Source organism: Apium graveolens, chromosome 5 (assembly GCF_009905375.1).
Source record: "Apium graveolens cultivar Ventura chromosome 5, ASM990537v1, whole genome shotgun sequence".
Taxonomy (NCBI): Eukaryota; Viridiplantae; Streptophyta; class Magnoliopsida; order Apiales; family Apiaceae; genus Apium; species Apium graveolens.
Window position 1 is genome coordinate 307,023,453 of NC_133651.1, and position 72,089 is coordinate 307,095,541.

The window sequence follows — 72,089 nt, forward strand, 5'->3', positions numbered from 1 at the left end:
GATACCAGCTCACCAATACAAGTGACAATGGTTTTATCAGCAAAACGCTTGTGTGATGTCGTGACATACAACAGAATAAAAACACTTGTATGTCAAGTGATATTTAGACAACACAATGGAAGTACGTTGTTTGATTCCAGCTTAACTAATCCATTGAGAAAACACTTGTCTCATTCCAACAACGGTGTTTCACAACGTTGTCTCCATTACTTTCAGACAATGCAAAATTAAACTGTTGTACAAACTACCTCATTTGCACAACATATCTTTAGAAAGGCTTGTCTGTGTCGATTACCTAGACAATAGTTTTTAAAGCATTGTAGGAAAGATGAAATCTTTTTATTTAAACAACACCTTATCTCATAAAACGGTTGTCTGATATGATATGCTAGACAACAGTTTTAAACCTATTGTAGTAAAGGGATTCACACAACACCCGTTTTCTGGTTTTTAAAAAACTGTTGTGTAAAATTTCTGGGCAACACTTTTTTGGTCAAGCGTTGTCTGATGGGTGTTGTCTGATGGCATTTTTCTTGTAGTGTTAATGGTTTATATGTTCTTGATTTAGATAATCCTGTCTGTAATATAGAAAACAAATGACTTAAAATGAATGACTCAAATGAAACATACCTCTGGCATTGTCGTCTAGGCCACATAAATGAGAAACGCATATCCAAATTACATAAGGATGGATACTTGGATAAATTTGATTTTGAATCATACCAAGAATGTGAATCTTGTTTGCTTGGAAAGATGACTAAAGCCCCTTTCACTGGTAAGGGTCAAAGGGTCACTAAACGTCTGGAGCTAATACATAGTGATGTATGTGGCCCAATGCGTGTAATGGCTAGAGGAGGCTACTACTACTTCATAACATTTACTGATGATTTCAGTAGATATGGATATGTATATCTTATGAAGAACAAATCCGATTCTTTTGAAAAATTTAAAGAATACAAGGTTGAAGTAGAAAAGCAAATTGGCGGAGATGCAAGTATTAAGATCTTACGATCCGATCGTGGGGGTGAATACTTAAGCACCGAATTTAGAGAGTATTTAAAAGAGTGTGGTATTGTATCACAACTCACTCCGCCAGGAACACCTCAATAGAATGGAGTTTCAGAGAGGAGAAATCGCACCTTATTGGATATGATGCGATCGATGATGAGTCATGCAGATCTTCCAATTAGTTTCTGGGGTTACGCTCTAGAAACAGCGGCTTTCACACTTAACCGTGTTCCTACTAAGAAGGTTCAAAAGACTCCATATGAGATATAGAAGGAGAAACGGTCAGGCATGAACTTTATGAAAGTTTGGGGATGTAAGGCGTTTGTGAAATGTTAAGAATCTGACAAGCTTGGACCTAAATCTGAAGAGTGCATTTTTGTGGGATACCCTAATAAAACAAAGGCGTATTATTTTTATAGTCCTTCTGAGCAGAAAGTGTTTATTGCTCGAGATGTTGTCTTCATGGAAAGAGATTTTGTTTCCAAAAGAAACAGTGGGAGAACTATAGATCTCGATGAAGATCGAGAACCACAAAATAGCATTGAACCTGAAGTGGAATAAGAGCAAGGTAATAATAATGCTCAACAAACACAGGTTGTTCGTAGATCTGGTAGAATTCGCCATGAGCCAGAGAGATATGGATTTCTCATGACTCAGTGTGGTGATTTGATGCTCATAGATGAAGATGAGCCTCTCACATACCAAGATGCTATGAACAGTCCAGACTCTAAGAGATGTCTTGAAGCCATGAAATCCGAGATAGATTCCATGTACAAAAACCAAGTATGGACTTTGGTTGATCCACCTGAAGGGGTAAAACCCATAGGGTGCAAATGGGTTTTTAAGAAGAAAAAGGGCATGGATGGAAATGTTCAGACCTATAAAGCTAGGCTGGTTGCAAAAGGTTTCAAACAAATTCATGGTATTGACTATGATGAAACTTTCTCACCAGTGGCTATGGTCAAGTCTATAAGGATTTTACTTGCCATTGCAGCATTCCATGATTATGAAATCTGGCAAATAGATGTCAAAACAGCCTTCCTTAATGGAAGTCTTGAAGAGGATGTGTACATGACACAACCTGAGGGTTTTATCGATCCAAGGAATGCTGGCAAGGTATGTAAATTACGTCGATCCATTTATGGATTGAAGCAATCCTCTAGGAGATGGAATATCCATTTTGATGAAATAGTCACAGAGTATGGCTTTATTCAAAACGAAGATGAACCGTGTGTTTACAAGAAGGTTAGTGGGAGCTATGTGGCATTCATAGTACTATATGTTGATGATATACTACTAATGGGGAATGACATACCTTCTCTAAAAGCTGTTAAGACTTGGTTAGGGAGCAATTTCTCCATGAAAGACTTAGGAGAGGCATCCTACATTCTAGGAATGAGGATCTATAGAGAAAGATCTAGAAGGATGATCGGTCTAAGTCAGAGCACATACATTGATAAGGTTTTGCATCATTTTGGAATGCAATATGCAAAAAGGGGATATGTCCCCGTGTCTCAAGGGATAACGATCTCTAAGGACCAGTGTCTGAAATCATTGGATGAGAAGGACCACATGAATAAAGTTCCATATGCTTCAGCAATTGGATCTATCATGTATGCAATGGTATGTACTCGCCCAGATGTCTCGTATGCTTTGAGCATGACGAGCAGATACCAGTCTAATCCGGTGAAGGTCACTGGACGGCAGTCAAGAATATTCTTAAGTACCTGAAAAGAACTAAAGACTCATTCTTGGTGTATGAAGGAGAAGAGAAACTTGTTGTAAAAGGTTACACTGATGCAAGTTTCCAAACAGATAGAGATGATACTATATCATAGTCTGGTTTTGTGTTTTGTCTAAACGGAGGTGCTGTAAGCTGGAAGAGTTCAAAGCAAGAAACAGTAGCTGATTCTACAATGGAGGCTGAGTACATTGCAGCTTGTGAAGCATCTAAGGAGGCCGTTTGGATTCAAAAGTTCATTTCTGATTTGGGAGTGGTTCCATCGATCGCAGATCCCATTGATCTATACTGCGATAATAATGGAGCCATTGCACAGGCTAAAGAACCTAGATCACACTCCCGGGCTAAACATATACTCAGGAGATTTCACCTTATTCGAGAGATTAATGAAAGGGGTGATATACACATATGTAAAGTGCACACAAATGATAACATTGCAGACCCACTGACCAAAGGCTTGTCGCAGCAGAAGCACGATGGTCACACTAGTTCCATGGGTATTAGATATATGGGTGATTGGCTCTAGTGCAAGTGGGAGATTGTTAGTGTAGGTGCCCTAAAGGCAATACATTATTCTTTTAAATCTTTTTGTCAGTTGATCATTCAATAAATGTATTTATTATGACCTTAATTACTGCGATATTTTGTTAGCATGATAAATGTCCTTAGAATCATGATACACATTGTATAGTTTAAGTACATGACTTGAACTTGAGATTATATAATATATCATATTCTTAAAGGTCCCTAGTCGAGTATTATTATATAGGACAATAATAATACATAGATAGACTAGTATGTTGTTTGACAAGATAACCACATCTCATTGGTTATAAGTATGGGGATACTAAAGTCAATACATAGGTACATGTGAGAGTACATGGTACTGGACAGACCCACAGTGAGATTCTTCATGTTTAATAAAGTCATAAGAAAGACTCACAGTGATAATGGTGTAACGATCCTTTGACTTGAAATCAATATATTTCTATAGGAGGATTAATATACTTTGACTACATTAAAAGTTACTTTTGATCGGGTGATGATAAAAGTGGACATCGGGTATATCATGAGTCGTATGAGAAATATGAATGATAGATAAAGGATTTAACCCTCCTATAATTAGGAGAGATATTATTGGCCTCTTGATTGAGTGAGATTATAAAAGCATGGTCATGCTCAAATAATGATTTGTCTTGATAGTCTACTCATGGATCAAGTAAACCCGGATTAAATGTTGAAGAAGATGACTAAATACATGCCTTGAGTTTAATCTATAATATGTATGGTTAAAGGGATTATATTACATGAAAAACATTAATCACGAAAGGTTTTATCTAATCACGATTTAATTATTGTTTAATTGGGTAACAATGATGTATTACTAGATACCGCTCATTGTTTATAATTTTATTAGAGAATAAAATTATTGCCAATTAAATAATAGCCTATAGGGTCGCACAAATAGAGCACTTAATGGAATAGTTAATTTAAATTATGGATTTAAATTAATTGATGATTATTCGAATTTTATTATAATTAAGTAAGACTTAATTGAGATAATATAAATTCGAATTAAAATGAATGTTTTTGCCCATAATAATTAAGTATGACTTAGTTATTAATTAAATAATAGAAATTCGTTTTTATTATTTAATCCAATACCTACTAGGGTTGGGCTTTGCTGTTATGGGCCTTTTTAATCAGCCATTATAAATACATAATGATAGGTTAAAGAGGCTTGTACGTTTTTGAAGAAAAACCCTAGCAGCAAAGAGAGGCAGAGGCAATTTCGGATCGTCAAGAAGGAGGCGAGTACATCCATTCCGTAGTCAAGTTCGTTAGACGTTCTTAAAAGTGCTCGTGTGGATACCATAGAGGTGTTTCTCCGAGAGGTAGACACAAAGCGTGATAGCTAGGATCTCCGTTGAGTTCGTGAAAGTCAGGCTCTTGAAAGGTATGATTCGTTATCTCCATAATCTGCCCACAATTATACATGGATCCTGTTTTTGGGTTTCGAAAATTTTGTTTTATTTACGTTTATCCGCTGCGTTTTATGCCACAGAACCCAACATATTGAGATGAAACGAAAGCCGAAGATGCGATATATTAAAATTTTGAAAAATTGCTAAGGTAAAAAGAAGCCGAAGAGCCAATGCAAAAGAGAAATAAATTATGCACCAAGGTAAAGAAACATCCAAATATGTGAAAAATACCGCATAACAAAAACAACCCGAAGGAAGAAGTTGCAAGCTCGAAGGGAGGAGATTGATATAATAAAAATCAATTATCATAATGGTCTTCATCCTCGCCCGAATTCTTCTATTGTACGACCGACGTGATCTTCCATTCCTTCGTCTAGAAGGAGCTTGTGATTCCAGTCAAGGCCACGAGCCTTCTCAATAGCATATCAAAGCCGAATGAAAACGCCTCTCTTCGGTCAGTTCTAGGTCCTCTCCCATCTTCCGTTTATCTTCGATCTATGCGGCTGAGCGTCATACCACGAAGAATGGCCTTAGGGTTTATACCCAAAAATGGGCCACGCATATTGTCTATCGCCCACACACTAGTCCGATCAATAGACAGGGACATGTTGGTGATAGTGGCCCGATTTATGAGGCCCAATAGCCGAAGGCCCATTAGGAAACCATGGACCGACCATTAGAATAATAATTCAAAGAAACGTAACCCCCTGGAACATTCATCTTCCTCCAAGTGTAACGGCTGAAGCATTTATACCCAAGGTTTGATAAATACACCAATATATACACACAATCATATACACAATTTTAACGACAATGACATATACAATTTTGGTACAATCATAGCTCTTGTACGTTCAATCTTACTCATGAAAGGCCGATTACTGATTCTCACACCGGAGGTGAATCGGGGGGACAAACCCTCGCATTCTTCTCCTTGCAGGTCCGACCGAAGGACGCTCCACACGATCGAAGGACGTTCTATCATCATCAGAAATTTGGTCGTAACAATTAAGTAGTTATGATTATTTATTAAATAATTACATAAAATGTATATCAATCCTAAATTATAAATTTGTAATTTAGATTGCGGGTCAGGGATTTACCGAATTGTTTGCGGATCTTGATAGTATTTCAGTTTCGATATTCCAGGTACGGATTTTATCCCCTTTCATTCGGCGTTACTTCTCTTATAAATTAAATATATTGATCTCTTAAATTTTATATTCTGTCTCTTTCGTTAATATTTGTTTTGACCATTTTGAGTCCCGAAAATTATTTTAATTTCAGTTTTTTTTGAAAATTATAAATATCTGTTTCTACGGTTTTCAAAAATTATTAGTGACACCCATTTATTGCAGAAATTTTGATTTATCAGTTACACATGATTTTAAATATTATGAAATTATTGTATTTGAACCCTTAGTGATTTAGGGTATACCGAGTTAAACAGTTGTAGGGGTACTATATCCATGTCTTTGCGGCATCATTGACATGACACTTCCGTGGCAGTGTGATTGGTCACAGCGTATTCTTCTGTTAGCTCTTGGGAGGAGCTTTGTGCACATTTGATATTTGTTTCAGGATACGTGGGTGCACCCAGAGTTTGATTTGTGATTTGATTTACGGTAATGTTGTATATGTCATGCACGTTATCCGTTCTGTTGCACACATTAGGTACCCTATGATGTGTGTATTTGTATTTGTTCTGTTCTGTTCTGATCTCGGTATGAAATATCCTTACCCCTTTGTTGCTTCAGCCGTACTTGTTTTTAAAATTATTGCTTTATTATAAACTATGAAATATTTATATCTGATTTTCTGTTTTTATAAACTGTATTCCAAATGCGTACTGGGCATTTGGCTCATGCCGTATTCTTTTTCTGGCAGGTGCTTAGGGGGATCTGGGACTGTGTGATGGAGAGTTATCCCTATTTCATTAATTAGGATATTGAACTTCAATCATTTTTCAGACTTATTTATTTTTTTAGAGATTTTGACATTTATATTATTGGTTCGAACTGTTTGGAGATTTAATATTATTTTGAAGATTTTAGACTGTTTAAATTATATTTATAAATATATTAGTGCTCTGTTTGCAGTTTTATGAATTTTAAATAATATCTTCTTTTATTATTAAAAGGGGGTGTTACGGTATCTAAATTAAGTGGTGTTAATATTTGTAAAATATTATGAAATATTAGATTTTTTAATATTATGAAATATTAGATTTTTTTGAGTTTTTAACAAATGAGTTTGAGCTGAATGAGTTCTAGTCAAGTTCGAGCCGGATATATTCGAACTCCGCTTAAACTTATTTTTACTTGATGAATACATTTACGTGTTCGAATTGAATGAGTCGAGGAACTTGTTCGCGCTACTTTCCGTGTACTCCGGATTCGGGACCCCCTCTGGAATTATTGAATTTTGCTGCATTTCAAAAGCTGGCATTTCCCAAAAGAACTGACCTTGGATTCCTTGGTCTTATTCATTTACTCCACGTACACATAAAATTTCATATTTATCTGTCTGTTGTAGTTAGTACAAGCATGTGCCTCATTTACAAATAGATGCTACAAAAATGTTCTAGTACATTAGAATATTAATCATATGCCTCATTTTTAAGGTATCATTAATTATGTCTTATCTCATTTTTTTTCAATAAAAATTATTTTCCTCTCTTTTTATATATCTCTCTTCTCTCATCAATTTATTTTCCCTCATTATAAATTCAAATATATTATTATTTTAATAATGAGGCACAAATATAAAACATGTTATTGTAGTTGATATACAATAAAATTGTCCTAAATTACCAGGACACTATATTTTATTATATTTTTAAAGCACACTCTATAACATTGTTGGACTTGCTCTTACTCCAGCTACTACTCCATCGTTCTGTGGTATTATATATACCGAGTACATGGATTGAGGTTAACAAAAAATTTAATTGCATTTTGCAACCCCTATCTTTTATTTAAAATCAAAATAGGCACAGTTTGCAACCCTTAACTTTTAATATTAACTTCAACATGCATCCTTTCTGGTAATAAAATTAGAATTGAGATGTTAATATTAATAACTAAAATTTCAAATCAATGAAATATTTATTTTAATGCATATTTTACATGAATTTTTTTTATTTTAATGCACATTTTACATGAAAAAAATTATACCCCTCCGTCCCACTGGATTCTTTACATTGGTGACGGAAGATCGGCACGCCTTTTAAAACTTCCGTAAAGTATGGTTCCCTAAATAATTTTAAATATTTTTTCTTTTAAATAAAAATATAATGTTTAAATTTTTATATAGAAAAAGAAAATTCTAAAAATAAATTATAGAACTATATTTTATAGTAGCCTTAATGTGTGTCAAGTACGAGGAAAAAAGTAAGTAAAAAATCAGGGAGCAGCTATTTTCCATTAGTAATGCTCTAAATTAATCATAATGCTAAATACTTAAAATATATTTATCAACAAAATATATGTTTTTATATATAATCATAAAGTTTATAAATATATTTATATTTTAAAATTTTAAAAATTATACTGAGTAAAATATAAAATAAATGATATTAATATTATTTTTATAATTTGAAATTCTAACTTTTAGTTTAATTTAACAAAAATTAAAATTATTATTTAAATATTTTGCTGAATTTCAATTGTACCCTTCGAAATATAAATATTTTTAATAAAATGGTTAAAGGTATGCATATTTTATTTGATGTCGAAATTAGGGGTTGCAAACTGTATTTTTGAAAGTAAGTATATAGTTTTGTTATTGAATGAAAGGTAGGGGTTGCAAAATGCAATTAACTCGTTAAAAAAATTATAATTTAATGGAAAGAAAAAGAAGAAAATGGGTTAAATTGTTGGACCAATTAATATTAAGTGAGTGTAGCGGAAGAAAGTGATGAATGTAATTAAATTTTATATTATAAAATTTTATTAATTTTGAAATGTATACAATTGAGTGATACATTCAAAAAAGTGTATAAGAATGTACAGGACATAGTGTGTTTTGGAGTCCTGAGAGCGTGATAATAAAATATTTATTATATTTTTAAAAGTATGATTTTATTAAACTTATAAGTTGTAAGTTGAAATATAGATAAGAAAAAAGAAAAAAATGATATATAAATAATGTATTTAGTTAAATATGATACAACATGATAAGAAGATGATTTGAAATTTGAGTTTGTGTAGTGTGTGATGTTAAATATTAAAATCTATAAATTTGGAATGTTTTGATTAGTATACTTTTTGTGAATAAAGATATTCAAAAAGTCCGAAATCCGAAATCCGAAATCCGATCCAATCTCGAAAAAGCCTGAAAAGCCCACCCGGAAAAAAAGCCCGATCCGGTTCGGCCCGGCCCGCGGGCCTTAAAAGAGCCTCATTTTTTCTCGAAAATCTGGCTTGACCCGAAACTCAAAAAATCCGAATAAAAGCCCGGATTTAATAAAGCCTGGATAAAAGCCCGGATCTAAAAAAACCCGGATAAAATTCCAGTTCGATCCGGATCAAAGTCCGGAATTTTTGAAAAACCCGATTAAAATACCGATTTTTTATATAAAAATTTGAAATATATGCAATATTGTTATAATTTTTAAAAAATTATATTATAATATTAAAATCAACTAAGGTATATATGATTAGTTGCCGACTTATTTCGTTAAAGTTTTCTGTTTTTTTATCTAATTAAAAGGTATTAAAGATAATTACTAAATTAGTTGTAATTATAACCGAATTTTTTTATTATTAATTATAAATGATGTCCTATTTAAATTTAAATTTTTTTATTATGTGCTTTGTGACTATATAGAATGTATGAATTAAGAGTAATAACAACTAACAAACTTGTGTTTGAAACTTATAACCAGCTGAGCACACCAAATTTTGGACAATACAAATCGTTATACATAATTATATTATTATAATTTTTTATTATATTAAAAATAATTATTTATTTCGGTGTCTAAATTACTCTATCTGATATATCAAGGTATTATTTTTTCCGGTATTTAAACTACTCATAGTTCGAGTTATAAGATATAAAAAGAGTAAATTGCAGTTTGCACCCAGTATCTTTGAGTGTTTTCTCACTATGGTCCCAAACTATGTTTGTTAAGTATCCGTTCAGTTTGCACCCCTTCAGCCATTTGTCATCCAAAATCACTGTTAACGTTAGTACTGTTTCTAATTCAGAGGGGTAACGTTATCGGTGATTTTGGATGGCAAATGGCTGAAAGGGTGCAAACTGAACGGATACTTAAAACATGTGCTCTAGTCGAAAATCTTCGACCAGGATCCACGACCTGGAGTCCAACCAGGATCCTGGTCGGAATTCCAGTCACTCGTTGCACCCTAGTTGAGGTCTTTTGACTAGGAATTTCGACCTAAAATTTGACCTAGATCCGGGTCGAAGATACAGTCATTTGTTGTATCCTAGTCGAAGTCATACGACCAGGAACCACGACCTGGAATTCGACCTCGATCCTGGTCGTTTCCCAGGCTTTTTTTCATGGTTCTTCTCGAAATCTTTTGAATAGAATCCACGACCTCAAGCTCGACCTTGATCCTATTCGTTTTAAAGGTTCATTTTTAGGCTTCTATTCGAAGTTTTTCGAACAGAATCCATGACATAAAATTTGACCTAGATCATGGTCGTTTCAAAGGTTCATCTTTAGGCTTCTATTCGAAGTTTTTCGAACAGAATCCATGACCTCAAATTCGACCTAGATCCTGGTCGTTTATCCAATGTGTTGGTGAGACTGCGTAGCTGTACGAACAGTTACGTGATAACTCAACATGAGAACAACACTAAAACAGGACATGTTAATAATACTACGACTACACAAGAAATCAGAAGAAATGAAAACAAGGCAAATACAAAGAATCAAAAGATTAGAAGAAGGCTTGAAGTCTGTTTACAGGTCACTGAAAGAAGTTCACTAATATGATCATGCCTCAGTGAAGAATAAAGGTTAAAGACTTTCAGGATTTTAGAAATGATGGAGATTCAGTGTATAAGTGCTACCAGAAGATTTCAGTGTATTGACATTGATTGAAGATATACAGTGTTCGAAGCATAGGAATATGAAGAATTGAAGACATGGTAAAGACAAAGGTTAAAGAAGATAGCTGCAATCTTGAAGTTATACTCACTGAAAGAAGTTCATTTATATGTTCAAGCGTCAGTGAAGAACAGTGAATGAAGTATTCAAGATTGTAGTAGTAATGAAGACGTTGTCTAAAGTACCAGAAAGGACTCCAGCGAGAGTATATTTGTTTATTGACAGTCAGTGTCCGAAGCGAGAAATTTGTTGCAAGCTTAACAATGTAATCAAGGCCATAATACGAAGACCTGAATCGAAGTTAGTCGTCTGTGAACCAGACCAGTTGCACTAGGCGTCAACAGCTCGTGAAAGGAATCTAGGTATTATTTTTAGAAGAATTGTTAAGTTGAGGAACGTACTTGGATTGAATGTTTATCTGTTAAAGTACGAGAAGAGGTGCGCGGGGTATACAGCTAAACAGCTCGAGGGGTTGGCCAAGTTCAAATTTTAATGGTTAACTTAAATATATTTATTTAATGGACTTTAATATAATTTATTTAATAAACTTAAAATGATTTATTTTATAAACTTTAAATAAGTTTATTTTATAAATCTAAATTAGTTTATTTATATAAGTTATATTTAAGTTTATTTTATAAATTAATTTAGTTACAATTTAAACTTAAATAAAAGGAAAAGAAAAAAAGAAAAAGGAAAACAAAACAATAGAAAACATAAAAAAAGAAAAGGAAAGGTCAGGGGTGACCTGCGCAAGTAAAACAGGGGTGCTAGTTTTTGGTTAAGTACAATTCGAGTACATATACTAGTACAACCAGTCGCAAAGTACAAGTAATGCACTAGTGAATTGGAGGTCGCAAGTAAATTTTGAGCTCAAACTTTTATAAGGCATGCACTCCTCCCCTCCTGGTCGCAAGTAACCAAGTCCGAGCACCTCAGCCACAATTTTATTGTACAATCAATTTATTTGCGTGGTTCATTTTTAGCCTCACATTTGAATTGATATAAAAGTCTACACTCAGCAGCAGATAAGATTCAGAAATTAGAATTGTTCTGTTCATCTTCTGCTCCAACGAGAGCTGGTGAAAATAGAAGCAAAGAAATACAGAGAAGCTCAAGCACCTTGAATATCCGTTTAACTTCTCACCGGAGTAATTTTATAATGTCCGGTTTAACTCTTGTATATTCATAGGGGCATTATTATCGTTATACGGTAATTAAATTCTTAGACAAACAAAAGCTAGATCATTGTATAGGATTTGATTTGTAAATCTTTGTAGAAGCTAAGAACTTTGTTGTTCTTAGAATTTAGCTGGTTAATTTATTTCCGGAGTGTAGCAACACCCCTCGCGGATTTATATATGAATATATACATCCCCAAATATCTTATGCTCTTCGTTTTATTGTTCCAAACACTATTTCTCTCAAGAACACGGAACCACTAACCAGACAGTAAATTTTATATCCGCAAAAGATTCGAAAGAATTTTTTAATTTAGTGAGTATCGTATTCAACCCCCCCTTCTACGATACTTCAGGACCTAACATAATATTTTGGGTTTTTTAGATTTTGAGCCTAAAATGGGATGGGCCTTTTGGGCCTCCTTTTTCCTAATCCTAATTGGATTAGGCTTTTTGGGCCTTTATTTTCCTAATCCTTATTAAATTGAGCTTTTTGGGCCATCATTTTCCTAATCCTAATTGGATTGGGCTCATAATTTCCTTAGAAATTTCAAGAATGTTCCAGAAAGTGGGCTTTTTATCTTTGGGCTTTAGGCTTCATGGGCTTTAACATTTTATCTTCCCAATTTTGCTTATATAAGAGGGTGAGTAGGATCATTCCCCATTCACTTCTCATTTCATAAGTTCTCCTTCAAACTTTCTCTCAAAAGCTCTAAGTCTATTCCGGCTATTTAGGTGTTTCCGACAATCAGATCTCCAGTTTCCGGTTGAAGATCTTCAAATCTTCAAGCTTTTCCAGGTATATTTATCATTTTCCTCTTTGTTTTTCCAGTTTTTTATTTAACTTTTGGGTTTTATATTAATATCTCCATACTTTTCTGGGCTTTTTCTTCATTCTGTACGCACATACCCGTGCTTAATTTCATATTTTCTGCATACCCATGCTTAATTTCATTTGTTTCTACACTTTACATGCATAGATTCATGCCTGAATTTGTTCATTTCTGCATTTTGAGATGGAAGACAAGAAAATAGCTCGTTTGGCTAAAATGAACGCGGCTAGAAAGTCAAGTGAGTTCCCAATTCGATCAAGATATTCTTCCTTGATCGGTATGATCAATACTCGGGGGGATGAATATCCGTCCAACGCTCATTTGGACGCATTTGATCATGTCAACACGTTCTATGATTTGAAGGAGTTGGAGAAAATGAGGCTCGCATTCAGGGTCAAAGAGCCCTACAAGCTGGTTCTCGCAAGTCCCGCAGATAGGGCTTGCTACTGGAAGAAATACGCTTTGTGCATTTTTAGGGACACCATGAGGGCAAGTTTTAGGTTCCCCTTTCACCCTTTTATCCCCGTTTTACTAGCCGATGTCGGGATCAATCCTTGTCAACTTCCTCCGAACGCTTGGAGGTTGATTCTTTGTTTTTTGTTGCAATGTGCTAAGCACAACGTGCCCCCAACGGTTGTTGTCTTCAGAAAGATTTTTCAGTTTAAGAATAACCCTGATAAGAATCCAGGGTGGGTCACTTTGAATCAACACCCTATAATCCCCCATATAGTCAATGGGAAGTCTATCCCGGATAACAATCTAGGTTGGAAGAAAGAGTTTCTGTATTTGGTCTGGGAAGGCGGTGACTGGGGCACGCTCTTTCGTTCATCCTTCGGAAAAGTGGTCGACGGGAGCCCCAACGACATCTTGTTGTCTGAAGAAGAGATGAAAGCATTTGATCTCCTTACTCAGGATAACGGGACATCTCATTCCTGGAACCTTATTAAGGAAACGGTTCTTGTTAAGCGTGGGCTTTCTCCCGTCCCTATGAAAAGTTATTTCTAACTTTACCCTTCTTTCTTTTACATAACTAGAATAGAATTTTTCCGGTTTCAACTGTTATTTAACCCTTCATGCAATGGCTGAAAAAATAGTGGAGGTGACCAAGCCCTAGGATTTTGAAACCACACGGATGAAGCGGGCGGGGAAAGTTTTCAAAGATCCGTGCCTAGGAGATCGCTTCCCTGAATTTTTGCTTCAGGGGGGAGAAAGGGACAAGGAAGGTCCCAGTCAGCCCCTTCGGACCAAAAGAAATCCAGGGGCTTTCTTCCAGCCGGCATGGGGAATTCGGGGAAAAGACACTATAGTTGGAAACACGAAGCATGCCAAGGAATGGTCGCTTCCGTCTATTTCCCCGGTAGATTATAAAGATTTTGTCCTTCAGCAGGACTTGGAAGCTAATGAGCTGTTTGGCGCTCAAGCCTTGGCGACAATAACTTGCCTTTGTTAATCTTTCTTACTTATTTACTTTCCCTATTTCAGACCAAGTTAATTTTCCTTTCTGTCCTTTGCTTTTAGGCAAACGCTCATTTCCAATGGGCGTTTCACCAAGCCAGGGCATGGAAGGTCAGTTAAGACGATACGACTAAAAAGCTTGAGGAGGCCAATGAGACAATTGAACGTCTTAAGGCCCAACTTACCTCCTCGACTTCTGATCTGGAAACTGCTCGGGCCAAGATCGTCGTTCTCAACGACGAAAAAGAAAAAAGGTTTGACGCCTGGATGGATACCCAGGAGTTCAAAGATTTAATGGAGGAGCACGATGCCCTCACTCATCCCTTGATCTATAAGGAGGGTTGGGACGTCGCGGTTGAGGCTATTCAAGCCGAATATCCGGAGATGCTCGAGGCAACATCCTTCCCTTGCCCTCTTAAAATTCCAAGGCTAGGGGGCGTCACAGGAAGGGTTGAGGATCTTATTCAAGAAGAGGAACAATCCATCCCTTCTTCTGATCCAAGGGTTTTTGTGTCTAAAGCGCCGGTTGAGAGCCAGGGCCAGAAAAGGAAGGAGGTCGAATCTAGCTCTGGAGAAGAAAAATCCTCTTCCGAGGAAGAAGCTGAGCCTGTCACGAAGATGGCCAGAGTGGAAAAGTCTCCAAAGAAAGCACCTCAAAAGGCGTCCGAAGATACTTCTGAGGAGACTTCGGCGGACACTTCTGAGGAAACTTCCGAGGGGCCAACTCAAGAAACTTCCGAGGATAACTCGGCGAGTGGATTCGAGAGTGGCTCTGACGAGGAGTCTAGGACTTCTAAATCAACTGCTTAGTTTCTTCCTTTTACATTTCCTTCTTTTTGTAAAATACTTTTGAACTTTTATGAAGTATCCTTTGGTTCTTGTTTTATTTTTTATTTTGTTTAAGTTTATGACTTTGGCCTCTCGAAGCTTAGTAAAACATTACTTAAAGAACATAACTTGGTCTTTTAAAATCGGGAAAATCGTAGGTTCAAGAATATAATTTGGTCTTTCAAAACCTTACATAAGATGGGTTCGACCCTAATAGTCATAAGCTAAAATATAAACCCTATTGAACTGAAATATAAAATCCTAAGCAAAAAAAGCTTCATGGTGCTTTTGAACCTTGTTGTCACCTTAGCTGGTATGCACTTCTTTTCCTCCGAGCTATATATAATAGATCTTTAGCTTTTGGGCATGCCAAGTCCTTGGAACTTCATCTCCTTCCATCATCTCCAACTTGTAAGATCATCGTCCTTGAACACTTTTAACTTTGTACGGCCCTTCCCAGTTTGGGGCGAGCTTTCCTTTCAGGCAACTCCTGATGCTTCAATCTTCCTTAAGACTAGATCTCCTTATTTAAAAAACCTTTCTTTCACCCTTAGGTTGTAATAGAATGAAGCTTTTTCTGATATTCCACAATCCTCGCATGTGCTTCATCCCGCACTTCATCTATTAAGTCCAGAGCTAACCTTTGGCCTTCCTCATTTTCTTCAGCATTGTATGCCCGGACCCTTGGAGATAAGTGAGATATCTCTACTGGAATGACTGCTTCTGCTCCATATGCCAACATGAAGGGCATTGCTCCTGTCGTGACTCTACATATGGTTCTGTAAGCCCAAAGTATTGGAAGTATTTCATCCACCCAACTATTTCTGGACTTCTCAATCCTCTTCTTTAATCCATCTAGAATAATTCGATTTGCAACCTCTGCTTGCCCATTGGCTTGAGGATGGGCCACGGAAGTGAACCGCATCTCAATCTCATTCTCCTCATAGTACTTCTTGAACTCCTCATTATTGAATTGTATTCCATTATGAGTCACCAAGATTCGGGGAATCCCATACCTACACATAATATTCTCCCATAGGAATTGAGCGACTTGTTTAGTTGTAATCTTTGCCAGAGGCTTAGCTTCAATCCACTTAGTAAATTAATCAATTGCTACAATCAAGAACTTCCTTTGAGCAGTAGCCATTAGAAAAGGCCCGAGAATATCCATTCCCCACATAGCAAACGGGATTGGGGAGTTTATGGAAGTAAGCATTTCGGGAGGCTGCCTTACTACAGGGGCATGCTTCTGAAAACGTTCAAATCTCTTCACATATTCCTTAGTATCAACCATCATTTCTGGCCAGTAGAAGCCTAAACGAGTAATTTTGTGGGCCAAGGCCCTGCCCCCAAGTGTTGACCACAAATACCTTCATGTACTTCTTCCAAGGCAAGTCGAGCTTCATCCGGCCTCAAACACCTTAAGTAAGGAATTACGAAAGACCTTTTATAAAGAATCCCGTCGATCAGAGAATATCTTAAGGCCCTTACAGACAACTTTCTTGCTTCCATGACATCACTAGGAAGCCATCCGGTTTGTAAATGAGCTTTAATATGATCTATCCATGACCCTCCAAGCCGTATGGGGGCAACCAGCTTGACATATATGCTGCGTGTTTTCAAAACACGAAAATATACGCTCCCAGAACTTTCTTCTATATTTGATGAAGTGAACTTGGACAACGCATCAGCCTTAGCATTTTCTTCCCTTGAAATGTGCTCAGCATGACATTCATCGAACTGAGTCATCACAACCCTCACTAGGCATGCATACTTCGCCATGGTTTCATCCCTTGCTTCAAACTCTCCCTTGACCTGGGATACCACCAGTTTCGAGTCCCCACAAACTTTCAAGTTTTTAACTCTTAACGTGCCTTCTAGGCCAAGGCCAGCTATCAGAGCTTCATACTCGACTTCATTATTTGTAGTTCGAAAGTCTAACTTCATAGCATATTCAATCAAGAATCCATCGGGCTTTGTAAAACTAGCCCTGCTGCACTCGAATTTGTTTTTGATGCTCCATCAAAATAGAGAACCCAGAATTCCTTGTCCTTGTCCTGTCCTCCTTCATTATCTTCTTTTCCCTCCATGCCCTGAGGTTCGGTATCTCCCTGCCCCCCGACTTCTTGGTTGGGGATGGTACATTCAACCAAGAAGTCAGCCAAGGCCTAGGATTTTATCATCGTTCGTGGCTTATACTTTATATCGAATTCTCCCAGCTCAATGGCCCATTTAATCAACCTCCCACTAGATTTAGGACTGTGAATGATGTTTCTCAAAGGTTGATTCGTTAGTACCTCAATCTTATGAGCTTGGAAGTAAGGATACAACTTTCTTGAGGCCATCACCAGGGCTAAAGCAAACTTTTCAATAGTCGAATAATTCAACTCAGCTCCGTGCAGAATCCTTTTTTTTAATCGTAGGTAACCCGCAACCGCTATAATCCGGGTGTGCACTGGGTAAACCCTATGGGCTCCGTGCAGAATCTTGATGACATAATATACGGGTTTCTGGACTTTAAGTTCCTCCTTAACCAATATGACGCTCAAGGCATTTTCTGAAATGGCCAGATATAAGTACAAAGTTTCATTCAGGACTGGTTTGGCCAACAACGGGGCTTGAACCATGTATTTCTTCAATCCTTCAAATGCCTCTTGACTTTCCTCGGTCCATATGAAATCTTTTACTTTCTTCAAGGCTTTGAAGAATGACAAGCACTTGTCTCCAGATTTGGAGATAAATCGTGCCAAGGCACCAACCCTTCCAGTGAGTTTTTGAACATCCTTGATAGACCGCGGAGGCTCTATGTCCAAAATGGCCTTTATCTTATCAGTATTTGCTTCAATTCCCCTCTTGGAGACCATCAATCCCAAAAAATTTCCAGATCTCACTCCGAAAGCACACTTTGCAGGATTCAACATCATTTTGTGGTATCTTAGGACCTCAAAAGCTTCCCTCAAATGGGTTATATGGTCAGTCTTCACAAGACTCTTGACTAACATGCCGTCTACATATACTTCCATGGTTTTCCCAGTAAGATCTTTAAAAATCTTATTTACCAACCTTTGATAGGTAGCTCCTGCATTCTTGAGACCAAATGCCATAACGAGATAACAAAAAACACCAAAGTCGGTGATGAATGATACCTTTGGGATGTCATCCTTATGCATCTTGATCTGATTGTAGCCTCTAAACCCATCCATAAAGCTTAACACCTCGTGACCAGCAGTCGCGTCTATCAGCGTATCTATCATTGGCAACAGGAAACAATCCTTTAGGCATGCATCATTCAGATCAGTGAAATCCACACACATTTTCCACTTTCCATTAGCCTTATTTACCATTACAGGATTCGCTAACCATTCCGGAAACTGTGTCTCTTCAATAAAATCAGCCTCTAAGAGCTTCTCTACTTCTTACTTGATTGCTTCCTGCCTTTCAGGGGCAAAACTCCTTTTCTTCTGCTTCACGGTCTTTCGATTAGGATCTACGTTCAACTTGTGGGTGATCAATTCCAGATCTATACCGGGCATATCTGTTGCCGACCATGCAAACACATCATTATTCTCTTGCAAGAACCTTACTAACTTCCCTTTAAGGGGCTCCTCCAATGATCCTCCGATGAAAGTTACTTTTTCAGGGTCCTCGGGAGCCAAAGGAACCGGGATAAATTCTTCTACAGGCTTTCCTCATTTCTCATTATTCTCACGGATATCCAGATCTTCAATAGGCAAGACCTGCCCCCCTACTCCATCTGCCCTTAGCGAGGCTACATAACAGCTTCTGGCCATCTTCTGATCTCCCATTTCTTCTCCTATTCCGTTCCTAGTCGGAAACTTGATCACGGAATGATAGGACAAGGGGACTGCCTTAAAGACATGTATACCTGTCCTTCCCATGATTGCATTGTAAGTTGATCTAGCCTTTACTACTACAAAATTCAACATCTATGTTGCTTGCCTTAGTTCATGAGCCATAGTCAAAGGCAGCTTAATTATTCCTTCCACGGGGCACTCGACTCCAGTGAAACCATATATCGGCATATCAGTTGGGGTTAATTGAGAATCATTGTAACCCATCCTTATGAAGGTATCATAGAGTAAGATATCCACCGATGCTCCATTGTTTACAAGGACTTTTTTCACCGGACTGTTCCCTATTATGGGTGTTATGACTAGGGAATCATCATGGGGAAACTTGACCCCTTCCAAGTCGAAATCATCAAATACGATTACAACTCCTGTCCTGGTACATTTCGGAGCTTCCCCCACTATGTGCATGACTTCTCTAACATAAGCTTTCCTCGAGTTTTTAGACGATCGAGCGGCGGTTGGTCCTCCAAAGATCGTGTTTATCACTGGCCCTCGGGGTTGAGGGTTTCGCCCCTGATCATCTTGATCTCTCCTACGATCATCAAATTTCCTCCTTCCATTATTGGGTTTCTCTCCATCCCCAATATACTTACCCAATCTCCTTTTTCGGATCAGGAATTCGATTTCATCCTTCAGTTGTCGGAACTCATCGGTGTCATGACCAGCATCCTTGTGGAATCTACAATATTTGCTTTTATCTAGCTTTGCAGGATCAGCCTTCAAGGGTTTAGGCCAACGAACATCCCTATCTTTCGCGATTTCCATTAAGATATGGCTTCTAGGGGAATTCAACCTAGCATATTCGGTAAACTTTTGTCCAGGCCCTCCCTTTTTCGGGGTTGAGTCAACGTCTTTCTCAACTCTAGGATATTTGTCCTTGGCATTGTATTCTGGATCAGTCTTCCGTTTCTTTCCACCAGCGGGCTCGTTGTTCACCACCGTCCTTTTCATACTTTCCTCCACCTTGATATACTTTTCGGCCCTATCTTGGAGCTGTAACATGCTTTCAGGGGGGCGCTTGGCTAAGGACATCTTGAATAACTCATCTCTAGTTCCCTGTTGCAGTGCTATCATAGCTACCTTGTCATCAAAATCTGGGACCTTCAAGGCTTCCTTTGTGAAACGGTTCAAATAGTCTCTCAAGGACTCCTTTGCTCCTTGCACACTGTTCATGAGGGATGCTGAACTCTTCTCATGTAATCTACCACTGATAAATTGTTTGATGGAAGCTTGGCTCAAATCCTTAAAAGATCCAATCGAGTTTCGGGGTAGACGGATATACCACATTTGAACCATACCCGACAGGGTTTGAGGAAAGGCCTGACACTTGATAGCGTCGTTCACGGGCTGTAGCAACAGGGCATTAGAAAACGTTCTGACATAATTTGCCGGATTGCCAGTACCATCATATGCTTTGATGGTAGGAATTTTAAACTTCCTTGAGATGTGGGCATTCATTATCTCTTCAGTGAATGGTGGAGTTGGGTCATCAGGATCTCCTAGGGGCATAAAATCACTTGGATCAGCCCTTGGGGCAACATCACTTCTTGGTATTGTACCATCCAAGTATATCATTGGAGGAGGATCTCTCCGCCTCGGAGCAAGTGGGGGTCTTGGGGTCAGGTGCTCCAAGTCGCGCTTCAGCCTTTGGATCTCAGCTTCATGAGCCCTGATCCTCTCCTGGACTTCTTGGGGACACGTCCCTTGAGTGCTCCTAGGGCGCTGGTTCGCATCAGACATCGGCTTTTTACCAGCACACCACCTTCTCGGAGCAACATCGTCATCCGATGACTTGGAGTCTCTATCAGTATAAGTTCCAGAGAATTCTTGATCCTCCGGAATAGGTGCCAAGCCACGTATATATTGGGGCGTTTTCCCTTGTGCTTCACTTCGATTAGAGTGTCCACTTCCTCCAAACTCGGGGTATAGGGGCATCCCGTAAGGGGGTTAGTGGCCATGAACGTTGAATATTCATACCCAACGGGTCGAGAATTCACAGGTGCATGTAGCTGCTGAAATTGGGGATTCGTCCCTTTAGGAGCCGGGGGATTCGTCCCTTGTGGCTGAGGCTCAGTTGCTCCTACCAGGGTTCCCCCTTGGGTGGAGGCATAGGTTGAGTGTTGGGGTATCTCCACCACTGATGAGATTGTTTGGTTCGTCCCAGCCGATGTTCCTTCAGGGACGTTGTGTTCACCATGGTTGTTGTTATGCTTTCCCACAGACGACGCCAAATATTATGGGTAAGAAATTAGGGTGTATTTATTGCTAAGGTTCGTGAGTTTCGAGCCTCGATTTGACTGCTCTTGTGTCTCGTGACTCGGTATGCCTTCACAAGATGCCTACGTACATTGCTGTTTGCCAAGGATCAAGTCAAAAAACATAGTTCTGATTTGTGGGGTGAGGCCCCTCATATAGGCATAGGATGCATTGAATTGAATTAAGGTTAAGAGACTTGGTGGGCAAGTCTCAGAGTTAGAATAGATTTTGGAGTCCTAGAATGTAGGGATTTGCTTCCTTATAGGATTGTGTGGTTTGAGAACTAGTCTTTTGAGAGTTAGATTCTGATTTGAACTTGTTTTCTCAATCACAATTTGGGCTGCTACTAGGCCTACGAATTTTAATAATAAATCATTGGTGTACGGGCCCTTTGAGCCCAATTAATGACACAGTAATTGTTGGGCCTTAATAACTAGGTTTCGTTTTTGGACCAAATCAGGCATAATTATTGCACTTATTTATTACGCAGTTAGGGTTATTTTTATCTCCTATCAAATATAATTTCAACTTCCGATATGACAAATAGAGGGATTATCCTAATTTATATAAATGAAAGGGGTTTGAATTTTTTTTAACATATTTTAAATAGAGTATATATTCAAATTTAAAAATAAAGAGTTTTGAATTATATTTTAAAATATTGTAAATAGAATAGGTATTTTAATTATATCTTTTATATTATATGAGTAAAAATGATAATTTTATAATATTATCAAAAGTCGAGATTCGGTATTCGATAACGATAACTTCAATTTTAAATATATTAAATAATAAAATATTAAATTTCAAATTATGTCAATAAGATATTCATATATAACAAATAAAATTTCGTTCATAATATATATATTAAAATGATATCAAAAATTAAAATAAATTAAAAATATAAATAATGTTAAATGAATAAATTTAAACATAAGGACTAAAATAGGGTAAAACTTACCACGGCTAATACAATGATTCATATGGATATCATGTTAACTGATAAGAGTGTAAGGAAAATAATAAGATTGTTGTAAAAGTAGTATTTTGAAAATTGAAATTTAATTTGATTCGGTGAGCTTACCTACTCACTACGAAGGCTCGAAATAAATTAAAGATGATTTTTTTATATATAATTATAAAAAAAATATGAATTTCATAATTAAAATATTAAAAAAAATTAATGTACATTATATGGATTATAAGCTAGTTTATATTTTAATTAACTTAAATCATGATGCCACCTATGATATGGTTTAATCCTCGTCAATACTTGTCAGCCAAATTTAACTATGATCAATCATATTTATGTTTTATGAAAGTTTATTGAGATTGTTAGTGAAAAAATAAGTTTAAAGATTTTTTAGCAAAAAAAATGACAAATTAGTTGCTTTATTTCGCTAATAGCTCTATTCTTTTTAGTCTCGCATCCTTTTCTCTGTGGTCATTTATACTATACTATGATAACCGGAATGAGTTTTAATTTGTAGTTTGATTGATCCCTCATTTTGGTTATCCCTTTAAATCACGATCATCGGATCTTTTTCATCAAATAATCAGAGCCATTAGATCCACAAACTAAAAAAATACACTCCACAAGTTCTCAGGTTCGAATCCCGTTAACAACAAATATTTATATTATTATTTATAAAGATACATATAAGTTCTTATATTCGAATCCCGTTAACAACAAATATTTATATTATTATTTTTATAAGGATACATATAAGTTTTCAGGTTCGAAAGTCACCAAGAACAAATATTTACATTATTATTTATGAATAAGATCTCATCAATTATATATTTTCTATTCTATTTAAAATTAAATTGAAATTATACACTATAAAATTATAATTATATAATTATTATTTAATATTTTAATACTTATATAAAATTTTAATAAAATTATATAAAAGAAAAAAGAAAATATATAAATATTAATAAAGAGACGTAAGCTAGTTATTATAACTACATGTTGTTAAGTTGACTATCTCTCTATTGGCTCGTCAACTCTTTCCGATAGTTATAACCACATGTTGTCAAGGTGACGAGGTCGTCTGGCTATAAAATAACAGCCCTGCCGGCTGCAACCATTACTTTTGCGTCTAAAATTGGCGAGGCTGGCTTTGAAATAAATTCCCCTCTTCATCATTCTGCTTCAAATCCAGGTTCACTCTTCTGTACTTTCATTAGACTTGGTATGATTTTTTTTAGTAGACCAATTATGCTTAAATTAGCTAATTTCCTGCCCCTCCGTCCCTCCCAAATATTTATATTTAGGTTCAAGACCGAATTTAAGAAAATTGATAAAATATTGGAGAAAAGTTAAAAAAGTGAGTAAAGTAGTGAGATAAATTAATATTATATGTGTAAAGTGAGTATAATGGAAGTAGAGATGTAGTTATTCAAAAAATTATAAATTTTTTACTATTTTTGAAAAATTTTGAAACATAAACAATTGGAAGCGACATCATAGAAAAATGTAAACAAATTAGAGGGAGAGAGGGAGTATTATTTTTAATTTTCAAGGAATCACACACACATGATTGTATCGTTTGACTAAGTATGATTGATTATGTATGAAATAACACGGGAGGATATTTTTATAAACAACTTAGAGTTAACTCATAAATTAGAAAATACATGTATCTTTTAATTTATAAGTAATTCAGGGTGCCAAAGATTGAGAGACCTTAGGCTAGAGTAAAATACGAGGCATTGCTTTCAAAAATAAAATGAAATATATATAAATTAAATGAAATTTACTTAATATTTTATAATGAAATTTTTATATTAATTTTCATGTAGAAATTTTTTTATGTTATTGATTAATTTTTTGCATGATTTTTTTAATAGTTATAGAGTTTAATTATATATATATATATATAATTTTGTTCAAATATTTTAATAATAAGGAATTTACCAAAAATCCTATCTTTTGTAAAATTATTTGTGATTTTACGAACTTCTGAAATATTTACAAAATTATTGTTTTGTTCAGAAAATTTATTTTACATAATATTTTATATTTTAGGTTGCATTTAATCTAAACTGCGACTATTTTAGATTGCAAATAAAATTACAAAATTGCAAAACGTATTTTCTCTTTTACAAGTATTTTTCAAAAGTTTGAGTTGTAAACAAGGTTGCAAAATGTATTTACAATTTTTATTTTTAAAAATGATAGTGTTGTAATGATTTTTTTAAAAATCGAGTATTTATGAAAAAATCTCTTAATATCATAATTTTAAATAAAATTTTTAAAATAAAAAATAGTAACTACTTAGTTAATTACAAGTACTTATCAACTAAGTACACCATTAAAATAGAATAAATTTAAATAAACTTAAAAAAATAATTTTTAAGTATTGATATTTAAAGAAATAAAATTTTATATTTTTATTTAAAAGGTTGGTACAAAAATTTTATAATATCTAAAAATAATATTTTTTGGGGTATTCAAATGTCTTCTATATATAATAGCACAACAATGGGATAATATTGTGAGATTAAAAAATCTCATTGAAAAGACTAAACTACCCCTGTTTTTAATATTTATATAAAAGTTGTGTTTTGTGAGAATCGAACTCGGGTTGCTTCATTCTTCTATACAATCTCGTACCACCACACCATATTGTCAAATGTGTTTTTTATCATACACATAATATGTAAGTGTACTAAAGAAATATTTTATTTAACTTTAAAGATAGCTACTTGAATTCCGCAAAAAAAAATGATAGTTACTTAAATATTTGTACAATTAATTTTAAAGAACTGAATTCCAGATATAAAGTTAGGTATAATACATAAATGGATTATTATTTTATTTTTTATTATTTTTTAGTTTGAAAATATATCTCATATATTTTTAACAATTTTTTATTATAAAAAGTAATTAAAATGTATATATATAAGTTTTAAAGAAAATATTGAAAATAGAATCGCCTGTATATAAATAATCTAGATTGGTATTAAATATTTAGATAAGTTCGAATTATAATGAGTCAATGAATTTTAGTTTATTTTGAATTTGAAATCAGAATTTGGCTCATTGTTCAAAAAATACTCGAAATTTGACTACATGACTAGCCGAAAAACATTGTCACATTCTACGTTTAGTAAATTTAAATTACAAGTTAGACGAGAATATCTTACCAATAATGTGAAATTTTTTGATATTTTATATTAATACAAATTAATGTGTTTGAGGTATTTATAGGATCACGTCAATTGATTATTTGTATTAAAATTATTAACTTTACTGATAACGCAATAGTGTTTTGGGACTTGTCCCGATTTTAAAAATATTTGAAATTTGATATGAGATCTCACGAGATTTGTTAAAACTACGATGATATATTAAATCGATTTATTTTTCATTCTTAACTCTAAAAAAACTAGCATTTTAAAAAGAATTCTTTTAGATAAACAATATTTATTGATCAAGATAATATTGTACAAATATTTTGAATTATTTTAATATTTTCCATTATTCAAATAAAAGTTATATCTATACTATATTGTAGCATTTGATTCCATACATTTTATACTATTTAATATATATATATATATATTGTTCAATAATTTGAAGAAATTAACCAGTTCAACTAATATTTATAAAACTTTATCGAATTGAAAAATATTTAATTTTAGGAAAATAGTATACAATATTATCAAATTATTATGTGAAGAAATATTAGAGTTGTAATGAAAGAAACTTAAAAATAGTTTAAATAACAATATAATTACAATTTTTCTTTCAAATTCTTGAAAAAAAATCATGAATATCAATAATAAGTCTTACAATATATCATTTATTTTTATGTTACATGATTGATACTCGGTCGCGTAAAAAACAGATATGGATTGTTTGTCAGTGATAATGTGAATACCATATATAAATTATTGCAATTTATTTATAACATAATTTTAATTTTTGAATAATTATAAAAAATGTTATTTAAGTAATCAATTGCCTCACTAGATATTAATAATGATTATACATGTACATAAATCATATATTTAATATATAAATAATTGAAATCATCCTAATTTTCTAAGAAATGTAACATACGATAATTCACATGCTAACATAGATACATATAACTTAATCTTATTTTGTTAAGAGTAGTGTAAAAAAACTAACATTTTTCCAAACATACATACGTTAAATTTCAAAAACTAACATTTTTCATTAAAATCGACTTTTATATTAACAGTAGTGTAAATTTTATATTATTTTATATTATGATTGCAAGTAGTTCTCAATCCAGTTATTCATTTTTTATTTTTTTTTAAATTGAGTAAGTTAAATGTAAGTTAGTAGATAACTCAGTAATAATATAGACCAGTTATATAGTTTATTTAAATGAAATTAAAAAATTTTGGTCAACTCTGTATTCAACGTATATGTTAGTTTTTAACTTTTTCTTTGTAAACATACCAACCACATTCTACATATTAAGTTTAATGTACACTGACTACCCTGTTTATATTCATTCATTAAATACAATTATACAACACAAACAAGAATACATATATTTTTCTTAATACGCTATATTGAAAACGTTGTGTAATTTAGTAACGTCTTGTATGAAAATGATACACAGATAAATACGTTAGACATTATACAACATTTACAAATAAGAATATAACTAAAAACACATTATAATTGCATGCATAAAAAAACTATAGAAAATGACCCGTGCGGCACGGGTTATTATGCTAGTATAAGTATAAACATGAATTTTTAATTAATAATAAAAAAATATTTGTATAGAGGTACATTACATTTTGGGGATTTTTAAAGTTGGGGCTACTAGACGACGGCCTAAATCGCTTAGTTTATAATTAATTGCTCAACAGACCATGCCCATTTCATCTTGACTAGAGTTTTACATATCTTCCCAATTTTGTAATATTGATTAATCTGTTTATTTTTATGTAATGTCATTATCGTGCTTGTATAACTAAGGGTCGTGTTTCTTAAAAAACTCTTACACCGGGTAAATAGGTAATTTTCAAAACAGGTCAAAATTGACAAAAAACGGTCAGTAATTAAGCCGAATTATTCGGTCAAAAACTAAAAAAAATGGTCAAATTAAAAGTAAAATTATAAAAATACAACTTTTTAATAGAAAATGAAACTAATATATGAAATGAGAATATTTATCTATTATATTTTTTTAATATTGAAATTAAATTATATATAAAAAATATCTAAATACAATCAATTAATCATTCCGATTAATCTCCGACCGAATTAAACTCTAAGGTGTACCTTAACCGCCCTCATCCGACTAGCGATTTTTACGACATTGATTTTAGTTAGAGAAGGCATTCACCTAGTTTACTATTATATATTTTATTTTGTTATTTATTAATTAAAATAAGGAATCCAAAATCAGAAATCAAAAGGTGGGTATTGAGCTGAGGTATTATCTCTAATATCAAGTGTTTGGTTGAGTGTTGAAATTATTATTTTTAATTGAAAATATTTTAAGTCAATAATTTTTATTTAATTAAATATATTCATTTTATATTATTTTAATATATTCTTGGTTCATAAATTTATTTTGGTATTAGATATTTATATTTAATTGTTTAAATAAAAATTAAGAGAGTAGAATTAAAGTTGATTCTCGTTCCTCTCTCCTACCCGTCCCCATTTAGGTATATAAAAACAATTCAAATTTGGGGGTTTGGGAAGTGAGTATCAAATTCTTTATTTATAAATGGGAAAAAGGGTGTAATAACCAAAACTCATACAAGTTATACTTGGGCATTTTTGTCATCTTTAGCACTCTTCTTTTAAAACAAGTGCACCTAAGATGCCAATTTCCATAATTTAAAAAGAAAAAAAATGAAAAATACAAGTATAATAAAGATGCAATATTTCATGTAACATTGAAAGGCATGGGATTTCAACAACCCAAATTACATCCTATCCCATGTCACCTCACTTGACATATCAATAGTCAATATATTCCTAATAATAATGACAAATATCTGACTAAGTGTTAGAGGAAGACCCGTCCATTTATGGGTCGAAGAGTGGAACACCGGCGCACAATAAATTCATCACCCTAAACTCTGATACGATGTTGAATCACCCGCTCATCTAAAATATTAAGGTGTTAGAGGAAGATCCGAGTAGGATCATATATTTAACACAACCCACCTTAAAAACATTACCCATATTTGTACCATCTCAGAAGAGAGCCTTGTGAAAACATTGAAGTATTTGTGCCATCTCAAAAGAGAGCCTTGTGAAAACATTGAAGTGAAGAAACAAGCAAGACGTTAAAGTTGAAGTACCTATTTTAAAGTTCGAAAGAATTTCATTGATTTTAATCTCAATATACTCCATTGTATTTACTTTCATTCTATTGTAATTGATTTGAAAATATATTTTGTTAGTTGTTATATAGGAGTAATTTTTTTTGACTGACGGGGCCATATTAACTATGAATAGGTTCAACAGTACTGTTGATCCTAAGTAATCAGCGGTTCTCAGGCTTTTTAGTTACTTAGGTTTTCTCTTGAGTCAAATCCTGCATCTGTCTGTTTATTTTTACTGTATTGTTAGATAATATATTTAGGTCTGTGTGATTTTGCCTTCCAGTAAAAGAAGATAAAGATGGAGGACATGAATATTACTGAGAAAGCAACAACGAAATTCTCATTTAGAAAAAATAACAAACACATTAAGCTAAGTGAACACGATGCCATTGAAGCTGAAAAATTTGATGGTAAAAGTTTAGAATCTTTTCTGGAAGAGGAAATAGCTGCATTGCCTAGCAAGTATCGTGATATTGGTTTAATCTACAAAGTTTCTGAGAAATATAGGAAAGTAAAAGAAGAATCCTTCACACCTCTAGTAGTCTCAATTGGGCCACTTCATCATGGTAAGAGCCATTTGCAAGCCATGGAAACGCACAAATTAAGATGTTTGAATAACTTGAAAATTATGCGCGGAGTAAATTTAACGGAGTTGTGTGAATATGCCACTAGAGAAGAAAATTCTATCCGTGCCTATTATCAAGATTTCAAGTTTAATGCCGCAGAGTTTTCTAAGATGATTCTACTTGATAGCATTTTTATTATTCTGATGATTGGAAAGGACAAGAAGCGCTTCAGCGGAATAGCGGATCCACTTTTATTAAGTCTAAAGTCATGGGGGACAAGTGACATAATGCATGATATGTTGTTACTTGAGAATCAGCTTCCACTCGTTTTCGTTGAAGGTCTATTAGCGATATTGGATGATCTACAAAAGGTGTCTTCTCATTCTGATTCTTTTTCAAAAGATTTGCGCAAATATTTTGGGAAAGTGGGGATAACAAACAGACTAGAGAATATTGATGTTAATTTTGCATTGCATTTTGTTGATTTCCTACTTATACTTCACCTACCGCCTCCTAACACAGAACAACCGCCTGACGCAGAACATGTTATATCATTGAATGTCAGATCTGAATATTCTAAAACTAGAACTACTACTGAGCTACAAGAAGCTGGGGTCCGTTTCATTCCACAACTTTCAGGAGGATTATTTGAGGTATCATTTGATAAAGATACTGGAGAGCTACACATTCCACAGTTGACAGTAAATGATACAACTGAGACATTTTTCCGTAATCTAATAGCATTTGAACAATGTCTGTACTCCAAGAAGCACATAACCAGCTACATAATCTTGATGGACAGCCTTATTAACACAGCCGAGGATGTGAAATTGCTAGTCCAGAATGATATCTTTGTTAATTCGCTTGGTGAAGATCATCAGCTGGTAGCAGACCTGTTCAACAATCTGCACCAGGAAGTAGTAGAGAATGAGAGAGACTTTTACTTTACTGATACTTGTAGTGAACTGAACGAGTACAGCAAAGACTGGTATCACCAATGGAGGTCGAGCTGGTTTGAGTGGAAGTTGATGTTGAAGAATAAGTATTTCAGCAATCCATGGTCCATCATTTCATTCGTAGCTGCAACTATAGTGGTAGGCCTCACCATTGTCCAAACTGTCTCAGGCCTAAAGTAATCGATAAACAACGCTGCTACCCTGGCGTTCAGTTTCATCATTGTCAAGTGTTCAACTATGTATTTTCGAATTTCAGTTGTATTATACTATTATGCATTGTCATTATTTTCCCATGTAAGCGTTTCGGACTAATATCTTTGATGAATTGATCTGCATTCAGCATCTTTTCAATTCTACGATTTTCCTGTACTGATCAATTTTAGTTTATTTAACATGAAAAAATAAGAAAAAATAATTTGCAACTTTTTCAATATATAGTAAATTGAACTTAATATCCAGAGACTCTAAGACTATTAACCCTTTCGCTTTCGGCGCAAACAAATCGGGTTAAGTCTCAAAATGGTCACTGAATTTAGTGGCAGATATCAAAATCTTCATCAATCTTTTTGGCGACTCATTTGTACCACTTAAGTTGACAGTAATGACACGACCGTTAACCCGTTTGTGTTGACCATACGGAAAAAGGTTTGACCCCTTGTATCTTCTAACGGCAACATAGTGGGCATCTGACGGGACAGACGTGGCTATACACGTAGACATGACACGTAATAAGGGAACGAAACCCAATTTTCTATGTATTAGTAAAGGGGAAAAACAAATCTAATTACACAAATTAGACGATAGTGGGGACAGAGAAAATGAACTGGGGAAAAAACCCTAGACGACGATTTCTTCAATCAAACGGACAAATCATCTTCGGTTTCTTCGTAGTAATGATATATCACACCGTTAACTGAATTGCAGGTATATTCTTTGCTCTCAAACTAAAGTTTAACATATATGTTTGTGTATGATAGTGATTGCGATATCTGTATGGTGAAATCCCCTGGTAGTAATTGATTCATAAGTTCGTGTATTCTGTGTTATGTATGCATAGTGGTGACTTATATATTGCATGTCTGTTCTTATTGTTAGTGTGTGTGCCCAAGAGACAACACTATTATGTTTATGTTATGAGACATATGGATTATTAATTATGATTCTATGAATTATTCTTTAATAATTTATTATATCTTTATTTTCTGCGATAAAATGTTAGATTAATAAATGTCCTTGGAATATGATATGTAAATCTATATCTCTGAGTACGTGACTTAGAAATGAGATTATGAGAATAGTATTGATATTCCTAAAGGTCCCTAGTCAGGTATTATTGTTAAGGGACGATAATAAATACGTTGAGACTAGTGTGTTTGTTGACTGATGATCACATCTCATTGATCACAGGTATGGTGATACTAAAGTCAAAACACAGGCACATGTATTAGATACATGGTGTTGGATTGACCCATTGTGAGATACTACATGTTTATAGTGTCATAAGTTAATCTCACAGTGATAATGATGTATTGATCCTTATACCTGAAGTCATTATATTTCTATACGAGAATTAATATACTTTGATACTATTGAAAGTTATCCTTGACCGGGTAATAATAAAAGTAGACATTGGGTATATTATGAATCATATGAGAAATACGAATGATCTAGATGGGATTTAACCATCCTATATTAAAGGAGTGATATTATTGGCCTCTTGATTGAGTAAGACTATAAAATGCATGACCGAGCTCAAATACTGATTTATTTAATAGTTTACTCATTGATCAAGGAAACAAGGATTAAACGTTAACAGAGGACGACACAATGCATGCCTCGAGTTGGATCTATAATATAAGGCTAAAGGGATTATATTACATTGTACATTATTCACGAAAAGTTTAATTGAATCACCAATTATTATTATTACTTGGGTAGCAATGACGTATTACTAGATGCCGCTCATTGTTTATAATTTTATAATTATAAAATAAAATTATTGCCAACGTAATAATAACCTAAAGGGTCACACACAAAGAACGTTTAAAACGGAGTGTTATTTAAATTATGAATTTAAATATTTTATTAATATTAATTCAAATTTAATTATTAAATTCATTAAGTGAGACTAGATTAATTATATTAGAATTCGAATTTAATAGTAATAAATAAAACCCAAAATCAGAATGGGTTGTTTTCAGAAGCCCGTTAGGTTTAGGCCTTAATCCTCTCTCCCCTATATATACATTAAGATGTATATTTTTAAGATTAAAAGTCATATTACGTTTTTGAGAAAAAACCCTAACAGCTCTACATCTTAGAGAGGCTAGACAGAAAGAGAGAGAGAGAGAGGAAGAGCAAGCAAATCGGCTAGTACCGGCTCCGGTGATCGTTTGACGGTCGGATGTTCGTGTGGATACCTTGGAGAGCAGATCTTCGCAAGGAGGGCTGTTGTGATTCGTCAAGATCAGAACTTCCAGTACAATCATACGAAAGTTTTATTAAGGTACATGATCCTATTCTCCATAATTATCCAGTCATTATACATAGATCCTGCGGTAGGGATTCAAAATTTTTCTTTTCTTTATTGCTTGAATCCCTAACAATGGCATCAGAGCTATGTGTATAATGGGATGATTTGGTACGTGTTTGACAGTTTTTCAATATATTAAACATGAATCAGATCTGCCATGTATGTATATTGATATCGTTTATGTGTGAGATTTAGTATGCATGTTGTTATGTTGATTAATGATCAAACTATTATATAGAGTTTTCTGTATATTCACGTGATGTATATGTATAGGGCTGCACAAAGGTCAAAAACCGGACCGGACCGGACCGGACCGACCCGAACCACGATAGTAATTCAAAGTGTAGTATCGATCTATTTTATTATATGAATTTATTATCTATTAACTTGGATCAATAAAATATGATATGGGTGAATATTTAATATTTACTAGCTTAGAACCTGTGCATCGCACGGGTCTCTAATAATATCTTATATTTTTATTTGTATTAAAATAATATGTAGTTGATTGATTTTAAATAAATGTTTAATTTTGAATGTAGATTGGGATATTCGAACCTAAGAATTTTTATTTTTTATGTTTTTGATATTAAAATCAAACGATTATATGATTATTTGTTTTAAAAGATCCAACAATTGTGATTAATAGAGATATTAAAAAGGGAGCATAACTAAACCAAGAGGTTGAACAAAATTACAGGTTATTATTGTTTAGGGTAGATAATATATATAATTAAATAATATAAATATTTTTTGTTGGCAAAATTCAAACTTGATAACTTTAATAGCACATAAATAATGATATAAATGTTTTTTGTTAGTGAGATTCGAACCCGAGAATCTGATTAGTGTATTTTTTTTTAATATTTAGATCGAACCGTCCTGATCATTTGATTAAGAAGATCTAACGGTCATGATTGAAAGGATAACCAAACCAACCAAAATAGGGGTATACCAAATTATACCCCATTCTGGTTATTATAGTATAGTATAGATATATGATCTTATAAGACATAAACTAAAGGTAAAACAATTATATATATGAATTCATGTCCATTCAGGTCTGGACCGGATTTTTTCAGGTCTTGGACCAAATCGGACCGAAGACCGAATTTTTTCAATTATAAGGACCAGGGACCGGACCGGGTATGTCCGGTCCGGTCCAGGTTTTGGACCGGTAGACCCGGTCCGGTCCGGGTTACAGGTCCATACCAGAATTCTGTGCATCCCTATATATGTATATGATGATACTAGCACGTTATATTTTTCCATGACTGATCAGTATGCGATTTGTATGTTATGATTGATGTCTAGTTTATATATAGTGATATAAACTGTTGGACAGATGATGTATTGACATGATCTGATAAACGGGGAATGATTAGTATGTATATGATACATGCTTCTGAAACTGCATATGATGCAGTAGTTGCAGAGACTGGTTCAAATATGATATGTAGTTCTGAAATTGAGATTTCTGTAGTAGTAGCAGAGCCTGGTTCAAATATGATATGTAGTTCTGAAATTGAGATTTATGTACAAGACTGGGCTTCCGGAAAAAAAATTCGAGCTGACCTGACAGCTCAACCCCAGCCTGGGGCTGCCGTCCCCAGACCCCACCCAGGGGCTACCGCCCCCGGACCCCCGCTATATTTTTTCAAGTTTTTTATTTGTTTACTTGGGCATGGTGCTGGTTATGGCCTTAAGACCTTCAGATTAAAGTTTATTATTTTGATTTAATAAATACGACTTGCATGTCGTTTTCATTATTCTTGTAACTATTTAACCTCGAATGTAACTCGAATTTTCTTATGTAAGTACATTATTATTAAGGTTGTTTCAATGTAATGTACTTCTAGAAAGGGTGATCCAAGAGGAGGAGCAACAATCGAGACAAGAAGAATGAAGACTTGTAATTGTATTTATATTTTTCACCATAGATTGACCCTAATCCTTTCATTAGCTTGAAAGGATCATATAAGATTATGGCCATAACCAAGCACGTTTACATTCTGCACTTTACATATTGATGTATGAATGTATGTATAGAATAGTTAATGATGGATGCTTTAATTAGATTAATCATGCATGAATGTATGTATTAGATACGTCACCCATGCCATGCTTGCTAAACAAGATAGAATCTGTAATGACTCAAAATTTTAAAATTTACAAACGATTATGAGATTCTCGTGTTTATGAAACACGGAATAAAATACGAATCTCCTTTATTTCCGACATGAGGCGATTTTGTCAAAAACGAGTTCATTGAACTTGTAAGGTTGTGGGTTTTAATACTAACAAAACCCTAATGTTTATATTAAGTTGTTTAGATGTCTTCCAATATGTCCAACACGTTAACCCCTAGATCATCGATAAGGAGTGGGTTCGCCAGAGCGAAGTACTCTCATCTATCGTGGAACGGCGCGTTGAAGTATATGATACTTTTAGACCTTTGGGTTGGACTTAACTAAGTTACCACAATAGGATTGTGAACTTAGAGGCATAGATCTTGGTGAGATTTATTGGATAAATACGAACAAATGTTGTTCCACTAAACTATCTGTTAGGCCTCAATGATACTATAGAAGGGGGTTGAATATAGTATCTACAATCAATTCGATTATAAACAAAAGTATGTAACAGAAAACAAGTTTATTCAATATATCAAACTCTGTTACAGTAGGTTTAATCTACTCTCTCAGTGATGTATGATATCACTAAGAGCTGCTAGGGTTACAATGAATAATATTCTCGTGAATGATAACCCCTATAGTGTAAACCCTAATATGTGTTTATATACTACACAGTTACAAGATATCTCCTAATTGATATGATATATTATGTTTCCTAAAATACATCAATCAGAGATTATCTACTGTAGTCCTTTAGATGTACAACTCTCCAAGCATATATTCTTTTGTTTAATCCAGATCCTCTCCTGTAAATCAGCCGCTTTTCATCCCTGAAGTGTATCCGCACTTAAGTTCTGATGTAATTCCTGATGGCTTAAGTTCTGATAACTTCCTGTCTTCAGTAAGTTCTGATTTCAAGTTAAGTTCCGATAGTAAGTTCTGAAACTAAACAAATCAGATTAGACATGACATCACAAATATATCTAACAATCTCCCCCAACTTGTAAATTATAAAAATATACAAGTTTATAGATTTGATGATGTCAAAAACATTTAAGTACAAATGCAATGAGAGTTTATATGTACAACTAAATACATCTTACAGTCCATGCAGCTTTTACCAAATTCACTGAATCAGCCTGAATCCATAATGATTCCTTACAAAGTCTGATATCAGCTTGGTCTCTGCATTTATTTTAACTTCAAGTAACTAAGCTTTGACTTGCTGCAGTTCTTCATCTTCAGTATCACCAATCTGATATATGGCAGCTCTGAGTGCAGAAATTGGATTTCTTTCAAGTCCATCTCCCAGTCTGATTACCCTTGGATGTGTAGAATCTTCATTATAGCATAAGCATCTTCCTTTCAGAATTACTTCTACCTTAGCAGAATTCTTCCTCTTAGGAATTTCTCTTCTATCATCCTCAGTCATCATTGGAGTATACTCTGTCATTCTTGCACAAGAAATTCTGAGTAAATTTTTTTTATTGTCTTCAAAATATATTCTGACCATTTCCTGATAACATCAGAATTTACCTCCAGTAGATAATGAATATATTGGAGCTCTTTGACAGATTTCTTCAGCACATCAGAGTCTAGATAATCTATAAGTTCTGCCATCATTCAGAAATAAGATCAATTTCTCTTTTTCTTCATAACCATCATGAGTATCCATCACTACTTGAGCAGAAAGCACTTTGTCAAGGTGTTTCTGTGTGATCTCTTCATATGGCTTGTCAGTCAATGTGAATGGATCTCTAATATCAACTGTTAGATATATTTGATAATGTCATGGCTAATATGTTTTATGTTTAGCTTTCAGATCTTACTTGAACAGGATAAATCAGTACTTAACTGTTGATCAGTACTTATACTGGAAGTCAGGACTTAAGGATATCAGTACTTATATTATGAGGAGATAATCATCAGAAGTTAGATATCAGAACTTTAGTGCTGAAGGATGATCAGATAAGGACAGTAGCTGATTAAAGGAAAGAAGATCGAGATAAACATAAGAAGAGATATGCATGAAGAAGGAATTTCGTGAAGAATGGAATACTTGGAAGAAAAGACATCTGATTAATATATTTTAGGAAGCAGAATTATATTCCATATCAATTAGCGATTATCTTGTAACTGTGTAGTATATAAACACAGACATAGGGTTTACACTATAAGTGTTATCATATATTCGAGAAGATTATTCATTGTAACCCTAGCAGCTCTCGTGATATTTGTTCATCACTGAGAGGTAACAGTTCCATACTGTAACAGAGTTTATTGTTTCAATAAAGTTTGTTTTCTGTTACTTAAGTTCTTAAAGTTCGATTTGAGTGTACTATACACTGTATTCACCCCCTCTAAAGTGTGTGTGTGACCTAACAAGTGGTATCAGAGCCTATCTGTTAACACACATACAGTTAAAGATCCAAACACAATCATGTCGGACACAGAAACTCCAACTAAGCCTACCAAAACTGAGGAACCACCAAAGACACAAATTCAGAATCGGTATGAGACCATCAGAGTTCCCATACTGAAACCATCTGAATATCCCATATGGAAGGTAAGGATGACCATGTTCCTGGAAGCAACAGATCCAGAATACCTTGATAGAATCAAGGAAGGCCCTCACAAACCAACCAAGCTCGCTGTTGCAGTTGCAGGTGAAGCAGCAAAGACCGTACCAAAGGAGAAGAGTGATTATACTGCTGAAGATATAGCATCAATTGCTAAGGATGCTAAGGTACGACACTTACTGCATAGTGCCATTGATAATGTAATGTCAAACAGGGTAATCAACTGCAAGACTGCTAAGGAGATATAGGATGCTCTGGAAACAAGGTGTCAGGGAACGAAGACAATTAAGAAGAACATGAAGACAATACTCACTCAAGAGTATGAACACTTTGACTCAAAGATTAATGAGTCATTGAATGATTTATATGATAGATTTGTCAAACTTTTGAATGATTTGTCATTGGTTGATAAAGAGTATGATCTTGAAGATTCAAACCTTAAGTTCCTGTTAGCTCTTCCTGAATGCTGGGATTTGAAGGCAACGACAATAAGAGACAACTACAATCTTGATGAAACAACTCTTGACGAAATCTATGGAATGCTCAAGACTCATGAGCTTGAGATGGAACAAAGAAGCAAGAGGAAAGGAGGAAAGTCAAGGACAATTGCTCTTAAGGCTGAAGAAGAATTCCCCAAAGCAGCTTCCTCAAAGAAAGACAAGGGTAAAGATCTTTTCATAAAGTCTGATACTGAGTCATCAAGTTCTGAGAGTGATGATGACTCAGATTCTGAAAGCTTGCCTGAGACTGATGCTGATGAGGAGATGATGAAGCTGTGTGCTCTTATGGTGAAAGGAATCACAAAGATTGCATACAGGAAGTTCAGGAAGGGAAAGAAGTTTTCCAGGAAAGGCATAAGTTCTGATAAGAAGAATTTCAGAAGATCTGAAGGCAGAGGAGGAAAGTCTGACATAGGAGATTACACCAATGTTAAATGCTATAACTGTGGTGAGAAAGGCCACATATCTCCTGATTGCAAGAAGGTAAAGGGTGATAAAGGCAAGGCTCTTGTCACAAAGTAGAAAAGCTGGACAGACACCTCAGACTCTGAAAGTGAGGAGAACTATGCATTGATGGCAAATGCTGATAAATCAAGTGCTGAGAGCAGTTCTGAAGCTGCTGAAACAAAGGTACCTCAGACTACTTATGCTTTTCATACTGATGATATTAATGAGTTGAGAAGATATCTTAAAACCATGTTTGTTAGTTATAGAGATCAAACTTTAACATGTGAGAGATTAGCTTCTGAAAATCTTGCATTTAAGAAAAGAAATGATTTCTTAGAAAAAGAGTTAGTCATGTTCCATCAAACTCAGAAGGATAAAGATGATGCCTTCTATGTTAGGGATGAAGTGCTAAAAATGAATGAATCTCTAAAAACTGAGTTAGAAAAGGAAAGAGAGATTATCAGGACTTGGACTAACTCTGGCAAAACAACTCAAAATTTGCTAAGTAGTGGAAACTGGAAAGAGGGCTTAGGTTATGGAGAAGATAAGAATGATAAAAGAACTGAAGAAATTAAGCCTGTTGATAAGCAAAAGCCAAAGTTAAAACCTGTTAAGTTTGTAACTGTAAAGTCTGAAAATGAGAAATCAGAAGTTACAAAGGAATTAACTTCTGACAAACTAAAACAGGAAAAGACAGCTGAAGTGAACATAGGCTTAATGACAAAGAAGCAGCTTAAGCATAAGCTAAAAGATGTTAAGAATGCAAACAAGGTAAAATCACCTAGGAAAAATAGGAATGTAAAGGAAGGTGTGAATAAAAGCAATAATTATAAACCTGTTCCTGATGCTCCTAGGAAAACATGTCATAACTGTGGAAGTTCTAACCATCTGGCTTCTTTTTGCAGGAAGAATAAGAATATTAACTCCTTACATTCAAAATCAGGAGTTAAGAGTCAGTCTGTTAGATATAAACCACAAAATCCTTGTTTTCATTGTGGTAGTTTATGGCATTCCATTTATACTTGTAAGGAATATCATAGCTTGTACTATGATTATTATCAAATAAAACCTTCTTTGAAGAAAGTTTCCATTGTTCCTTCTAGTGTAAATTCTGATTCAAAGACTGATAGTGTAAGTTCTGATAAGAAAAATGTTAACATAAACTCTGATGCTAAATCCGCTGCAAATGTTAACAAACTTAAAAAGGCCAAAGGATCCAAGCAAGTCTGGGTCCTTAAAACTAATAATTAGTGGTGTTTGTGATTGCAGGGAAACAGGAAAAATATTCTAGTTCTGGACAGTGGATGTTCAGGACATATGACTGGAAATAAGGCCCTGCTATCAGACTTTGTGTAGAAAGCTGGCCCAAGTGTTTCTTATGGAGATGGCAACATTGGAAAAACTTTGGGATATGGCAATATCAATCTTGGAAATGTCATAATTAAAGATGTAGCTCTGGTCTCAAGACTTAAACACAATCTGCTGAGTATAAGTCAAATCTGTGACAGAGGTTATCATGTTAATTTCTTTGAAGAACACTGTGAAATTGTGAGTAAATCTAAAGGCAAAGTTGTTCTGAAAGGATACAGGCGTGGTAACATTTATGAAGCTAAGCTTTCAACAAGTACTGATGGTTCTGCAATCTGTCTGATGAGTAGAGCATCAATTGAAGAAAGCTGGAATTGGCACAAGAAACTCTCTCATTTAAATTTTAATAATATAAATGAACTGGTCAAGAAAAATCTTGTGAGAGGACTGCCAAAGTCAGTATTTGCTCCTGATGGTCTTTGTGATTCCTGTCAGAAGGCCAAACAAAGAAAATCTTCATTCAAGAGCAAGACTGAATCATCAATTCTTGAGCCTTATCATCTACTACATGTTGATCTATTTGGTCCAGTAAATGTCATGTCTATTGCAAAGAAGAAGTATGCGTTGGTCATAGTGGATGAGTTCACCAGATACACATGGGTATATTTCTTGCACACAAAAAGTGAAACTGCATCTATCTTGATTGATCATGTCAAACATCTGGATAAAATGGTAAAAGATTCTGTGAAAGTTTTAAGGAGTGATAATGGCACTGAGTTCAAGAATTTGAAAATGGAAGAGTTCTGCAAAAACCATGGAATAAAGCAGGAATTTTCTGCTCCTGGAACTCCACATCAAAATGGAGTTGTTGAAAGGAAGAATAGAACTCTCATTGAAGCTGCACGTATAATGCTTGAAGAAGCAAAGCTTCCAACCTATTTCTGGGCTGAAGCTGTGCAGACTGCTTGTTTTACTCAAAATGCAACACTCATTAACAAGCATGGAAAAACACCATATGAGATGGTGAAGAAAAAGAAGCCAAATCTGAAATATTTTCATGTATTTGGATGCAAGTGTTTTGTTCTCAAGACTCATCCTGAACAGCTATCAAAGTTTGATCTAAAAGCTGATGAAGGAATCTTTGTTGGATATCCACTTTCCACAAAAGCCTTTAGAGTCTATAATTTGAGAACAAAAGTGGTCATGGAATCTATCAATGTCTCTTTTGATGACAAGAAGATTACTGGTCTTGAAGATTTCATTGACCATGATCAGCTGAGATTTGAAAATGAAGACTCAAATTCTGATACTGCAAATCCTGACAGTCTAAGTCCTGATACTGTAAACTCTGATGGATTAAACTCTGATGTTATTGAAACTGTGGTAACTACGTCAAAGGAAGATGCACCTATGCAGGGGGAGCATACTCAAGATCCTACCTCATCTCAAGAAACATCAGAACATGCATCTGGCTCTTCAAGTTCTGATAAGATAAGTTCTGATAGTGCTGAAAATCTAAATACTGAAGAATCCAACTCAGAGAGCATAGTTTCAGGGGGAGCATCAGAAAATGAAAATGAAGATAGCATGGATCATGGGGGAGCATCCAGTTCTAGAGACAACCTTCCATCTGTAAGGAAGTGGACAAAATCACATACACCTGATTTGATAATTGGAAATCCTGATGCAGGTGTCAGAACTAGAACAGGTACTTCAAATGAATGTCTCTACAATTCTTTTCTCTCTCAGACTGAGCCAAAGAAAGTTGAAGAAGCTCTTCAAGATGCTGATTGGGTGCAAGCAATGCAGGAAGAGTTAAATGAATTTGAAAAAAACAAAGTCTGTACCCTAGTGCCAAGACCAAAGAATAGATCTGTTGTTGGTACAAAATGGGTATTCAGAAACAAAACTGACAGTGATGGCATAATTACAAGGAATAAGGCAAGACTGGTCGCAAAAGGATATTCTCAACAGGAGGGAATTGATTATGATGAAACATTTGCACCAGTTGCTAGATTAGAAGCCATAAGGATATTTTTGGCTTATGCTGCTCACAAAAAGTTTACTGTCTTTCAAATGGATGTGAAAAGTGCTTTTCTCAATGGAAAATTGGAGGAGGAAGTATATGTTGAACAACCTCCAGGCTTTGTAGATTCCAAACATCCAGATTATGTCTACAGGCTTGATAAAGCACTTTATGGACTTAAACAAGCTCCTAGAGCATGGTATGAGACTTTAGCTCAGTTTCTTCTAGAAAGTGGATTCAACAGAGGAACAATAGACAAAACACTATTCTACCTCAATCATGGAAAGGACTTACTTCTTGTCCAGATTTATGTTGATGATATCATCTTTGGATCTACAAATGACAGACTTTGCAAGAAGTTTGTCAAACTGATGCAGTCAAGATATCAGATGAGTATGATGGGGGAACTTAGCTACTTTCTGGGCCTTCAAGTCAAGTAGAATGAAGAAGGCACTTTCATTTGTCAATCTAAGTACACCAGAAACTTGCTGAAGAAATTTGGAATGCAAGATTGTTCAAGTGCATCCACTCCCATGGCCACTGCAACAAAACTGGATAAGGATACTGGTAAATCAGTAGATATTACTGACTACAGAGGTATGATTGGATCTCTACTCTATCTAACTGCTGGTAGACCTGATATCATGTATGCTACCTGTCTTTGTGCAAGATTTCAAGCAGATCCAAGAGAACCTCACTTAACAGCTGTGAAAAGAATCTTTAAGTATCTTAAAGGAACAGCTGATCTGGGATTGTGGTATCCTAGAGAATCAGACTTTAAACTAATTGGTTACTCAGATGCAGATTTTGCAAGCTGCAAAATTGACAGGAAAAGCACAAGTGGAAGCTGCCAATTTCTTGGAGGCAGATTGGTTTCTTGGTACAGCAAGAAACAAAAGTCAATTTCCACATCAACTGCAGAAGCAGAGTATATTGCTGCAGGAAGCTGTTGTGCATAGATTCTTTGGATGAAGAATCAGTTACTGGATTATGGGTTAACATATTTCAAAATCCCTATTTACTGTGATAATCAAAGTGCTATTGCTATGGCAGGTAATCCAGTTCAACACTCTATGACAAAACATATCAGCATCAGGTACCACTTCATAAGGGAACATGTGGATGAAGGTACAGTGGAATTGCACTTTGTTCCAACAGATCAACAACTAGCAGATATCTTCACAAAACCACTATGTGAAGCCACTTTTACAAGATTGGTAAATGAACTTGGAATGGTCTCAGGTTCTTTTTCTAAATCTGTCTAGTTTTGTTCTGATGCATCAGACTTTATGATCAGTATTTACAGAATGTAATCTCTTTGTTTATTCTGTGCTTAATTGAAATACACGTTTTAGTACTGATTATTGTCTGATATATGTTTCTAAACTCTGATAAGTGATATGTCTGTTCAAGTAACTATTCAATCCTATGAGGATAACTGTGCTAGATACTGATCTAGTAGTCTTCAATAAACAAAAGATCCCATGTAAGAAGTAATTATTTCAGTGGAAATCTTATGACACTAGCAAATTCTGATAATTGAGCTTAGTTGAGTTTACTTTGTATATCTTATTACTAAGTCACAAATTAGAATAATGCTACTCATCTGTTAAGTTCTGATACTAGTAAAACTGCTGAATGTACTAAGTGCTGATAAACCTCACTTATCAAAAGAAAAAGCAAAAAGATCAAAGAATACAATCAGGTACTCCTTTGAGATCTAGAGTAAAAATGTGGAAGGGACGACCCAAGTGCATTGCTGGTATTAAGTAAATATGCATTAGAAAAGCAAAATATTTTCTTGGTGACTTTTCACACTCTATGATTACTGGAGAAATACTCTGATAATGGTATAAATTCTGATAAATAGTCGTGACTCACTTACACTGAGAAGCCACTGTAAAATAGAATTTCAAAAGATGCATAAAATTAGCACAAAACAGTTGAGGTGGACTCAAGCATGAACTTATTCATCAGTAGGTTTCAGGACAATGACAGCTCTTTAGCAAAATTTTAGTTATGCCTTATTTCTAAGATGTACTGAAGTGAATCAGACTTTACTCTTTGTCTGTTATTTAGCTTAATGCACACACTAATCACTCCATCTGAATGATGAAAATTTCTGTGGTGGTCTACGTTATTTTAGATAAACAGTCATTGTGTCATTATTGCACAAATTCTGAGGACAAGCTCTGGTTTCATATTCTGATGATTAAGTTCTGAAGAGTATAGCTCAGAACTTGTATGAGGACTTACTAAGATGGGCATTCCTTTTTCGAGTTAAGAAATTACGTTCTGATGACTGTTAAGTTCTGATATAAGTCTAAGTTCTGATATTACAGTCTAATGTTTTACTTGACTTATTTGTGAATAAAATTTGATAACAGTCTCAGTTAATAATTGCATATGTTGAAGTGGAAGATTAATAGTCACTATGGTTAGGGTTAATGGTATTTGTACCTGAACAGTCCAATGTTACTTATTTCTTGTGCGCTTTAAACCATGTTTCCTCTTTCCAATGAATGTTATTCTTTTTCAAAGTCTAGGGAGACGAGGTAGAATTAATTCTACCTGTTAGCATTCAATACTTTTACGTCTCCTAGCATTCTCTTGCCTTTATAAGCAGCCACTTCACATCAGCCTTTCCATCAAATTCTTCTCACACACTTATCTTCATACTTTTTCTTTCAAAAACACAATGGTCAGATACAACATATTTTTGAACTACCAAAACTTCAATATGGAGCTAAGCTGTGCTGACTGGCAACAGGAATGGCATGTCACAATCATTCCTGAGGAGATATGGGACTCTGTCCCACAGGAGGTACTGACCCACCTCCTGTTCTTCTATATGGATTACCATCGCCATTTGGAGCTATTGGAGGAGGAAAGACTGGCAGCTCTCCGCCAGCAAGAGCGAATCATCAGACTCGCTATTCTGTTTGTCGAGAGTAGGAAGAAGAAGAAATGATTTAATCTTGTCTTCTTCCTGTTTTTCTTCATCATCAGCTTTGTCAGGCTTCTTAGCTAGGACTAAAGCTATTGATGTTAGGTTTAGAAGCTTAGGGAAAATCTTGTATAAGTATTGATGTAATTTCCATTTCATGAATGTATTGTCTTGATATATTAATGAAAGTTGTTTTTACTTCAAGATTTTGTCTCTGAGTTATTTTATCTTGTGTTGATAAATCCTGATTGATATTCTGATGACCTTATAAATTTTGTTTTATATTAAGTTCTGATTCATTTTCAGCACTTATCTAATTTATCTTGGTCATTTTCATGTGATTTATTTTCAGAATATTAATGATGCAGTGAAAAATAATTCAATCAGTGATAACGGTTTAAATTTTGAATTAAAACTATTTTTCTTGATAAATGGAACAATTTTTCCTTGAAACTAGGCAAATGGGTAAGTAATGATTCCTGTTTTCTCGAGCCCAGTAACTATCCGTTATTACTGCATGTCTGACAGGTGTCCAACGGTAACATTTTTTTTTGAAGTATAAGTACAACAGAGAGAAGATTTCTTTAATCTTTTATTTTCTTCATATTTTATCTCTCTCCTTACTTTTACTCTCTTTCTCTTTATTTCTCACGTTGGTTTTTCATACAGACATTATATCAAACACCTAACAGGCATACTTGAATCTCAATTTTTTTTCACATGGCACCAAAGGATTTAATCATTGATGGAGCTAAGTTTGTTCCAAACAACTTTGCTGCAATTCTTGATCATGCTGAAGCTCCATCTGAATTGCATTTTGTGCAAGATCTTCTTGCATACAGTGAGATTGGGTATGCATTAACTCAGCCTGAAGTCTTTTCAAGTCAACAAGTTCTGACGTTTTGGCGGATTGGGCACTTTGATGATGGTGGTAAACATGGCACTCCCAGTATTGTTTTTGAAGTGGGTGATTCATCTTATGCAGTCACTCCTGGTACAATACGCAAAGCTCTACATCTCCCAGACAATTGTACTTTTTCAACTCCAGAGGAATCAACACTTCAGGAGTTAATGGCTGATTTGGGATATGAAAAGAGTTTGGCAAAGCTTGGGCAGTTAAAAAGGGCTAATATCAGAAGAGAATGGAGTTTCTTCTTTGACTGCATCACCAAAGCTTTTGGGAACAAATGTTCGAATTTTGATGCTATCCCAATTCTGAGTCAGCACATAGGGTATGCTATTATCCATCAAACTCATTTTGATTTTGCAACTGGAATAATTGGTTCTATTGGGGATAGGATGACAGAGGATAGAAATGTTGTCTATTTTGCTAGATTCTATCAACTTATATATACTTTTTGTACTGATGAACCTCAATTAGTCAGTTCCTCAACCCCACCTTTTAGAGTTGTAAAACGATACTTTAATGATCTGGTAAATGCTGATACAAAGAAAATAGTGGTTAGACCATTACAGATTCCTCCGTCTATAAAACAGATTCTAGCAAATGTTGATCCTGATACTTATAGATCTGTTTACTCTGATGTCCAACCAACCACAAACACCCAAAAACCATCATCCTCAGCACCTACCACTCATACTACTCAACCTACCCTCAGGACTTATCTCAAATCCTATCTCTCTACTTCACAGACTGTTCAACCCTCATCCTCCAAGCCAAAGAGGATAAAAACTATTCCTCAAACACCTCAAAAGAGGAGGAGGACTGTACTGAGAGATGAATCTGATACTGAGGAACAGGTTCCTTCTTCAGAACCTGTTGTAGGTGAAGCTGAGAAAGTGACTTCTCAGAAGGATTCTGGAATTGGAGGATCTAGGCTTCTCAAACGGCTTAGAAGAATGACAGTTCCTGAAACTCCCAAGGAATCCAAATCAACAACGAGATACAAGAAACAGAGGGCAAAAAGGCCAGTTTCAGATGATGAAGAGGAAGCAGCTAAGGAAGGGGATCAGGAATCTCTGATCTCACAAGACAAGGAATTTGCTCCAGTCACTTCTTCTCCATCAACTCCATCTCAGGAAGCTGTTTCTGAAAAGGCTAGCACACCCTCTGTGTCTTCTGTTGATCCAGGCACAAGTGCTGATATTGATGTTCAAAACTTGGTTGTGCCTGTAGTAATTCTCTTAGAAGCTCCAACAACAAATATTCCTTCCACAACACCTGTTACTGATGCTGTTCAAACTCCAGAGTCATCAACAACACCTTCTCTGCATCAAGATGCTAATGATCAGAATTTAGGTGAGCATCAGGATATGGCTGTTGATCAGAACTTAGAACGAGATCAGCAATTAGAGGATGCTGAAGCCTCCATTGCTACTCACACTGTTGTCTAATCAGAAGATACTGATTCTTTAAGTTCTGATGCTGCACATGCTGGAGATACTGGTGATGCTGCTCCAACTGCTCATGTTGTAGATACTGATGCAGCAGGTCCTTCCGGACATACTCCTCAACAGACTCTTCCTAAGTCTGAATTGGTTAAGCAGTTTATTACCGGGGAAGCACCAGTACCTTGGAGTGAAACTCCTGCAGGTCAGGAGTGGACTAAGGAATGGAACTCAGTTTCATGTGTTCCAACTGAAAAACATCTTGCTGAGCACTTGACTAAAGCTGATGCAATGTTAAATTCTGATGATTTTAAAACCCAGCTTAGGGTCACTGCATTGAGTACTAAACATCTACAAGGTCTTCATTCAACTACTCATGCAGAGCTACACAAGATTCAGGAAAACTTTATCAAACAAGAACAAGTTTGGAAAATTGATAAGAAAAAGTTCTTCCAACCTACCATTGACAGGATTGCTTATATTGAGAAGACTCAAGATCATCAACAAGCTCAGATTGATGAAATTCTGACAAATCAAGCTTCTCAGCAATCACAACTTACTGAAATCCAATCCTCAGTGGAATTACTTATCTCTCTTCTACTACCTGCTGATGCCAAAAAGGGGGAGAAAGTGATTAAGTCCAAATGCAAGACTGACAAGACACTGACAGGAAAGGATAATGAAAAGATGATCAAGGAAGCTCTGGAATGGGTAGAGGTCATAGTCAAGGTAGAGGATTCACATCAAGACAAGCTAGTCACAGGACAAGTTCTGATACTGGGAAAAGAATAAGTTCTGCTGCTGGTAAAAAGTTAAGTTCTGATGAACTTTTAGATCTTGATGAGGAAATGTCAAGATGGTTATTTCTTTAAGAAAATCCAGGAATGGACTTGGAAAGTTTAAAGGAAGAAGAAGCCAGACTTAAATCAGAGAAAGTCACATCCAAATCTGAAGCTTCTGGTAAAAAGTCACTTCCAAAACTCAAAGGCATTGTGATCAAAGAAAGGACACATACTGAAGCAACATTGGCTAGATCACAACCACAGATAGATCCAAGATCCAAGGGTAAAGAAAAGGTTGGTGAACCTATCAAGGTTTATGTACCTCCTGAGGATGAAGAAATTACTGATGAAAAGGATGATCTTGCTCTGACTTCAAGAAAAGTTTTTAAAACAACCTCTGACATGGCTCAAGTTGTTCAGAGTCAAGAAATTATAAGTTCTGATATTCAAAAGAAGCAAGTAACCTCTGACACAGCTCAAGTTAACTTGATATCGAAGATAGACCAAAGATACTCCTACCAAGATTCACTAAAGCAAAACAGACTCAATCTTTGAAGACTACTGCAAGTGGTTTTGAAGCAAGAGTAGTTACTGGAAAGGAAGCAAGAGATAAAACTGGATTGGGAAGTGCTGATGAAAGAAGAGTACACAACACTACCAATGATCCAACTTCCTTGAGTGAACCAGGTATTGGAGCAACTCCTGAGAGATTGAATCAACTGGAATCTGTACAGATGGTTTACCATACCTACTTGAAAGAATACATCATGTTGTATTTCATGAAAGATGGTAGGGTTTATCATATAAGACAAAATGCCATTCCATTGAAGTATTTTGAAGAATTGGAGCATGTACTTTTCTTACTTCAAGTGGATGACAGAATAACAGGGACTGCTGCAAACTACTTAAAAGAACAGATTCAGAGACAGAAAAGGCTTTATTCTGTTAAGTCTGACAGCACATATGTTCCAAAGTACAGAGATCACAATGGTGATATTGTTGATATGAAGCCTAATACTGCACAGATCAGAACATATCTTGGTATTAAGGGACTTGAATTCAATCTGGAGTCTGACAAAGCTTATGTCATAAGACTAGATCAGGAGTTGAGAAAAGCAAAGATCAATGATCTCAGAGCTGCAATCTTTCAAACTGGTGAAGATACTGCAGAGCTTAAAGATGTCAAAAGGAGAATGATTGATGAACTCAGATATGTTGAGAAATGTTTGTTGAAGAACTATCTCAGAACAACTCCTGACATCAGAGAGATCAGAAAATGATGAAGCCAAGTCGAAGATCTACAACTGCTTAAATTCTGATATTTGTACAGACTGAAGTTGTTATCAGAAGTTGAATATTGGTAAAGCTTTAAGGACTGTAAGTTGTAGTTATCTAGTCTAATTCTCATGCATTTGTACTTAATATTTTTGACATCATCAAATATCTGTTAAACTTGTATATTATGCTAATTTACAAGTTGAGGGAGATTGTTAGATATATTTGATAATGTCATGGCTAATATATTTTATGTTTAGCTTTCAGATCTTACTTGAACAGGATAAATCAGTACTTAACTGTTGATCAGTACTTATACTGGAAGTCAGGACTTAAGGATATCAGTACTTATATTATCAGGAGATAATCATCAGAAGTTAGATATCAGAACTTAAGTGCTGAAGGATGATCAGATAAGGACAGTAGCTGATTAAAGGAAAGAAGATCGAGATAAACATAAGAAGAGATATGCATGAAGAAGGAATTCCGTGAAGAATGGAATACTTGGAAGAAAAGACATCTGATTGATATATTTTAGGAAGCAGAATTATATTCCATATCAATTAGCGATTATCTTGTAACTGTGTAGTATATAAACACAGGCATAGGGTTTACACTATAAGTGTTATCATATATTCGAGAAGATTATTCATTGTAACCCTAGCAGCTCTCGTGATATTTGTTCATCACTGAGAGGTAACAGTTCCATACTGTAATAGAGTTTATTGTTTCAATAATGTTTGTTTTCTGTTACTTAAGTTCTTAAAGTTCGATTTGAGTGTACTATACACTGTATTCACCCCCTCTACAGTGTGTGTGTGACCTAACATCAACTTCTATCCCAGTCTGGAATTTCTCTCTGTCAGAACCTAATCCAGAAGTGTCTCTAGCTTGCTTGGCTTTTACCCCCAATGCTGCAAGTTGATTCAACATCTGATTTGTCTTACGCTGAACTAGAATAGACTTGTTCCATAGCAGCTTCTTCTTGTCTTCTAATGTTAAGCTGTCTATGTCAACTTGAGCAGTGTCAGAGGTTGATGTCTTGATGAATTGGTCAGGATTTGCAGTATCATCTATAGCTTGCTGTTCTGAAATATCTTCAGGATTTATTAAATTCTGAACTTCTTCACTCTGAACAACTTGAGCTATGTCAGAGGTTATCTTAGATTCTTCTGTCATCCTCTTTCTCTTCAGAGTTTCAACTGTTTCATCTTCAGCAGTAGCATCATCAAAGACTTGAACCATCTTGCACACAGAATCCATCAGAATTTAAGGAATCTTCATCTTCTGTTTCTTGACTGTCTCTCCAACTTTTCCTTTTCCTTTGTCTTTGGGATCAGTAGTAGTTTGAGATCTAGTCCTTGATCTAGGAATCTCTGTGGCAAATCTTTCTCTTATCACAATCCTCTTTTCTTTTGGCCTTGGTGGCTTTTTAGCATCAGAAGCTTTTGACTTGGGATTTCTCTTCTCAGCAGCAAATTTTGTTTCTTCTTCTCTTAATTCCTCTAAATCCACTCCTGGATTATCCTTAAGGAATAGCCTCTTGGCCAATTCTTCATCAACATATTGAATTTTTGGATCTTTGTAGAAGAATGTTGCTTTCCTTCCTTTGAATTTCAAAGTCTGTAAAAACTTCTGTGACTCTTGGCTTCCAGCTTGGACTATCACATCAGAAGTAGTTGTCAGAACTTGATCATCAGTATTTAAAGTATCAGCATTTGTGATCAACAAAGGAACATCCTGATCTGTTGGCTTCTTTCCTTCCTTATTCCTCCCTTGCATAGCAGATCTATCAGAGTTCTTGCTACCAGACATTCTCTGATGAGAACTTGTCTGTTGTGTGGGAATTCTGCTCAGCTGCTTCCCTTGACTTTGACCTCTACTCTTTTCAGAGTTTCCCTGGTCATCTCCATGATCATCCTTTTTCTTCAGTGTTTAGCTTGGTGAGCATTTGGACTTAACTACCTTCTCCCCTTTTTTGGCATCATCTGTCAGGAGTAGAGAAAGAAGGAGTTCCACTGAAGATCTAATTATTTTTCTGTGAAATATAACCGTTACAGTAAATACTAAAAATAAGTCAATGTAAATAAATAATGCCACGCAAGCATCAGGATTTGCATCAGAACTTGACTATTATTAGAATTTAACGGTCATCAGAACATGGCTTCTGTACTCAAAAGGTGAATGACTATTTCTGTGTTTCTTCACAAAAATACTGACTGGTTTCTTCAGAGTGTAGTCATCAGAACATAATCAGAACTTGTCCTCAGAAATTATGCAAATGATACTTAACTGTTTATCAGAAACAACTTAATCACCACAGTAATTTTCATCATTCATATGGAGCGAGAGTGTATGTATTTACAAATAATCAGATATTAAAGTCTGATAAACTTCAGTATATCTTAGAAATAAGGCATAACTAAGAAAAATGCTTAAAATCAGTCTTTAATTGTGAAGTCTACTGTAGAATAAAGTTATGCAAGAATCCACCTCAACTGTTTGTGCTTATTTTATGCATCTTTTGAAATTCTTTTGACAAGGGCTTCTCAGTGTAAATGAGTTACAACTGCCATCAGAATTAATGTTATTATCAGAATATTTCTCCAGTAATCAGAGAATGTGAAAAGTCACCAAGAAAAATTAATTTGCTTTTCTAATGCATATTACTTAATACCAGCAATGAACTTGGATCTTCCCTTTCACATATTTACTCTAAATCTCAAAGGAGTACCTGATTTCAATTTTTCTTTTCTTTTATTTTCTTCAGATAAGTGAGGCTTATCAAGCATGTAGTTCATCCTTAAGATTTACTGACATCAGAATTTGACAGATAAGAAGTAATAATCTAGTTTGTGACTTAGTAATAAGATACAGGAAGTAAATTTGACTAAGATCAAAATCAGAATTTGCTTGTGTTAGTGATTTTCACATAAATAACTAATTCAAACATGGGATACATAGTTTGTTAAAGACTACTAAGTCAACATCTAACAAAATAATCCTCATTGGATTGAATAGTCACAGAACATTCAAAACACTTTCAAAGTTTATAGAATCACATCAGATAATAAGCAGTGTTTAATATGTTACAATTTAAGCACATATTACATTGAGATAAGAAAATATGTAAACACTGATCATAAAGTCTGATGTATGAGAACAAAAACTAAACAGATTTTGAGAAAGAACCTGAAACCATTCCAAGTTTATTTATCAGTCTTGTAAAAGTAGCTTCACATAGTGGTTTTGTGAAGATATCTGCTAGTGGTTGATCTGTTGGAACAAAATGCAATTCCACTGTACCTTCCATCACATGTTCCCTTATGAAATGGTACCTAATGCTGATGTGCTTTGCCATTGAGTGTTGAACTGGATTTCTAGTCATAGTAATAGCACTTTGATTATCACAGTAAATAGGTATTTTAGAAAATTCTAACCCATAGTCCTGTAACTGATTCTTCATCCAAAGAATCTGTACACAACAGCTTCCTGCAGCAATATATTCTGCTTCTGCAGTTGATGTGGAAATTGATTTCTTTTTCTTGCTAAACCAAGAAACTAATCTGCCTCCAAGAAATTGGCAGCTTCCACTAGTGCTTTTCATGTCTATTTTGCATCCTGCAAAATCTGCATCTGAGTAACCTATTAGCTTAAAATCTGATTCCCTAGGATACCACAATCCTAGATCAGCTGTACCCTTTAGATACTTGAAAATTCTTTTCACAGCTATTAGATGAGGTTCTCTTGGATCAACCTGAAATCTTGCACAGAAACAGGTAGCATACATGATATCTGGTCTACTTGTAGTTAAATAGAGTAAAGTGCCAATCATACCTCTATAGTTAGTAATATCTACTGATGCTCCAGTATCTTTATCTAACTTAGTGGCAGTGGTCATGGGAGTTGATGCAGTAGAACTGTCTTGCATTCCAAATTTCTTGAGTAAGTTTCTGGTGTACTTGGATTGACTGATAAAAGTACCTTCTTCAATTTGTTTGACTTGAAGTCCCAGAAAATAACTCAACTCTCCCATCATACTCATTTGATATCTTGACTGCATTAACTTGGAAAATCTTTCACAAAATTTTGTATTTGTAGAGCCAAAGATGATATCATCAACATATATCTGTACCAAAAGTAAGTCCTTTCCATGGTTGAGATAGAATAAAGTCTAGTCAATTGTGCCTCTGTGAAATATACTTTCCAGAAGAAATTGAGCTAAAGTCTCATACCATGCTCTTGGAGCTTTCTTAAGGCCATTAAGTGCTTTGTCAAGCCTGTAGACATGATTTGGAAATTTTGGATCTACAAAGCATGGAGGTTGTTCAACATATACCTCTTCTTCCAATACTCCATTGAGAAAAGCACTTTTCACATCCATTTGAAAGACTTTAAACTTCTTGTGAGCAGCATAAGCCAAAAAGATTCTTATGGCTTCCAATCTATCAACTGGAGCAAATATTTCATCATAGTCAATACCCTCCTGTTGAGAGTAACCTTTAGCAACCAGCCTTGCTTTGTTTCTTGTAATTATGCCATCACTGTCAGTTTTATTTCTGAACACCCATTTTGTACCAACAATTGATCCGTCCTTTGGTCTTGGTACTGGGGTCCAGACTTTATTTCTTCCAAATTTATTTAACTCTTCCTGCATTGCTTGCACCCAATCAGCATCTTGAAGAGCTTCTTCCAATTTCTTTGGTTCAGTCTGAGATAGAAAGGAATGATAGAGACATTCATTTGTTGTTGATGTTGTAGTTCTGACACCTGCTTCAGGATCTCCAATTATTAAGTCAGGTGTGTGTGATTTAGTCCACTTCCTTGCAGATGGAAGTTGATCTCTAGAACTGGATCCTCCCCCATGATCTATGCTGTCTCCATCAGCATTTTCTGATGCTCCCCTTGAAGTTATGCTCTCTGATATTCCAGAATTTGAGTTGGATCCTTCAGGAATTGAAGAATTAGAGTTTCCAGAATTGTCAGAATTTGACTCATCAGAACTTGATGAATCAGAACTTGAAGAGCCAGTGACTGGTTCCGATGCTTCTTCAGAGTCTTGAGATATAGTATGATCATCAGCTTGCTCCCCATGAATAGGTGGATTTTCTTTTGGAGCAGTTACCACAGTTTCAATGACATCAGAATTTAACCCGTCAGAACTTACAGGATCAGGATTAAGGTCATCAGAATTTACAGAATCAGAATTTACATCTTAATTTTCAAATCTCAGCTGATCATGATCATTGAAATCTTCAAGTCCAGTAATATTTTTATCATCAAAAGATACATTGATAGATTCCATGACAACCCTTGTTCTTAAATTGTAGACTCTGAAGGCTTTTGTGGAAAGTGGATATCCAACAAAAATTCCTTCATCAGCTTTTAGATCAAATTTTGACAGCTGTTCAGGATGAGTCTTAAGAACAAAATACTTGCATCCAAATACATGAAAGTATTTCAGATTTGGCTTCTTTTTCTTCACCATCTCATATGGTATTTTTCCATGCTTGTTTATGAGTGTAGCATTCTGTGTAAAACAAGCAGTCTGCACAGCTTCAGCCCAAAAATAGGTTGGTAGCTTTGCTTCATCAAGCATAGTTCATGCAGCTTCAATAAGAGTCTTGTTCTTTCTTTCTACAACTCCATTCTACTGTGGAGTTCCAGGTGCAGAAAATTCCTGCTTTATTTCTTGCTCTTTGCAGAACTCTTCCATGATTGAATTCTTGAACTCAGTGCCATTATCACTTCTTATTATTTTAACAGAATCTTTGACTAACTTATCCAGCTGTCTAACATGATCAGTTAAAGTATATGCAGTTTCATTCTTCTTGTGCAAATAATACACCCAAGTGTATCTTGTGAACTCATCCACTATAACCATAGCATATTTCTTCTTTGCAATAGACATGACATTGACTGGACCAAATAGGTGAACATGCAGTAAGTGATAAGGCTCAAGAATTGAGGATTCAGTTTTGCTCTTGAATGAAGATTTTCTTTGTTTTGCCTTTTGACATGAGTCACAAAGACCATCAAGAGCAAATATTTATTTTGGCAGTCCTCTCACAAAATCTTTCTTTACTAGCTCATTTATGTTGTTGAAATTTAAATGAGAGAGTCTCTTGTGCCAATTCCAGCTTTCTTCAATTGATGCTCTGCTTAATAGACAGATTGCAGAACCATCAGAATTTGTTGAAAGTCTGGCTTCATATATGTTACCATGTCTGTAACCTTTCAGAACCACTTTTCCTGTAGAATTACTTACAACTTCACAGTGTTCTTCAAAGAAATCCACATGATAACCTCTGTCACAGATTTGACTCACACTTAGCAGATTGTGTTTAAGTCCTGAGACAAGAGCTACTGATTCAATTATGACATTCCCAAGATTGATATTGCCATATCCCATAGTCTTTCTCATATTTCCATCTCCATAAGAAACTCATGGGCCAGCTTTCTCCACAAAGTCTGATAGCAGGGCTTTATTTCCAGTCATACGTCCTGAACATCCACTGTCCAGAACCAGGATGTTTTTCCTATTGCCCTGCAATCACAAAGACCACTATTGATTAGTTTTAAGGACCGAGACTTGCTTGGATCATTTGGCCTTGTTAAGTTTGTTAGCATTTGCAGCGGATTTAGTTTCAGAGTTTATGCTAACATGCTTTTTATCAGACTTTATATCAGACTTTGCATCAGAATTTACACTAGAAGGAATTACACTAATTTTCTTTAAAGAAGGTTTTATTTCATAATAATCATAGTACAAACTATGATATTCCTTATAAGTATAAATAGAATGCCATAAACTACCATAATAAAAACAAGGATTTTGTGGTTTAAACCTAACAGACTGACTCTTAACTCCTGATCTAGGAGGTAAAGAGTTTATATCTTTATTTTTCCTGCAAAAAGAAGCAAGATGGTTAGAGTTTCCACAATTATAGCATTTCTTTCTAGGAGCATTAAGAACAGGCATATAATTATTACTTTTATTCACACCTTCCTTTCCATTCCTATTTTTCCTAGCTTCCTTTACCTTGTTCACATTTCTAATCTCTTTCAGCTTATACTTAAACTGCTTCTTTGTCATTAAACCAATGTTTACCAAAGCTGGTTTACCCTGTTTTAATTTGTCAGAAGTTGACTTTTCTTTGACTTCCGTTTTAGAGTCTTTCATCTCTTTAGAATCAGAGACAACAGTTTTTGCAACAAATTTAACAAGATTTACCTTTGGCTTTTCAGTCTATTTGATAGTAATTGGCTTAATTGGCAAATTCCCTTTCTCACTTTTACCATCTTTATAACCTAACCCCTCTTTCCAGTTTCCACTACTTAGAATATTCAGAGTTGTTCTGCCTGAGTTAGTCCAAGTCCTGATGATTTCTCTTTCTTTTTCTAATTCAGTTTTTAGATAATCATTCTGTTTAAGCAATTCATTCTTAACATACACAACATTATCTCTCTCTGTCTGAATAGTGTTCATCTTGACTAACTCTTCTTCAAGATAGCTATTTCTGTTTTTCTACTTTAGATTTTCAGATTTTAATCTTTCATTCTCTAAAGTCTGATCTCTATAGCTAATATAAATGTTTTTCCAGAAATAATCTCAACTCAGTAATATCTTCTGTATCAAAAGCAAGAGTTGATAGAGGTACCTTTAGTTCAGCAGCATCAGAACTGCTATCAGCATTTGCCATTAAGGCATAGTTCACCTCTTCTTCAGATTCTGAAGTTTCTGCCCAGTTTTTCTTCTTTGTGATAAGTGCCTGGCCTTTATCACCTTTTCCTTTCTTGCAATCAGGAGAGATGTGGCCTCTTTCACCACAATTGTAGCATTTGACATTTGAGTTGTCTCCTCTGTCAGACTTTCCTCCTTTGCCTCAGTCTTTTTGAACCCTTTCTTGTCAGAACTTCCACCTTTCCTGGAAAACTTCTTACCCTATCTGAATTTCTTGTAGGCTATCTTTGTGATACCATTCACCATAAGAGCACACAGTTGCATCATCTCTGCATCAACATCCACTTCAGATAAATTTTCAGGTTCTGAATCATCATCATCAGAATCTGATGACTCTGAATCAGACTGTATGATGATAGCCTTTCCTTTTGCCTTCCTAGAGACAATTGGCTTTTCTTCAGTCTTTAAAACAACTGTCTTAGACTTCCCTCCATGCCTCTTCTTTCTTTGCTCCATCTCAAGTTCATGAGTCTTGAGCATCTCATAGATTTCATCAAGAGACATATCAGCAAGTTCATAGTTGTCTCTTATTGTAGTAGCTTTCAAGTCCCACTTTTCAGGAAGAGCTAGTAGGAATTTCATATTTGAATCTTCTGGATCATATTCCTTATCCACTAGTGACAGATCATTCAACAACTTTGTGAATCTGTCATATGTATCAGTTAGTGACTCATCAGATTTTGAGCCAAAGTGTTTATACTCCTGTGTGAGTATTGTCTTCCTGTTCTTTTTGATAGCATTGGTTCCTTGACATCTCACTTCCAATGTATCCCATATTTCTTTTGCAGTCTTGCATCCAATCACCCTGTTTGACATAACATTGTCAAGTGCACTATGAAGCAAGTGTCTTACGTTTGCATCCTTGCCTAGTAAAGAGATGTCTTCAGTGGTGAGTTCTCTCTTTTCTTTGGGAATCATCTTCTGTGGTTCATTCCCAACTGCAACAGAAAGCTTTGTGGGCTTGTGTAGACCATCATAAATTCTGTCTAAATATTCTGGATCTGTGGCTTCCAGAAATATGGCCATCTTCACACTCCATACAGGGTACTCAGACACCCTGAGCATAGGAACCCTGATGGTTTCATATCTACTGGTGTTTTGAATGGTTTGAACCTTTGCAGGTTCTTGAGGGTCTTGTGTTTTTGATTGATCAGACATGATTGATTGTTTGTTTGGATCTTAACTGTTTGTAAGCTTAACAGATTGGCTCTGATACCACTTGTTAGGCCTCAATGATACTATAGAAGGGGGTTAAATAGAGTATCTACAATCAATTCGATTATAAACAAAAGTATGTAACAGAAAACAAGTTTATTCAATATATCAAACTCTGTTACAGTAGGTTTAATCTACTCTCTCAGTGATGTATGATATCACTAAGAGCTGCTAGGGTTACAATGAATAATATTCTCGTGAATGATAACACCTATAGTGTAAACCCTAATCTGTGTTTATATACTACACAGTTACAAGATATCTCCTAATTGATATGATATATTATGTTTCCTAAAATACATCAATCAGAGATTATCTACTGTAGTCCTTTAGATGTACAACTCTCCAAGCATATCTTCTTTTGTTTAATCCAGATCCTCTCCTGTAAATCAGCCGCTTTTCATCCCTGAAGTGTATCCGCACTTAAGTTGTGATGTAAGTCCTGATGGCTTAAGTTCTGATAACTTTCTGTCTTCAGTAAGTTCTTATTTCCAGTTAAGTTTTGATAGTAAGTTCTGAAACTAAACAAATCAGATTAGACATGACATCACAAATATATCTAACACTATCCAAGAGTTATATGGTTGATATAATTGACAAATGTTGTCTACCTAAATAATCTTGTTTTGGGAGAAAAGCCAAAGCTGACCTAAGATATGATGAAGTATGGATCTTGGCTCACTAGAAAGTATATAGAAGATATTCTTTCCGGATTAATAGTTAGGGCTATTAATTTGATAAAAATAGTGGGAGATATATATTTTGAATATATATGAATAATCACTTGAACATAATTTAATAATCATGAGTAGACTAATTTAAAATTATCCGGATTCGGATAATATCTGGATCCGAATCTGATTTTCAATCAGATTTTTTACTTTATATAAAAAATTTAAAAAAATGAAAAAATATTGAAAAAATATAGTAAAAATTAAAAATTCATTTTTAAAAATTAAAATAAGAGATAAAGTGATTTAATCATATTTTAATTTTTCAAAAAATTAGGTTTATTTTTCTTTTCAAAATAATCGTTATCTTTAAATTGTTGAACTCAAATGATTTTTTTCTATATGTCTATAAAATTTGTATAAACATAATATTTAATATATATATATATGTATGTATATACACATAAACACACTATAAATCTAATATAATATATTTTAAATTATTTAAATATTTAAATATAAAATATATTTATTCGGATTCAGGTATTATCGGATACGAATGTGCCTATATTCGTATATGTATCCGCAATCGTCGAATTCGAATACGGATAATATTCGCTTTGTTTCGGATACGGATAATATTCGCTTTATTTCGGATACGAATGCGAATTTTTGGACGTATATCGGATTTTTCGAATTTTTTTGACAGCCCTATTAGCGACCATGAGTGCTGAACTTCAGAAACAACATGAGAATATGGATTCTTATGATATGATTGAGCACCTTAAACGTATGTTTGAAGGACAGGCTCGTCGGAAGAGATTTGATACTTTCAAGTTGTTGAACGCATGTAAGCAGGGAGAACGTGATCCGGTTGGACCGCATGTTCTAAGGATGATAGGGTATATTGAGTACCTTGCCAAATTGGGTGCCCCGGTTGCTATGGAGCACCAAATTGATCTAATTTTGTAATCTTTAAACAACAACTATTCTTAATTTGTGATGAATTACAATATGAATGAGACAGATAAGAACCCCACCGAATTGTTGGCTATGTTGAAAACTGCTAAGACCAACATTCAGAAGGTGTCCCCTGCTCCCATGTTGATGGTGAATAAGGGGAAGGACAAAGTAAAGGGTAAATGGAAAAGAAAGAGGAAGATGGGATCTAAATCTAATTCCAATCTGAAACCTGGTACGACCAAGGGTTTGAAGCCTAAAGGTGGAGTTCCAAAGGTTGGTGATTGTCACTATTGCAAGAAACCAGGTCATTGGAAGAGGACAAGTCATGCTTATTTGGAGGATCTAAAGAAGAAGAAGGCTGATGTTGCTGCTTCTGATTCAGGTATTTATGTTATAAAAGTCAAGTTGTCTACTTCTACATCTTGGGTATTAGATACTGGATGTGGTTCTCACATTTGTATAAATGTGCAGGAACTGCAGGGAAGTAGGACGTTGGCGAAGGGAGAAGTCGACCTACGAGTTGGCAATGGAGCAAAGGTTGCTGCTTTAGCTGTAGGGACTGATTGTTTATCGTTGCCCGCTGGGCTTGTTTTAGAACTAGATAACTGTTTTTACGTGCCAGCGATTTACAGAAACATTAATTCGGTTTCTTGTTTGGACAAGAAAGGTTTTTCATTTTTGATTCAGAATAATACTTGTTCCTTTTCATTGAATAATGTTACCTATGGGGTTGCACTTTTTTTAATGGTTTATATGTTCTTGATTTAGATACTCATGTCTATAACATAAATAATGATAATAAACGTATTAAGATGAAAGACTCAAATCAAACATACCTTTGGCATTGTCGTTTAGGTCACATAAATGAGAAACGCATTTCCAAATTACATCAAGATGGTTACTTGGATAAGTTTAATTTTGAATCATATGAAGAATGCAAATCTTGTCTCATTGGCAAAATGACTAAAGCTCCTTTTACCAGACAAGGTGAAAGGGCCACCGAAGGATTAGGACTTATACATAGTGATGTATGTGGTCCAATGCGTACGATGGCAAGAGGTGGCTTTTACTACTTCATTACATTTATTGACGATTTCAGTAGATATGGATATGTGTATCTTTTGAAGAACAAATCCGATTCTTTTGAAAAGTTCAAAGAATACAAGGACGAAGTGGAAAAGCAAATAGGGGAAAGTATAAAAGTTCTATCATCAGAACGTGGAGGAGAATACTTAAGCCTCGAGTTTAAAGGTTTCTTGAAGGAGTGTGGTATCGTATCACAACTTACTCCTACTGGAACGCCTCAATGGAATTGAGTTTTTGAGAGGAGAAATCATACCTTGTTGGACATGGTGCGATCGATGATGAGTCTAGCAGATCTTCCAATAAGTTTATGGGGTTATGCTCTAAAAACGGCTGCATATACACTTAACTGAGTTCCAACTAAATCACTTCAAAAAACTCCATATAAGATATGGACTGAGAAACATCACATCATGTCGTTTATGAAATTATAGGGATGCGAAGCATTTGTGAAATGCCTGGTGTCTGACAAGCTAGGACCAAAATCGGATAAATGTTATTTTATAGGATATCCTGAAGAAACTAAAGGTTATAATTTCTATAATCCTACCGAGAACAAAGTGTTTGTTGCTCGAACCACTATATTTCTTGAAAGAGAGTAACTTTCCAAGAAAAATAGTGGGAGGACTATAGATCTCGATGAAGATTAAGTTGTACAAAATAATATTGAACTAGAGTTGGAAAGTGGGCAGGATGTACATCAAGATGTTCCTGCTCCGGAAACACAGGTTGTTCGTAGATCTAGTAGGGATTGTCATGAGCCAGAGAGATATTATGGATTTCTCTTGACTCAAGATAATGATGTAATGCTCATAGATAATGATGAGCCTCTTACCTACCAAAAAGCTATGAGTAGTCCAGATTCTGAGAGATGGCTAGAGGCCATGAAATCCGAGATGGAATCCATGAATAAAAATAAAGTATGGACTTTAGTTCATCCACCTGAAGGGGTAAAACCTATAGGGTGCAAGTGGGTTTTCAAGAAAAAGACTAATATGGATGGTAAAGTACAGACATATAAGGCGCGACTAGTGGTAAAAGGTTTTCAACAAATTCATGGTATAGACTATGATGAGACTTTTTCACCAGTTGCTTTGGTAAAGTCCATCAGGATTTTGCTAGTAATAGCTGCTTACTATGACTATGAGATTTGGCAAATGGATGTCAAAACCGCTTTCTTAAATGGGAGCCTTAAAGAGGATGTATACATGATACAACCTAAGGGTTTTGTCGATCCCAAGTTTGCTAAGATGGTCTGTAAGTTATTTCGATCTATTTATGGATTGAAGCTAGCCTCGAGGAGATGGAATCGTCATTTTGATGAAATAGTCAAAGAATTTGGCTTTATTCAAAACGAAGATGAACCATCTATTTACAAGAAGTTTAGTGGGAGCCATGTGGCATTCCTAATACTATATGTAGATGACATATTACTAATAAGGAATGACATACCTTCTCTACAGGATGTTAAGACTTGGTTGGGAAATAGTTTCTCGATGAAGGACTTAGGCGATGTTACCTATATATTAGGGATCAAGATCTATAGAGATAGATCAAGAAAATTAATCGGCCTGAGTCAGAGTACATACATTGACAAAGTATTGAATCATTTTGGGATGCAAGAGGCAAAAAGAGGATATGTCCCAATGTCTCATGGGATATTGATCTCAAAAGATAATTGCCTTAAATCATTAGATGATAAGGGCCGTATGAGCAAAGTTCTATATGCTTCGACAATTGGATCTATAATGTATGCGATGATATGTACTCGTCCTGATGTTTCTTATGCCTTGAGTATGACAAGAAGATACCAGTCTAATCCAGGTGAGGGACACTGGATAACTGTCAAGAATACTTTTTTAAGTACTTAAAGAGGACTAAAGATTCATTCTTGGTGTATGGAGGATATTAGAAGCTGGTTGTAAAGGGTTACACTGATGCTAGCTTCCAGACAGACAGAGACAATTCAGTATCTCAGTCAGGTTTTGTGTTTTTCCTTAATGGAGGTGCTGTAAGCTAGAAGAGTTCAAAGCAAGAGACAGTAGCTGTATCTACAATGGAAGCTGAGTATATTGCTGCCAGTGAAGCAGCCAAGGAGGCTGTTTGGATACGGAAATTCATAACGGGACTTGGTGTGGTTCCATCGATCACAGATCCAGTTGATCTTTACTGTGATAATAATGGAGCCATCGTGCAGGCTAAAAAACCAAGGTCCCATTCCCGGGCAAAAAATATATTTAGGAAATATCACCTTCTTCGAGAGATCAATGAAAGAGGAGATATAAATATATGTAAAGTGCATACTGATGATAATGTTGCAGACCCACTGACTAAGGCTTTGTCGCAGAAAAAGCACGAAGGTCATACTAGTTCCATGGGTATTAGATACTTGGGTGATTGGCTCTAGTGCAAGTGGGATATTGTTAGTGTGTGTGCCCTAGAGACACATTATTATGTTTATGTTATGAGACATATGGATTATTAATTATGATTCTATGGATTATTCTTTAGTAATTTATTATATCTTTATTTTATACGATAAAATGTTAGATTAATAAATATCCTTGGAATATGATATGTAAATCTATATCTCTAAGTACGTGACTTAGAAATGAGATTATGAGAATAGTATTGATATTCCTAAAGGTCCCTAGTCAAGTATTATTGTTAAGGGACGATAATAAATACGTTGAGACTATTGTGTTTGTTGACTGATGATCACATCTCATTGATCATAGGTATGGTGATACTAAAGTCAAAACACAGGCACATGTATTAGATACATTATGTTGGATTGACCCGTTGTGAGGTACTACATGTTTATAGTGTCATAAGTTAATCTCACAGTGATAATGATGTATTGATCCTTATACCTGAAGTCATTATATTTCTATACGAGAATTAATATACTTTGATACTATTGAAAGTTATCCTTGACCGGGTAATAATAAAAGTAGACATTGGGTATATTATGAATCGTATGAGAAATATGAATGATCTAGATGGGATTTAACCCTCCTATTTTAAAGGAGTGATATTATTGACCTCTTGATTGAGTAAGAATATAAAATGCATGGCCGAGCTCAAATACTGATTTATTTAATAGTTTACTCATTGATCAAGGAAACAAGGATTAAACGTTAATAGAGGACGACACAATGCATGCCTCAAGTTGGATCTATAATATAAGGCTAAAGGGATTATATTACATTGTACATTATTCACGAAAAGTTTAATTGAATCACCAATTATTATTATTACTTGGGTAGCAATGATGTATTACTAGATGCCACTCATTGTTTATAATTTTATTATTATAAAATAAAATTATTGCCAACGTAATAATAACCTAAAGGGTCACACACAAAGAACGTTTAAAACGGAGTGTTATTTAAATTATGAATTTAAATATTTTATTAATATTAGTTCGAATTTAATTATTAAATTAATTAAGTGAGACTAAATTAATTATATTAGAATTAGAATTTAATAGTAATAAATAAAACCCGAAATCATAATGGGTTGTTTTCAGAAGCCCATTAGGTTTAGGCCTTAATCCTCTCTCCCCTATATATACATTAAGATGTATATTTTTAAGGTTAGAAGTCATATTAAGTTTTTGAGAAAAAACCCTAGCAGTTCTACATCTTAGAGAGGCTAGACAGAAAGAGAGAGAGAGAGAGAGAGAGAGAGAGAGAGAGGCAACCAAATCGGCTAGTACCGACTCCGGTGATCGTTGGACGGTCGGACGTTCGTGCGGATACCTTGGAGAGCAGATGTAACGTCCGAGAAATATTATGTAATTATTTTTATCAATAAATAATTATTATGTGATTATTATGTGAATTTTGGTGAATTATTTGATGATTGATATTAATATTTGGGTGTTGATATCTGATAAAATTAGGATGTTTTAATTTCTAATTATCCAGAATTAAATATATATAATTTTGGTATTTTTCTAGTAATTTTTGGATTATTATATGATTTTATAAGAATTTATAGAATTAATAATGATCATTTTTACGTAATTATAAAATTACTTTTTAGAATCAGAAATCGTCCCACTTCAACCGTTTTGCGTTTTTACAACCCGAAACTCTTCCGAAAACTCCTTCCTAACCTAATCTGGTAATTCTGAACATTTTTCGTATTTTGACTTTTTCAATCCGGGGTACGGTTTGACCCGTACGAGTACCAGCGTGAAATTTCCGATACGCTAATCATTTTATAGATCGATAAAACTCGTATCCTCGAAAGGCGAGGTTTTATCACCTTATTTTTGTATGGAATATTTTATAAGAGGCCCCGTTTTGATAATTATCCAAATCTGGTATTAAAATTGTATTGTTATATAGTTACTTAGCGGCTAAGTAACCTATTTTCGGATCCGATATGTAAAAGTAATTATCGAATTATTAAATAAATAAAATATGTGATGGGTCTGTTGGTTGTGTGTTACTTTACTGCTAATTATGGGTAATTGTTGGATACGAACCTTAATTGTATAATCAATTATTGAGTTGTATGACATTATTTTGTTTTTAAAATGATTTTATTGAATGTTTATTCTTATAAATGCTAAAAATTATTTCAAAAATTATTTTTGTTGCTTTATAATTTTATTTATTAGTTTTAGGAGTTTATAAAATTTAGAAATCAATATTTTATTGATTATTTATCTTTAACTGATTTTCTGATTTCATTTAATTGTAAAATCAGTATTTAATTCCAGAATTCTTCAAAAATCATGAATTTCATATTGTCTTAAATTTAGAATATTTCAAGAATTTTAAAATTGTTTCGGAAATATTTCGGATTAAATTCACCTGCACATTTGTTCGTTAAATCATTAAATGCGGATGCAATGTGTATTCCAAAAATGATTCAAAAATCATAAAACTTTTATTTTGCTAACTTTTTAATATTCCGAGAATTGTGAGATGTAATCTATAATTTGTCTACAAAATATCGCGCGTAATTGCTTTGTTAATTTACAAGAACACGAGTCGGAATATCGGAAAAAAAACTTAGCAAACAGAAGATAAACACAATTTGTGTTTATCCCTTGTTCTTCATTTCACCGCCTCTCCTCTCTCGACTTGGTCCCTGTGTTTTTCATCTCTCTCTTACTCTCTGATTCTCTTCTTTTTCCGACATGGCCGCCGTTTCCCCTCCTTCCGGCGAGTGGTCGCCGTTGTTCCTCGTTTCTGGTAAGCGCTGTCGGTTTTCTTCTTTTCCCGGCCATCTGCTCATGGTCGTTGTTGAGATTCTATTTGATTATTCAATCTTATGCTTGTGTATATGATTTCGTGTTCGGTGCTGCCGCCTTTCCCCTCGAATTTTCCGGCGGGGTGGTGGCGGTGGCGGCCGCTTGATGTCCAGGCCGTGTTTCTATTTTTCCGTTTAGCGCGTTGTGCGCGTGTGTTTGTGTAGATAATATTTTTATTATTTTAATGCTATTTTCTGCAGGGAAATTTGATTGAGTAAAATTCGTGAAATAAAATATTTCATGCGGAATTATGATAATTATCGATGAAATTCATGAAGGACGTTCGGTATAATCGAAAACCCGCAAATTTTATTGCCGTCGACGATGAGCTGTGGTGAGTCGACGGTGGACAATGATGATTTTAATCTGAGTCCTAAATTATAAATAAATAAAATTAGTTGTAACATTAATTTCAAAACGGAAAAAAAGAGAAATAAGATATTATTATAAGTCGTATCGGTGGTTGGGATTCCGGATTTTGGTTGGTTGTTGTTGTAATTGGATTGTGATTGTGATTTGACGTCGAATTGATTCGACGGGTAGGCCGATAAACAAAGGAAACGCAGCCCGATTTTTGGGAAATTAATTCCGAAAATACGGGAACGTAACCCACAATTATCGGAGACGTCCAACGATAATATATATATAAATATATAATTATATCATACGAATCTATTTATGTGTTGTGACAAAATATTTTATAATCAATTACCCTATTATTTTCAAACAACAAATATACGTACCTTCCGAAAATAAATACCAAACCAAGTTTCGAAGATGTGAACCATAATTGCTATGTGTATTTCAATAATACCTATAAATACGAGACGGGATAAGAAACCGTATGGGTAGAAGTGATAGCGATTTGATGTTAAGCTTAAGCGATTATCTGAATTAGGGTATTTCAACCCTGTAGGTCCTAGTCGGAAAACACGAGGATCGACATCCGACTAGGAATGATCTAGTGATTAGTCGTCGAGATCAACGAAGTTCCAATCAAAGGGCCTGAGTGTTGGGATCGTATCCAAAATGGGATAGTAGTTTGACGATAAAGCCGAACGTTCAAGTCGAACCAAAGTCAACCAGTAATAGCGACTAAAGCTTATTAAGGCAAGTATTTCTTACTTTTCTCGTAAAATACTGCAAATATCTCTTCATTCCTATTCTAAGTTCAGAATAGTTAAATGTTTTATATTTCGCTGCAATTACTCTTATTTATGCCAGTTCCTTTCATTATTGTTCCTATAGTATCGATTGCTCTCTTGAGAAAAAACCCATTCTTTCGGGTTATTTGCGAACCCTGAATTGAGATATTTTGAAATCAAAATGATTTGACATCAAAATACTCTACGGGCTGGATGGTTACTGTGAGGGCCAGTGATGAGCTGGACCCTATGGGCCGGGGATGGACCGGACCCTTGGGCGATAGTGACTGGATATCCGAATGAATCTATACGGTTGGGTATATATCTACACTATATCCTGACTGATCAACAGGGTATGAGTGTGAACTAGTGTCCAGTCTAATTTATTGTTGATCGCCATTAACGACATTCTCTGTCGAAAAGTTTATGATTCCAAAACCGGAAAAAACCCTGATTCAGGAGATGAATCTGGGAATCGCTTGTCACTTTTGGATTTATAATTAAAGGTTGGTAACAACCAATATTTATTCGCTCAACTCCCTTAAATAAATAGAATTGTTTAAAATTGTTCAAAGATTTTGTCCGGAAATTTTTCCTTTGATATTAATGCTTGAAACTCAATTATATACTTGCTGGGCATTTTTGGCTCACTCTTGCTTTGTAAATTCTTATTTCTTTCAGAAACAGATAAGGATAGAAGTGAATAGCTTTCGTTAGACAGCAGGAGTTAGAGAGATTTCCGCTGCGAGAGGACGAAGATGTTAGAAAAATAAGACAAGGGCATTAGCATAAAGGTATTTACACTTGTATTGTAGTTGTTGTGAATTGTAGAAGGATAGATTCTTGTTTCATACCATAACCTGTAAATGATCCGGATTCAAGGGGTTAATTGAATATTCTTTTATTTTATGTAAAGATTGTTTAGTGACACCAAATCTTGACCCCGGATTTGGGTTGTTACAGCAGATCTTCGCAAGGAGGGCTGCTGTGATTCATCAAGATTAGAACTTCCATTACAATCATACGAAATCTTTATTAAGGTACATGATCCTGTTTTCCATAATTATCCAGTCATCATACATAAATCCTGCGGTAGGGATTCAAAATTTTTGTTTTTCGTTGTATTTTATCGCTTGAATCCCTAACACTTATTGACAGTATATCTACATCTGTTAGCATTCATCTTCATCACTATGGTGATTTTACAACTGGTCAAAATATACAATACGTAGGTGGTAGTGTAGATGTGATACCTGGATTTGACACCGATTTGTTATCCTTTCGTGATTTAGAGGAATTTGCTGCAAAATTTGATTATGACCCCAACTGTATTGTTTGTTTTAAAAAAATGGGAAGAATTTTGAACAAGGGATAAGTGTTGTGTATGATGATAACACTGTTAGGGAGTTAACTGTGCTGTATGAAGGAAATAACAAGATAGATTTGTATGTTGATCATTTTACCCTTGAAGATGATCTTAATGAAATCCCATTAACACAAAAACATAAAGAGAACATAGAAACTGAAATTGGGGATCATAATAGTGATTACAGTGATGATTGTGGGGATGATCCAAATTATCACTTGTGTAGTGAGACTGAGCCTGAGTCATCTGATAATTATAGTTTAGATACTGAACATCCTAAAACTGATGAAGAACTAGAGGAAATTAGAAGAGAGAAGAAAAATTTTCAGTATAAAATGAAGAGGGCAATTACAGCATCTCATCTACAAAGTGATAATTTTGATAAGTCAGATTTCAGTTCTCAGGGGATGTGGTCTGATAGTAGTTCCAGTGAAGATGAAAATGCTAAAATTGGGTATGTAGGCCCTCCAAACCCAAGGAGAAGAAGGAAAAAAGTGCAAAATACCAGGGAGAGTCTAGTGGGGGGATTTAGTGGGAAGTTGGTCTAAAATTTGGTAGCATGAGTGAGTTTAGGGATGCTGTAAGAAAGTATGGGCTTGATGAAAGAAGACTTGTGCAGTTTATGACTAATGACAAGAACATGTGTCAAGTTGCTTGTCAAGGGGATTGTAGCTTTTATATGTGGTGCAGCAAAGACAGAGATGGTGAAAAATGCATCATTAAAACTTTGATAGATGAGCATCTATGCACAAAACCCTATAGTAATAAGCTAGCCACTGTTAAATATCTTAATGACATATATGGGGACAAAATTATGAAGAATGCCCAATGGAGGATTAAAGAAATGATTGAGACAATCAAGACTGAGTTAGAGATTGAAGTCCCTAGGATTAAGATCCTCATATTGAGGAAGATAACCCTTGAAGGTATGCATGATTCACTTAAAGAACATTATTCTAGAACAAGGGATTTTGGGCATGAAATTTTGTTGAGTAATCTTCAAAACACAGTTAAGATAAGCACCACTAGGCTTAATGAAACTGATAAGAACAAGTTCAAAAGTATGTATGTGTGTTACTATGCTCCAAAGACAAGGTGGAAGGTTGGTTGCAGGCCTATTATTGGCCTAGATGGCTGTTTTTTAAAGACTGTCTGTGGGGGTCAATTGTTATCAGCAGTGGAGAGAGATGGGAACAACCAAATGTTCCCAATTGCTTATGCAGTTGTTGAGAGTGAGAACACAGATTCCTAGAGATGGTTCTTAGATTTATTGAAGGATGGCCTAGATTTAGGGGATGAGAGAAGGTTCACAATTATAAGTGACCAATAGAAAGGACTTGAGAATGCATGTAAAGAGCTGCTATCACATGTTGAGCACAGGTTCTGCACCAGACACTTATACAACAATTTCAGAAAAAGGTATGACTTTTTTGCACACTTGTACACTTTTAATTTCCCACACTTGTACACTTATAATTTCCCACACGTGTACAATTATAATTTCCCACATTGTACAGGTTTGCTTCATTGTTGTTGAGAAGGGCCTTCTGGAATGCTACATGTGCTACACATCCTGCTGCACATACAAAATCAATGAAACAGTTGGAAAGACTGTCAGAATCTGCATATCAACAACTACAGCACTTGGATGCAAAATTTTGGTCAAAGGCCTTTTTCGCAACTCATTCTCTTGCAGACAATATTGAAAATAATATGTCTGAGAGCTTCAATGCTTGGATAATAAATGAAAGGTATTTGTCATACTTGTTTTGTTTGTTTTTTTTCATTTTTTGCTCATTTCCTTGTTTTGTATTTGTCATACTTTAGCAATTTCATTTTTTGCTCATTTCTTGAAAGGTATATGCCTCTCCTAACAATGATGCAAGAGATACATTTTAAGATACTAACAAGGATGAGGGTTAGGAGAGATGATATGTTGTGGAGTGATAATTTGGTGTGCCCTAGAATTAAAAAGAGACTTGATGTGCTTGTGAATGAATCTAAGCAGTGGATAGCTGCTTGGGATGGGATGAAAAAATTTCAAGTACTACTCTTCTTCATGAATTGTCTTTCAAGTATATTGAGATAATATATAAGTTTTGATTATATTTATGTTTTAAAAATATATGTGCAGGTTAAATCTGGTACAAGAGCTGTGATAGTTGACTTGGAAGCTAGATCATGTGACTGCAGGGTATTTGATCTCACAGGTATACTCTGTGCACATGCAATTGCAGCCATTCATGAAAGGAGACACAATCCAGTGAACTACCTGTCTGACTTTTACAAAAGGGACAAATATCTTGCCACTTATGAGCATGGATTAAAAGCTATCAGAGGTAAAGAGTTTTGGGAGGTGCATTCTACAGATGAGTTTCTCCCACCAGACATACCAAAGAAGCTTAGGGAAAGACCTAAAAAACAAAAGAGGAGGTAAGAATGGGAGGGTGGCAATCGAAGTCAGGCTCAAGTTGGTGAACAAATTCCCCAAGTGTTGAGAAGTGGCTAAGTTGAAGATCAAGATTTATGTCACAATCAGGATATGATCAATTGCTGTAATATGATTATTCGTTGAAGCTAAAGCATTTATCCATTGATCAAAGCTATCCGTTGAAGAATGACTTGGATGATAAGTCATGACTGCGAGATAAATCAGAAGGTGTTGATTTATAAGATCGTAGTTGATTTAGATATGTAAAGTATTAGAGTTATATTGTAACATACTTTGTAATTGATAGAGGACTGATTTGTAGCTGTGTAGTATATAAACACAGAATAGGTTATCACAATGTGGAGTGCACAACTCGAGTATTCGTATAACCTACAAGCTCTTAAGAATATTATTCTTGAGAGAGTTTTGTAACAGTTTATTAAAGATCAATATAAATTGTTATTTGATTCATATGTTCTTACTTTACTTTCATAATACATCGATTTGTTTAAGTAATTATATCCAACCCCCTTAAACAATTACTTTACTGGGCAACAAGTGGTCTCAGAGAGGTCAAATTAACTGTTAATTTGCAAAGGTCAAGATGTCTGGAAGTAAGTATGAAAGTATGAAAAATTCCATCCTGAAGAAAGTTGATTACTCTATATGGAGAGTAAAGATGTTGATGTTTCTTGAAGCCATTGATGATGCATAGGTTGATATCATCAAAAAAGGACCTCCATATCCTATGGAAACTGTGACTATGTTTGCAGATGCTCCTGAACGCTATGCCATAAAGGAAAAATCAAAGTGGTCAGACGATGAAAAAGTTGATATGCTTAAAGATGCTAAAGTTCGGAATATTATGCACAATAGTTTGGACAATGTAATGTCAAACAGAGTTATTGTCTGCAAGACTGCAAAGAAAATATGAGATGCCTTGGAAACACAGTGTCAAGGTACGTTGGAAATAAAGAAAAACAGAAGAGCTGTTCTTGTGCAAAAATATGAGCAATTTGATGCCAAGGCTGATGAGTCAATTACTGACATATAGGATAGATTTCTGACACTGCCGAATGATCTATCATTGGTTGGAAAAGAATATGAAAGGGAAGACTCAAACAACAAGTTTCTGAGAGCTCTTCCAGAAGATTGGGATACACAGGCCTCAATAATCAGGCATCAATATGATCTTGATTCTTTGACTCTGGATG

The 72,089-nt window shown here is 35.0% G+C and overlaps 3 protein-coding genes across 4 annotated transcripts; 2 read left to right on the forward strand and 1 right to left on the reverse strand.

The window, feature by feature from the left end:
• Nucleotides 1-16,215: 16,215 nt before the first annotated feature.
• Nucleotides 16,216-17,060, reverse strand: LOC141661179 (uncharacterized). Its single transcript, XM_074468162.1, has 2 exons — nt 16,558-17,060; nt 16,216-16,456 (listed from the first exon to the last, which is right to left on the reverse strand). Exons 1-2 carry the CDS (start codon nt 17,058-17,060, stop codon nt 16,216-16,218), a joined length of 744 nt encoding a protein of 247 aa, XP_074324263.1.
• Nucleotides 17,061-23,261: 6,201 nt separating this feature from the next.
• On the forward strand, nt 23,262-30,450 carry LOC141659339 (UPF0481 protein At3g47200-like). Of its 2 annotated transcripts, none has more exons than XM_074466149.1 (2): nt 23,262-23,409; nt 28,866-30,450. In XM_074466149.1, the coding sequence occupies exon 2, from the start codon at nt 28,881-28,883 to the stop codon at nt 30,282-30,284; it is 1,404 nt and encodes a 467-aa protein (XP_074322250.1). In that variant the 5' UTR covers nt 23,262-23,409; nt 28,866-28,880; the 3' UTR covers nt 30,285-30,450. The 2 variants fall into 2 exon arrangements, with proteins under 2 accessions (XP_074322250.1, XP_074322251.1); XM_074466150.1 differs by having other exon boundaries at nt 23,267-23,409; nt 28,456-30,450.
• Nucleotides 30,451-69,003: 38,553 nt separating this feature from the next.
• LOC141661180 (uncharacterized) lies at nt 69,004-71,809 on the forward strand. Its single transcript, XM_074468163.1, has 5 exons — nt 69,004-69,647; nt 69,962-70,195; nt 70,302-70,488; nt 70,579-70,800; nt 71,591-71,809. The coding sequence occupies exons 1-5, from the start codon at nt 69,004-69,006 to the stop codon at nt 71,807-71,809; spliced, it is 1,506 nt and encodes a 501-aa protein (XP_074324264.1).
• The last annotated feature ends 280 nt before the right edge of the window (nt 71,810-72,089 follow it).

What these genes read in the sequence shown, in the direction of transcription:
- LOC141659339 (XM_074466149.1), top strand. Translation starts at nt 28,881, where the DNA reads ATGGAGGACATGAATATTACTGAGAAAGCAACAACGAAATTCTCATTT.
- LOC141661179 (XM_074468162.1), bottom strand. Translation starts at nt 17,060, where the DNA reads ATGAAGTTAGACTTTCGAACTACAAATAATGAAGTCGAGTATGAAGCT. An exon ending in GACGGGATTCTTTATAAAAG is followed by an intron (nt 16,457 to 16,557) that starts GTCTTTCGTAAT and finishes ACTTGGGGGCAG; the next exon opens with GGCCTTGGCCCACAAAATTA.
- LOC141661180 (XM_074468163.1), top strand. Translation starts at nt 69,004, where the DNA reads ATGAGTGAGTTTAGGGATGCTGTAAGAAAGTATGGGCTTGATGAAAGA. An exon ending in AGAGATGGGAACAACCAAAT is followed by an intron (nt 69,648 to 69,961) that starts GTTCCCAATTGC and finishes CACATTGTACAG; the next exon opens with GTTTGCTTCATTGTTGTTGA. An exon ending in ATGGGATGAAAAAATTTCAA is followed by an intron (nt 70,489 to 70,578) that starts GTACTACTCTTC and finishes ATATATGTGCAG; the next exon opens with GTTAAATCTGGTACAAGAGC.